A 60,948-nucleotide genomic window follows, 5' to 3' on the forward strand; every position below is an offset into this window, starting at 1 on the left:
TGATAATTTGGTTTAAATAAATTAACTCCTATTTATTTTCAGCTTTTGAAAAACGCACCAAAGCTAAAGCTATGGTGCGTTTTTCTTTATTCTCTTATTTGACTAATATATACCTGTAATTGTCCTACATTTAAGATGACGGTTCCAATTTATGTTTAATCACGGCTCAAAAATTTTTTGTACGTATTATTAAAAAAGTCTTTTCAGTGCTATTTATATATTGTTTACATACACACACACATATATGTATATATATATATATATATATATATATATATATATATATATATATATATATATATATATATATATATATATATATATATATATATATATATATATATATATATATATATATATGTAGTAGATTGTAAATTACTAAAGGAAAAAAAAAACAGCTATATAAAGATTAAATTAATGCTCCACTATCTAAAACTATTACCTGGAATAGGTTAGGTCAAGTCATAGTTGGGTTTTTATCTTTCTTATATTGCCAAAAACTAAGCCCTGGAGTTTACCACTAATCACTTTTATCCATTCAGAGTATGTACCAATAATATTGATACTCTGCCGCCGATCTCTTAAGTAACATTCTATCCAATTATAGAGTTTATCATCTATTCAACAAACTTTTTTAGTAGTTGGAGAAATATAAAGGTATATATTATCTATGTTAATTTTATTTTCCAAGGCTAATGTCCAAGCATCAATAACTGACATTAACTTTGTTAGACACGAACGACCTTCAATAAATCCATGTTGAAAACTGCTTAACAAGGAGCGATTGTTAAAATGCGAAAACAATATAAGATTATAAGTTATTGCCAGTTTTGTTATTAAAACTAATCTTTGGTCAATTATTAATTTTGTTTTTGTATTTTACATAACTATAAAAAGCTTTTAAATCTTATTTTATTTTTGATCTCGAATTTCTTTTAAATGATATCACAGCATTTTTGCATACATTTTTGGCTTCAATGCGTGAGTTAATGTAGTTAAGAAAAGAGCCTCTGGTTTTTGTTATAAGAAATTTTTGATATGCCTATTTTTTTTTGATATCTTTTTCTTGCATGGTTTGTTCGATATTGTTGTTAAACCATAAAAAAAATTTTTTACAACTTTTTAAATTCATGAAATATATTCCACGAGTCAGTAGTTGACTTATTGTATTACCTATTAAACCAATCAACTGATTTTATATTGAAATTTAATCGATCATTATCCCCGCAAGAGTATTGATAAATTATATATTTTTTTTATAGTTAGAGTTAATGTTGATAAAAAAAGATAATGGCTATTCCCAATTGGTGGCTTGTGATTTATATTGGTAATCGTGTTGCAATCTGAAGATATCAACTTTTTATTAAACTAACGATCTCAACTTTTTGATTTATCTGAAGATCTCAACTTTTTATTAAGCCGTTTTACACATGATAAATAAATAAATCAAGGAAACTAATGAAAAAACTGTAGTGTAATAATATAGTACAAAACTTAGAGTGTGGGGAAACGTAGATTCAGAACATAAGTAATAGGTTTATTAGGGGTTAATTCATTATCCAGTGTATTGAAAGGGTAGACACAGCTTGTTGTCTTGCTTAAAAAGTGATAAAATGACGTTCGAAATTTTAAAAAATGGCATAGAATATCAGGATATAAAAGAGTGCAATTTGTAACTTTAATTAAGAGGTCTTTATTGTTTATTTCAGATAAAATCGGAGGAGGAGAGATATCAACATTTGACCAGTGGATCATTTCTAAATATAAGAAAGCATAAAAATTGAGAGAAATCTTTTGTAGAGAGAAAACATGTACCCCATCAGTGTTCTCTTTTCTTCTACATGCAATGATTTTCTTTGCTGCATCGAGCGCTTTTTTTTTGTTTTTACCTTTGATGGCTGACAACAAAACACTTTTAGGATGAGCAAAATAACTGTTTCTGTAAAATATTTTCTAGGCGATTGGTATTGTATCAGGATGATTATGACTATAAATACATTTCATAATAATGACATAATTCCATGCTCCTTCAACGCATTTTTCTTGATTAAAAACGAACAGAAACAGTAAGTTTCATGATATAATCAACAATTTTTATTAGACTTTTCGTGGGTTTTACGGTCGACATGTATAAACGAAGTAGACGATTGGCAAATGTGAGCCACCTCGCATGATTGAGATTTCTGGGAGGAGTATTTGTGAAATACTTATTCGTTTCTACATCCAAATTTTGGAATTCTTGGATAACAGCATTGCATGTTTTAAGTAAGTATTTCAGATCTTTTCTGAAATCATAAATGACGTCATCAGACATTTCAATGAGTACTCCATTTACACTAGCAAAGTCAACTATCGGTAAAAAATGAACATCAAAAGATAGTTGTTCATCAAGAATGCCTTTGAATACAGTAGGACCAGATGTACTACCATCAAGTGCAGTGGAAATTGCTCTGAGAGGAAGCTCATTCAAATGAAGCAAACAAATACATCATTGAAGAGGTTTGCTAATACGAGTTTCAAGTAAACAAATGATACCATTTTTCCAGCTCATATCTACTTTGGTTCCACCACATCGTAAAGTCACAAGAGAATTTCTGTCATTTAAAACTGAAAATTATGTCTTTCTCAACACCAACTGTTTTACCACTTAGTGGACAAATCTGATCAAAGTAGACGCTGTTGGGATATGAGCGGATAACGTAATGATCTTCTTTGATGGAAGTGGCCCTGCAAACTTTATCATTGTCTTGTTCCTCCAACCTTAGGGTTTTGTCTATAAGGCCATCAGAACCGATTCCAATTATTTCTGTGGCTAATTCTGCATGTTCTTCAACATCTTTGCCACAGGTTTCTTTGTCTTCTTAATTTTGCTTGATCTAATATCTAATGTAGTGAATCAAATGATATATTTTTCAAACAAGCATTAACAATTTTGCATGCATCTCGGTTGCTTACTCCTGTTCGTTCCATTATTTGACAGAGTTCTTTGTACTGAAGTATATTGCAATATTTGGGATCATGTCCACTATATGAGCTGTCTTTTGAATCAGTAGCTTCGTCATATTCCTCATTATCATCACAACAACTGCTTTCTTTATTGCTCTCGCAGGAAAGAGTTATTATCATTGAAGAAGCTGGTATGTTTCGACATTCTTTTTTCCAAACTGAATTTCCCGTATTTTTCGAAATTTCTGCTTTTGGAGTCGTTCTGTTTCTTTTTTGGTCAATCTGGCCAATGTACATTTTACAACTACTATTTTGATCGAGCCAAAATTCCCATTCCTCAAAAGGAACTTTGATTGAACAATTACAGTTTGACCGGTCCCTAATACCATGATTAACACATTTGCAAGAACAAATTTCAAATACTTTATTGAACGAGCCAAGTTAGTTCTGAAACGTAGAATAATATATCTCTTTTCATCAACATGTTTCCTCAATCGTTTTGTACCTGTAACCAGTTTATATAGGCTTTTCAGAATGCTTTATATAAAATTTTTGGCAACCCCGCCCTCGACCATATGTTTACCAAAGCATCAGCTACTAATTTACTTAAGTCTCTGATTGATGGTTCTTCAGAGGCTTAGGATTATGAAAAAGTCTTTGCGTGCCTGATGTATAGATAATGCTTAAAGACTTCTGCTTTTGTCGGCAATCGACTTTTTGGAAAATTACAAGGTTGGGCAAATACTGAGTGTTTTGTGTCACTTCTCGTTTTGATGAATTTTTTTTTCAAGTTCGTTATGCAATTTGAAAAGAATAAGAATAAAAAATTATTTAAAAATCCACATTTACAAAAAATGAATTAAAAAAAGTCAAGTTCTCTTGTGAACGTAAATATCAAGTGCCAACAAATCAATATACCAAAATTCAAACAATTCTTTTTGTTAAGATTAATATTGCAATATGCATTCAGAACGCTCACAATATTGTGAGTGTTGCGTTATCACGATTAAATATTAAAAATTAACTATCTGATAGTTATTGATTCTAACACGTTTATTACATAAAATCTTATATATATATATATATATATATATATATATATATATATATATATATATATATATATATATATATATATATATATACATATATATATATATATATATATATATATATATATATATATATATATATATATATATATATATATATATATCTTTAAAGGTCATATCTTGTTATACGATATGTATATAAATAAATTGATTTTAATAAAAAAGGCAGCGTATAACTATTTTTTTAAATATATTTTAGATATAATAATTTATTTTTACAATATTTCGTTGACCTATTGTGGTCAGCGTCATCAGGTAATGAAAAAAATGTTACAAAACAACATAAAACCAACCGTTTAAAAAAGAAGACATTAAAAAGCATAAAATATAAAAACCAATCAAATAATATAATAGTGACGTCAGTTAAATTTTTGTCAAAATTGGTCCCCAAGTTTTTGTTTTCACAATATCCCCGTCATCTCTATTTAGAACAGTTTGCCCAATACCTATCTCGTGTCGAATTCTTGCTTTATTCATCTCCAGGGATTCTCTAACTTTTCTTATCCTGTATTCTGGAATGACTGCCAAGGTTTTAGGATTTAGCCAATCAAAAGTACCACGGCATGTTCTAGAATGTTCCGTGGCTCCTGAACTCGACCATTTCTGATTTTTACAGGCTCTTTGGTGTTCCGCACTTCTTGAAATGATTTTCTTTTTGGTCTCACCAATATATATACTTCCGCATGAGCATTTAAGCTCGTAAACACCCGGATTCGAGTTCGGTGGTAGTTTTGTTTTGTTGTTGCATTGTATGTTATTTAAATTGGGAGGTGAAGTAGATATAACTCTGATGTTTTGTTTTTTAAACTCTCTTCGGAGTTTAGGGCCAATAATAGGTATCCAAGGTAGTTTAACAAACTGCTTATTTAATTGTTTAGATGTAGTATTTTTTGAAACGCGGTCTAAATAGTTTTTGGTTATTTTAATAAGATTACATTTGTTATAGCCGTTTTCTAAAAAATGTATCTATGAGGAAATCAATTTCTTGTAAGAGGTATTTTTGGGAGCAGATTTGTTTTGCTCTACAAAGAAACCCTTTGAAGACGCCAGTAATTATGCTTGGGTTGATGTTAGAGTTTGGTTTTATTTGAACATTGGTTATCACATCCTTTCGGTGTATTTGAAATTCATAAAATCCGTTCATTGTATTTGTAATAGATATATCTAAAAAGTTAAGTTTTTTTCCGTTTTTAAGTTCAACAGTATATTTTATGGAGGGGTTTTGTTCATTTAAAGTTTTTAGGAACAGTTCTTGTTTTTCTTTCGAATCGAAGCAAGCATGTGTATCGTCTACATATCTTTTGTAAGTTATTGGTTGGAATGAACTAACAAAGGCTATATTAAGGGCTTTTTTTTCTCTATATTTTGCAAAAATGCATCAGCCATGACTACCATCAACGATAAACCAATTGGACCTGAATTAGGTAAAACTCGGATTTTATCTTCGTATAAAAAGTAACACTTGCTTAGCGAAAGTTCAATTAACTGGTGTATATCTAAAAGAGTTAAATTAGTCCTAGTTTTTAAATCCTCTAAATCATCGTTCAATATGCTAATAATAACCGGTATTGCTTCATCGATCGGTACAGATGGATATAAATTTACTACATTAAATGAAACTTGAATTTCATTAGGGTCTATCTTCCATTCTTTAGCATCGTTGACAAAACTACTTGAATTAATTAGTCGAGTTGTATTTTTGTTTAATGTTGGTTGAATGATTTTAACCAGATACTCTGATGTTCCATAAGGTGGTGTATTAATAGTGGAAACAACAGGACGCATTGGGTAGTTTTTTTCTGGTTTTTGAGCTTTAACCATTTTATAGATTCTAGGTGGAACGCAATCTGATGGATACATTTTAAAGTAAGTGGCATTGTCTAAACTTACCCTGTTTTCTTAATTTACATAACAGTTTTTGAAATTTAGTGGTGAATGTGGGTGTTGGGTCGTAATCAATAACTTTACTATTTTTTATTTGTTTTTCTAATTTATCTTTTGCTTCATTTTCGTTTAATAAAGCAAAACCTGCTCCTTTGTCAAATGGATATATCTTTAGGTGTGAATGCTTTTTTAGGTTTTGTAAACAAAAGCGTTGTTGTTTTGTTAAATTATCTTTTAATTTTAGTTTTAAAGAACAAGTTAAAATTTTCGAACAGTTTTGTCGAAGAATCTCTGCCTGTGTTTGCTTATTTTGTTGTTCGAGTTCTAAGGCGCAAGTTTCAATATTAGTGATGATGTCCATATAAGGGATATTATTTTGTGATGGGACAAACTTCGGACCAAGATTAAGTAGTTCAGTAGTTGCTTTATCCAAATTAATGTTTGTTACTTTTTTATTATTTGCTTTTGAGAAAAACTGTTTTGAACGTGTTTACAGTTGCTTAAAATCAGTTCTTCCCAGCTAGTTTGATTAATTTTTGAGAAATAGTTTTGTTGTTATTGTTAACTGAACTTTTGTTGTTTTTTGTATGTGTACCCCAAAAACGGCATTCAATTTATCGATTGTATCTCTGCAGCTAGTGAACCTATGAAGCTGAAATTTGGCGTGTCCTAATATTATTTGATATGCTTTAAATAAAACCAGTTACTGCTAACTTAACCTTGGAGAAAATACCCGATGCACCACAAAAACCAGAAGATAGGTTAAAAACAACATTGTTGTTTTATAAAACAACATTTTATAGCAGTGGCGGAACTTTAAAATTTGGGCCCCCCCGCAAAAGAATGTTTTTTTTTTAAAAAAAAAGTTTCACATATTAAATAGATATTTATTTCATATATCATATTTAAAAACAAAAAATTAAATAAAGATAAAGATAACTTCAAAACGAAACTAAAACTTAACCGAACTTAAATAGTGAAAACTTTCCTCCTTGATTTCATATTGGCAAAATCGGTAATGATGTTTTTCATTTCCATTTTTCCAGCCGCTTTTGGCTCAATAGAAACTATAGAAAAAGGTCGCTTAAACGTTCTTTACCAATGGTATTTCGTAAATAATTTTTTATTATTTTAAGTTTCGAAAAAGAACGTTCAGCTGATGCAACAGTAACAGGTAATGTAAGAAACAATAACAATGCTGTTATCACTTGTGGAACGCTTGCAGCTATAGTTGACAATTTTACTATTAAAAGGTCAGCCAATTCAGGTATAGATGATATTTTTGATATTTCATCGTGTAGCATTGACTTTACCATAACCATTTGCAGCGGAAATTCAGTTGTTATATCTTCACTATATTTTCTCTGAATGGCTTCTGCACAGCTTATGATCTCACGTTCTTTCATTACCATTAATTTATTTGGATAGATGCAGGAAAATAATTGTACCACTTCTTGCATTCCTTTAAATCTATTGTCGAGTTGGTTGATAACGACGTCCAAAATTTTTATAAAAATATTGATGCGAAAAATTTCCTCACTACTATTAAAACGGTGATCTGTAGATAATTCGTAAAAATGCCTTTTCACAATTTTTCTTCTTTTTTGAAAAAATATTGCAGGAATCTGCCACGTAGTCGCTATTTCCACCGCTTCAAGTTTTGCTGAATCAAACATCTTTCTATATTGTTTTAAATTTTTGCTGGCATTTTCTAGAGAACCTGAAGCTGTCGTAAGATCTAAATTTTTAGTTTGCAGCAATTTTGATGGTATATGTACCTCATTAAGGATTTTAGACAAAAGCACGCATAAAAAAACAAATTCGAAACTGCTCATATTTTTTTGTATTCGTACTGCTTCTTCGCGTTCTTCACGTTTTGTACTTGTTATTGATATCTCGGAAAGAGCTTTCATTATATCAAGAAAGCGAATTTTAACGGCGAAAAGAGAAGTATATCGTCCTGCCCATCGCGTTGGATTTAACCTTTTTAATGTTATTTGTGATTCTCCTGTATATTTGGATAGTAGATCCCACCTGTTTATGCTATTTCCGAAAAATGAATACACATCTTCTAGCATTACAAAAAATGGAGCAACTTCAACACAACATTTAACCGCATCGTTAATAACAAGATTTAAATTATGAGCTGCGCAATGCATATACATAGCATTGGGTTGATTTTTCTTAAAAAGGGCCTGAACCCCATTGTATATCCCACTCATGACGTTCGCACCATCATAACCTTGACCCCTGCAGTTACTTAATTTTATATGATGTTTTTCTAACAGGTTTAAAATTTCTTCATGTAGTCCAGCAGCAGTGTGGTTATATATTTCCATGAATCCCAAGAAAACTTCTTTAATTTCAATTGATGTGGCTTCATCTTTTTCATTTTTAATAATTTTTACGTATCTAAATACTTGACTGAGCTGATCTCTTTTAGTAATATCTTGTGTTGTATCCATTATAATTGAATAAAAAGGTGAACTATTAATATCAGCAGTAAGAGTGGCTTTTAAATGCGTTGCAAGGCAATGTATGACTTCATTTTGAATTTGATGGCTTAAATATTTTATAGATCCATTTGGCATACTCAAAACTTGCTTCATAACATTATCATATTTAGCTAAAAGTTGAACTTGGGTTAAAAAATTACCATTATATTCATTGTCAAATGATTCACGATGACCACGAAAAGCCAAAGAATTTTTACAAAGTGCTAATGTTATATTTACTATCCGCTCTAAGACTTGCACCCAAAAATTTGATTGGTATCGTACTTGTTCTTCTATATTTTTATCAATTGTTTCATTATGTCGCCATTTTTCATAAATGCAATAAGCAAATATATGTTGTTGACTATTTTCGTGAATTTTAATTTTTTTAGAAAGACCACGCCAATCTCTGACACCATGCTCACGCCAGTTATCCTTTGCTTTTCGTTCTTCTGAGAAAAGTCAACAAGGCTCGCAATAAACGGCATCAAGTTTTGGGGAATAGCAAAGCCACATTCTTTCTATAGATCCATATTTTGTGGTAGTTTTAAAATATTCCTTGGAAAACCTACGGTTTTCTTGCAAGGGGTCGCGTATAAAAGGACCTTTTGGCCGACACGATTTCGATAATACAATTATTTTCTTAATATCTTTTGTTAGTATTTTACCATGAAAATTTGCAATGTCAGTAGAAAATAATTCACTTGATTTTTCTAAATTAATTTGTTCAATGGCGTCATTCGTATCAGAGTTTGAATCTTCCTTGTCTTCATTTCGGTGGTTTCTCGGAGACCTATTCACATCTTCTTCGTTCACATTTTTATTACCAGTAGCAATGTTTTCTTCGATATCATCATGTTCTACTGACTGATTTATACATATCACTTCTGCAGAGTTTTGACTTTCCACTCCCGTTTCCGCTCGCTTTTCGATTGGTTTCAAAAACGTTGTTAACTTCGGCAATTTAGCTAAAGTAGCTTTTGTTTCTTTTAACTTTCTTCTTTTTGCTGCACCGCTTGTACTACTTAATTTCTTTTCCATTATTATGAGTCAAAATCTAAATTATTACAAATTTATAAATTCAGTACCTGTTGTAAAACTTTTAATTATTACAAATTTATTAATTACCTTTTATTAAATATATCAGTGAAGTAATAAACTCTCGTGCAACAATACTTTATTATTCGTAACACGATTAAATAAATTGGAGACTAGTAATTCAGATAAAATAAGAAATGAAAAGTTAACTTAATACAACGGAAGATTTAATATAAAATTGAAAATGAGAACATACATTTAAAAGTTAATTTGTATATGCAACAAGGATTATAGAATCATTATCCTTGATATGCAACGACGTAACAAATAATATTGTTTATATTTTAAAAATATTGAATATGCAACTAAGAACTTATAAATTGAAGAACTTCTTACAGTTTAAAAAAAAATTATACGCAACAAATTATTACTTTTACCGAATTCAGTCTAATTGTCTAATACATACACAAACATAACTATACAATAACATCTGGCAGTTCGCAGCTGATAATCGTACTTTATTTCTCAATTGCGTATGCAATTTTAAAAAGGTTACAAATTTTCGTTTAAATGTAAACTACTCACTCCAATACAAAAATAAATTTTTGAACAATATATTTTAATACGATGGATGACATTTTTTGTATCCAAGTTTTATATTTTAGGGCCCACTATACCTGCGTTTTATAGTATAAATATTATTGAGAGTATAATTTTTTTTATATGAGGGCCCCCTATAGCTGGTAGGCCTCCCCGCAACGCAGGGTCCTGCGTCCAGTAGTTTCGCCACTGTTTTATAGGCTATACGTGTGTTCTCGCTTTTTACAATGATTATATTTGATTCTATGTAACCTCTTGATTCTAAACTAAAGATGTCATTGCAGTGTTTTAAACAAAGTTTGCATCGTGTTTTTTACGTTTTAAAAATCAATAACATTTTAAGAACATAATAGTTGCAAGAATTTATTAAAACTTACTTTGTGTTTGAACCTAGAGCAAAATCTAAATTTTTATTTGAAAGTTGTTTTTTAGTATTTAGATATGTTCTGTAAGCGACTAATGTACTCTAAAATGTTTAACGATAATTTTTTTAATCAAATAGAGTCAGAAAAAAATAACATAGATATAGCATAAGAAGGAAGCCAAAAGAAAGAAAGAAGGAAGTAAAGAAAAATTTATTAAATGTAAAGTTGAAGTTTTTGCAAACAAAGGAAATGTCAAGCTTTTGGCCTAAAGCAATGTCCTAATTGTCTTGATGTTCTCCGTTCAATTTGCAGCAAAGTGAGTTGCAGAGTTGATGGTGTTAAACTGGTTATGCTTTTACCAGCAAACCAGCACTTCTCCACATCTAAAAGACTGATATACAACCATTATAACGAATGCAACGACAATCAATAATCTTTTTTTGAATTAAAGTAATCAGTTAAAGTACTATTTTATTTATCTATGTTATCTTAACATTGTTGTAGTAACCTATTGTTATAATAATTTAATAAAGTCTGCAGCCATTTTAGATGTCTGTGTTATTACTGCTGTGTTCAAATATTGTTTTTAAGAAAATTATATATTATTTTCTTTTAAAAAAATCAAATACAATGGTAATTTATTGTTGTTGTTTTTTATTTCAAAACATAGTCTATAAAGTGAATTTTATAAAATGTACCCCAAAAACAACAATAATACTTCCTTTCTTTATGAGAGTGTTATAAATATTTATAACTACTTGAGAAAAAAAAAACTTTTTTCGGTATCTAGTTATAATCCATAGGTAATAGAAAAACCATATTTTGCTAACTTTTTCTCGGATACGGCTTCTAGGCTCCTACAAAACAAAAAAAACTACACACTTTTATAATTGAAATTTTTACTCTAGTGCAAATACCAAAGTATTTTACAAATAAAAAAACCACTAAAGTTGCTTTAATTTATTGGCTGACATATTAGCTATCATAATATATCAAGTTTTTTGAATCCTGGATCTTTTTCTACATGCTAGGTCACTTGAGACATTGTGGTTTTTGCGTTACGGTTACTTAACTTAACGCAACTTAACGCAAAAACCACATTGTGGTTTTTGCGTTACGGTTGTTTTTGCGGTACGTATACCTGTAACATGGAGTGCTTCTTTAATTTTCAATTTGTTTTTGTTAGAAGCAGTATCCAAAATTTTAAAACAATTATAATTACTTAGATTTTTACAATTAACAGATGAAATTAAATGTTTATAAACATTAAATTGTTTGTCACTTGTAAAAATGAATCCTTGTTGTTAAGTGTCTGGAGGTTTCTCCAATATAACTGGCATTACATCCAGCACAAGACAATTTGTAAACAACATTGGATTTGAGCAGCTTGGGAAGTGGATCTTTTATACATAAACTGTTTTGTAATTTGTTGGTAGTGAAAATTAAATTAAATATAACAAATCTATCTGTAGTGAAAATTAAATTAATTATAACATCTTTATAATATTTTTTAATGATTTTATTGACTTTAGATTTAGTAAAACTTGAGTAAAAACCTATAAATGGAAGCTTATAATATCTTATATTATGGTTATCAATACTATTCCTCACAGATGGATTTAACTTTTTATCAACAAATAATTTAATTTCAGTGTCAATTATTTTAGGTGGATATTGGTTATTTTTTTAAACATTAGATAGATTTTTTATGTCCTTATCAAATCCTTGCCATGTATTGTTGATTTTATACATTCTATCAATTAAACAACGTATAAGACTAATTTTATAATAATAGAGAACAAAACTGGAAAATTTTTGTAAAAGACCAGTATATGTTTTTTTGTGATAAACTGATGTGGAAAGCGAAATAGACTTATTGTTAAGAACATCTAAAAATGCAATTTGATTATCTTGTTCATTTTCCATGGTAAATTTTAAGTTTTTATGTTGTTTATTAAGATGTGTAAAAAATTCCTTCAAACTCTGAATTAAAAATAGCGATAATATCATCCACATAATGTTTATAGAAAATCGGTACGGAGGAAGAACAATTACTAACCCATGGCAAAACCCATCTTTAAATAAACAAACTGTTCCTCTATTTTTTTTTTGTTTGTTTTTATTTTTTTTATTTTTTTATTTACATATAATTTTATTTTTATTTTTTTGCTATTTACGGTATCATAATTTGTATTATAATTGTTATTGGTTTGTAACAATTCTATTTGTCTGTTATTGTCTTATTTCTCTGTAATGTCTTCAAATTTTGATTTTATATTTATATCCAGACTTTTAAATTGTAGTTTTATCTTTTGAAAATGTAGTTTGTTAACTAAAAAACATGTCTAAAAAATATCGAGTTTTTCTTTAAAATATCTTCATATATATATATATATATATATATATATATATATATATATATATATATATATATATATATATATATATATATATCCTTGTAGGATACGTTTTTTTAGGCAAAGGCTAGGAGAAGCTAACTCCGACTTAATACACCCCTGCCTTGCGGCTCTTGGTTAAGGCTAGAGATGGTGTCTCGATAAAAATACTTATCTAAGGCAGATGTTAAATGCATGGACTACTTTCATTAGAAGTCCTCCTAGACAAAGACTTAAGGGGTAAACAGATTCTTTCTGCTGACCAGCCTCGCACCCCTTTTTCATCTATTAGGCTAGCGCAGATGTATTTTTAATACATTATTTCCAGTTTAGAATGTTGAATGCTGAATCTTCTTGACTCCATGCATAAGTTTTGCTTGTGTCTCTGTTTTATTGACTAGGAAACTCATTGCATTCTCCTCATTATATCTCCTAATGAGGGTACAGCTCTAAAACTCAGTCTTATGATTCTGAGGCCGGCTGGTAGTCAGGTTTCCCGAACTGTGTGGTAGCTCTCAGAAAGACAGATTACATCAACAGCTATAAAATATCAAAGCATTAATAGTGCCATGTTGCGCATGGATGGTGTCCCTGTTTTTACTTTTGGTGTGCATTGTCGAGGTCACATTTGGATCCCTTTGTTACGGCTTAGGGTTCATTAATAGTAATGAGGCAATTGCTTGGGCTATTAAACAGTATACTGAGTACTGTCTATGTTTTGAGTCAAGTTCTTTAACAAATTTAAAAATGAATAAAAAACCAAAAACTATAAACACAAAAAACCATCGTCATCACCAAATTTTTTAAACCTATCATTCACTAATATTCGTGGTCTTCGAAGTAACTTTTCTTCTGTTGAGTCTTATCTATTGCAAAATTCACCAGACCTACTTGCTCTTAGTGAGAATAATTTGAGTTTAGCTGTCTCATCTTGTGATCTTAATGTTGATGGTTATCCTTCTTTAATTCGTAAATACTCCAATAGTCAAATGCCTATTGGCCTGGGCATTTACATTCTTAAGAATTCACCCATTTTTCGGGAAACTAGATTTAAATCCACATACTATTTTTTTATGTGCTTTCGTTTAGCATATTTTCACTCTATTGCCTTTTTCTTTATTCTATATCGTTCTCCTTCATCTTAAGACTGCACTCTTTTTGATGTTATTTCTGATCATATTGACCAAGCCCTATCTCTTTATCCATCAGTCAATATTGTTGCTGTTGGTGACTTTAATGGTCATCACGCCAAATAGTTTGTTTCTAGTGTCAGTGACTCTGCAGGCTCATAACTTTTGCCTTTCTCAATGCCTAACTCAAGTAGTCATCTTTCCAACTCGTATTCCAGACAACCCGAATCATTTACCTTCTCTACTCGACTTATGTCTTGTTTCTGATCCTAGTCAATGCTCAATTTCTCCACATTCCCCCTTTGGTGCTTCTGATCACGGTTTGATCTCTCTAAAACCATTATCTCATTCTTTTTCATCATCCATATCCCCCTATCAGTGTACCTCTTACAACTACCTTAATGCTGACTGGGACTCTTTCCGAAATTTTTTTCGTGATGGCCCTTGGGTAGAAATCTTTCATCTTCCAGCTGACAAATATGCTTCTTATATGACTTCTTGGATTGAGGCTGGCATGGAATCTTTTATCCCCTGGACAATTTCAAGTCAAACCTAACTCTTCTCCATGGTTTATCTCACATTGTGCTGCTGCAATTTCTAATCAAAACTATTTCTTCCATATCTATTAGCAAAACAATTTACCAAAAAGCAGAGATCTGTTTATTTCTAGACACCATTGTAAAGAGGTTTTCTAATGCCAAAGCCCGCGGTTCTCAGGTCATAAAACCACCTATTTTATCTCAAAAATTAGGCTCCTGTGACTTGGAGAATCTTCAAAAGTATCTAAACTAATCTGTTATTCCACCCCTCGTGTATGTTCAGATTTTGTCAACTCACCTAAAGACAAAGCTGAATTATTTGCTGAGAACTTTTAATCAATATCATCTCTTAATTTCACTAGTTGGGTTCTACCTTATATAGCCAACAAACAGGTTGACCCATTGCTTAACACATCACTCATATTACTCCAACTTCTGCATCTAAAGTGATTTCCTGCTTAGACTCTTCTACAGCTTGTGGTCCGGTCAACATACTTGTTATAGTTTTGCAGAAGTGTTCTCCGGAGCTTTTGTCTATACTTTCAAAACTATTCAACAGGTGCTTATCAAAGTCTTGTTTTCCAGCCTGCTGGAAAACAGCATCCCTTATCCCTATTTTCAAAAATTCTGGAGAGCAATCTGATTTGTCTATTTCCGATCGCTCTCCAGAATTTTTCTCCAGAACTTACGATCTTTCTTGGAAACCATATATCAAATCAGTTGCAAAATTAGTATCTGCTATGGTTGTATCTCTTTATTGCGCTCGACACTTTCTTACTCCGGATTCTTTTCTCTATCTTTATAAATCTCAAATCCGGCCTCGTATGGAATACTGTTGCCATATCTGGGGCGGATCTTTTAATAATATCCTTTTTCTTTTAGACAAGGTGCAAAAACGAATTGCAAACATAGTTGTACCTGCTCTTGCAGCCAACCTCCAACCATTAACACATCGTCGTAATGTTGCTTCTCTTTCTCTTTTCTTCAAGCACTCTAATGGGCACTGCTCTAAGGAGCAAGCGTCTCATGTGCCATCTACTAAAATTCAATCTAGTGTTGTTCGTCATTTAATTAAGTCTTATCTTTTTTCTTTGACTGTTCCTAAATGCTCAAAAAACTCTTATTCCTCTAGTTTTTTTCCTCAAACATCATTCTTTGGAATTCGCTTCTGTATCTTACTTTCCTGACTCATATAATTTGCAATCTTTTAAGTCGTCTGTTAATCGTTATGTTGCTTTACAATCTTCATCATTTCTCTTCCAGTAACTTCCAACTCTAATAGTGGTTGCTTACAGCCTTATTGGAAGCAGAGTTTTTAGTTATTGGCCTTGGCCTTGGCCTTGGTTTTGCCTTAAGGCCAAAAATTGAGACCTTGGCCTTAATTGTTTTGGCTTTGGCCTTAAAGAAAATAACGTATTTTCTCATTGATTTTGTTGAATTCTGCGCATAACCTTGCTTTATTTTTACAAAATGTATTTTTATTGTCACAGTACTTGCTACAGACAGTTTTGTTAATAATTGGCCATAACGTAAGGCAAAAATTGAACGGTTTGGTCTTAAAAATGTTTGCGTAGGCTTTGATCTTGAAACTCCTAATCTTGGCTTGACCTTAAAACTCTTGGCCTTGGCCTTGACCTTGCTACTTTTGGCCTTGTTAACAACTCTGGTTGAGAGCAAAGATGTTGAAAAAAAAAAAAAAAGGATATAATGAGATCAATTAATGTTGGTACTTGCGGTGATGAGTTGAAGTGCTTACATGTTGATGTAGATAAGAACTTTTGAGAGTGTCCCAGTAAACACAGGTTAGAAGACTTATATGACAGCTTAACCCACCCGGTTTAATTAGGCACAATTAAGACAGAATTGAAAAAGACAAAAATATAGATAATAGAAAGTAGACAGTAGTTATAAAAATTATTGATGACCGTTTTAGAAATTTGAGAAATTATAGAAATTATTGATGGTTCTAGAAGTTATTGAGGCCACAATGATACAGTTGAACAATACAAATTGTAAACTCTGGTATGATTGCGTAATAGTAGGTATTCATCTTTGCTATAATCTATATGTAAAGTTGCTGCTGGTAACTCCAATTTTGATTTTTAAATGTACATTTAAAATGCTAACTAATTTACTCTAGTTTTTTTTTGTTGTTACAAAAATAACCTGGTGGGCACAGGACCTAAATAAGACGTCTTTCGAACGTTCAAAAGACGTTCAAAAGTCGTTTAAAAACGTCTTTTTTACGTCCTGTGCCGACTGGGAAACAAGATACAAAAATAAATGAATCAAATAAATGAATAAATGAATGTTGATTTATTATTATGTTGATTTATTATTAACTTCATTATTTATTAACTTTCCAAATACAGCAATAGCCAAAGCACATAGTGCTATACCTCATATTTAAAACAAGCTTCGTGGCGGATAAAAAGAAAGAATATAACATCTTCAAGAACAAAGAAAATGATGTCATTAATGAAGATTAAAAATCTAAAGGAGAAGATCAGGAGACGAATGTAGATGATGATGATGCACAAAAAAAAAACCGGCGCATGATGAACGGCATACTATAGTATACCGTTCATCACGTGCCGGTTTTTGATAAAAAGATTTTTGATAATGCATAAACCAGAAAAGTAATAAAATACATTTTTATTACTTTTCTGTTTTCTAGTTTATTTATTTTATCAGTAATCTTTATCGTAATTTCTGGTTTATTTATTTTATCAATAATCTTTATCGTAATCTACAGTCGTGTGACAATTTATTATGGCCACCAATGAGTTTTGATTATTTTAAAGTTTAATCTCATTTTTTTCGTTTGAAGAGTAAAATATCATTATTGAATGTGAACCTTTTGTTTAAAATAAAGTTTTGACTCATAAAATCAGTGCTTTTTTTTTGATACTGGCAACACTGTCACCATTTTTTATGATGTCATCTTAATTATAATCTTTTTGCTGTACGCTTGTTAAGTTTTATTACCAGAGTTTTGAATTCGTTTATTAGCATATTGTCAAAATATTTATTTAAATCAGTAAAAATATTGTTTCTTGAATATTTCTTTTTATTTTAAAGTAAAAAATAGTTGTATTTCATATGATATTTTTAAAGTTACGAGTACTAAAGCAAATTCTTAACTGTAGAACTGAAATGTGATATCTTATTTTAGTTATTGGGAAAAAAAAAGACTTGTTACTACAAAAAATTGCTAAAATTAGGGCACTTTTTATAAATTCTAATCTTTGTCAACGAGAAATTGCCCGAAAATGTGGTATTTTGCGGGTTTCTATAAAAATATACACAAAAAATGGCTAATATGGAGAACTTAATGCCAAAGAGGGTTGGTAAATGTGAAAAGAAGAGAATCCTAACACCACGCGGGAAAAGAATACTTGCCAAGATTGTTCTAGAAAATAGCAGGCCACCAACAATGAAATAACTAATAAGCTGGACCAATCTGGAGTCAAAGTGTCAAAGAGAACGGTTTAACGTCGCCTACCGATCTTGGTTACATGTCAAGATATCCAGCTAAGAAGTCTAAACTGACAACAAAATTGATGCAAAACAGGCTGGAGTGGACAAAAAAGTATAGGAATTTAACAGAAGATGATTGGAAATTGGTAAAATTAATTTAGGTGTATTTAAAATATCCACTTACACCAAACTCTAAATATTCACTTAACAATCCTTGTATAATATTTTAAGGTATGCTTTAGCGACGAGAGTACTTTCCAAGTTTTAACAAAGAAGGCTCAATATGTAAAAAGAAAAAAAAGGGGAAAAATACTTATTGGACTGCATCATTCAAACTGTTAAATACCCGACCTCTGTGAAAATCTGGTCAGTGATATGTGGAAGGGGAATGGGAAGGCTCCATATTGTAGAGGGAATAACGAATAAGTTACAATATAAAAAAGATTCTGCTAATTGTTGCCACAATTAGCAGAATGGTTTAGTCCAGGTGAAAAAAAAAAAGCTCCTAAAGAAGCAAATATTTAAAGATAATATTACAAATAAAGTGTGTTTAATAGAAAGAATTATTCACCATTAGAACCATAATAAAGAATTGAAGGAAATAGTTGAAAAATTCATCAAAGGTATGTCAAAATGGGTTCTTACAATTATAGAGGTAAAAGGAGGAATCACCAAATATTAATCTTGAATATACTTCTAGTAATATTTGAATAATAAAATTTATTAATAATTTGTTAAATGTTTTTTATTTGTCAAAAAAATACCAATTTATTAAAAATTACTTTTAAGTACATAAATCATAAAAAAATACTAAAATAATCGCCTTTGAAACTTGAGAATGTAAAAAATTGTGGGTGGCCATAATAAATTTTCACACGACTGTAAATACTTTTATTTTCTGCTAAATAAAATTAAACTTAAAAAATATTAGTTAACGACAATAAAAATTGTTACTACAAAATTTCCACTGCGAAGGTTTGACGATTACATTTTTTGAATTATCGAATTATAAACAAGTATAGTGTACAAACATTTTTTGTCCTGCTATTCATGGGGTAATCAATAAATAGTATAAAATTTTATAAATATATATAGTTATAAAAGTTATAAAAAATAAGACCTATTATACTGGTCTTATATACTTTTATAACTAAATCTCATTTATATATTTCAAGACCTATATAGATCTTATTATTGTTTCAACATTTAATAGACGTTTGTTAGACGTTTAGTTTACTAAACATCTAACAAATAGACGTTTGTATGTTTACTGGGGTCAATAAATAATGAATTCGAAAAGGTTATTAACGGATTGATAGGATCATACCAGATCAGACCAATATTAGGATAACTAAAGTCTCCCAAAATTAATAAGTTAGGGTATAATTTTGATATTAAGTTTATTTAAACGTTTAAATTCTTGTTGTTGTTTTTTTTACAAACATAAATATAAGAAAAAGTACATCAAAGCTTATTATTTTTTGCTGGACTTATACTAAAGGTAGTTAGAATACTCAAATAAAGTCTCATCCAAAAAAACTTTATAACGTTACAAACTAAAGATTAAGTAATAGTTTATGTTTTTTAACGTTACTAAGTAAAGATTAAGTAATAGTTATCTAATTTGAAAGCTATGAGTGTCCGCACTCATAGCTTTCCAATTAAATAACTATTACTTTTTTTTTTTTTTTTTAATTTAATTTATTTAAATTTTAATTTTTTTTAAACTAATTTATTTTAATTTATTTAAAACTAATAATGCTGTTTAGGAAATTATATTCAAAACAAATTTGGAAAGAAATAAAAATTCATAAATAATAGAGCAAAACCGCGTCAAACCATTCACCATATCATTCCGCACACTGATCGATATTATCACTTAAAAACTAAACAAATAAGACCATGAAAAAAATAAAAATAGATTCAAAAAGAGAACTATCTCCTCTATTCGAATTGATAAAATCATATGCCGACTCAACTCCATTTTTTTCTTTTTTTATACAGCTTTAACGGGGAGTCAAAATTATATATATACTTTTTATCGTTGCGAACAAAATAGCGCTTAAACCGAAACTGAAATAACAATAATTTTAGCACTATCTTGTTGGAAATTTAATTTTAATTCTGATTGTATAATTTTTATGCAGCTAGAACAAAAAGTTAAATCAAAAATCAAAAAAGTAAAAAAACTCTTTTTTCTGATAAAACTGCACACTCGATTAACTAGCCGCATTAACTGATATGAAAGAAAATAAAGCATCGCTGAGAAAAGCTGCAAACATGGCGTTCCAGTCTCAACGCGCAAAGATCGCAAAAGTAACAACAATTCCATGGCTCAGGTACAACAACGGTACTCTCAAACGAAACAGAAAGATTGATGGTGCATGCGTTCCAATTACTTGGTGACTGGGGTTATGGTTTAACCCAAAATGAAATCCTAGAATTTGTATGTGGCAACCTTAAACGCGAAGATCAATTGCACTTATTCAAAAATGGCAAGCCTGGTAAAGACTGGTTTTATGCTTTTATAAAAAGATGTTAAAAAGAAATTTCATCAAGAAAAGCGGATGACTTAGCATCTAAAAGAGCCGCTTCTTGTACGCCAGAAATAATTGATCGTTATTTTTAATGCGTCGCCAAAAATATTAACAGACTGGTATAACTTCTTGGTCGCATATTTGGAATTGTGGAAATAGGAAAATCAAATGATTACTTTTATTCTCTTTTTTACTAAGCGTTTTTATGCGTTGACAACATCTAATTCTAATGGTAGTGTTATAAGTTATTTATTTCAAAGTCATCCATTAATGACTACAAATTTGAAGATTAAATCAAAAGTTAAATATGTTTAAGTTCTCTTTTTTTATTACGCATTATTTCGTTGTATTGGCATGTGGTGACAATAATAATGTATATATCATTTCTTTTCAAAATGATTATATATAACAAAGTTTGAAGATACCTTTTTGTTTACTTTCCATTTTATTTTTTAGTATTTAATGGTACCTGATAGCAATGGTAGCATTGGTTGAGTTTTATTAAAATAGACCAATCGTAATATTGCATCCCTTTTATTTTGTACTTATGAGTGGCAACAACATCTTATACCATAGTTTATGTTATATATTACATCTTTTCAAAAGTAATTAAATAACTTAATAGATTTCTTTTTTTATATTTATTTTATAATCTTTAGCAATAATAATTTGTAACAGTGGTAAATTTACACATATTTTTTCAACGATTATATATTCCATAAGTTTGAAGGGGTTATTTGCTTATTTTCCTTTTTACTTTGTATTCTTTATTGGCATCAAAACTTATAAGCAATGGTAAGGTTTTAGCTTTTCAGAATACTTATAAATGTTCAACTTAATGATTATATATTATAAAACACACTTTTCGTTGTGTAATCTTTACTGGTGTCAACATCTTGTTCTTTGTATAAGTAAAATTTAGTTGTTGTTTTAATTTTTTCAATAATTCTATTTCATTATTATATGTGCTTAAGCTATAAATAATTTAGATGGATTTATTCAAATAAAAAAATTTTTACTTAAACTTGAATTTTAATATTAACTATAATTTTGTAACTATTACCTTAGAACATTTTTAGTGTGTTTTATGTGTTGTATAAATATAACGCCAAATATAATATTTATGCCGTTAGTTTATTTTTCTTCAATATAACGATAAAATTAAGCAAATATAACGGATAACAATAACGCCAAATAGCGGGAATATAACGCTAATATACGGATAATTTGCGTTATATTTACTCAACTTTGGCGTTATATTGTTTTTGTTTATTTGGCGTTAGTTTTTTTTAGTGTGTAGTAATCATAAGGAAGTAAAAGTAATCATAAGTAAGCAACATAGTGATATCAATTTATTATTAAACTTAAATTATAAAACAAAAATTTTTCACTAGTGTAAAAACAACAAGTTGTTTGATTTTAATTAAAAACGTTCTCTGCTCGTGTGTGACCATTCGGCAAATTTATATGCCAAAGTTTTTAATTAATAGCTTTTTCCTCTGCAATGTAAATATATAGTTAGATAGGAAGATAAAGAACGCAAAAAAGAAAAAAAAAATACTCACAACGTTGTTTTATTTAAAAAGCTTTTAACGTTGCGTGTTTGAAATAAAACCAATTTTAAATTTGGTAACTGTAAAATTTTAAACGCATTTAAAATTCGACGGTTAAAATGTGTTATATTTTTAGTATAAACAGTGTATTAGAAAAAAAAAAAAAAAATACTGCTACCCTATTAATCACAAGCACAATTATTTGTCACCAGCACTACATTAGTGGTAGTAACGTTAAACTGAAATGAATGGGCTTCTGCATTCTTGTGACAACATTTTTGTTACCGTAAGTAGCAAAGACTAAGAAAAAGTACAGCCGGAAAGCTGATTTCGATACAAAATACTTCAATATGCAAAAAATTAATATGCAATATGCAAAAAATTAATATAAACAAATCAAGTTGATAATACCGAATATTTCTATTTCAGAATATTTTTACTTGATTTGCCAAAGTAATGAACTAAAAATAATTATTTTTTGAAGATTAAGCAATCAGTGTTACAAAAAATCCTACGTGTTTATTTTACTTCTTTATTCTTGCGCAACTTCAAAAGCATTTCACTCGGATCTATTAAAAACAACGAAAAATGAATATTTTCGACAAAACATAAAATAAATGAGACACACCCGCACTCATAACAAGTGACAATGCGAAATCGTTCGTAAGTACTGAAAGGTGGATCCGTCGATTGCAGAATGAATCGATCATAAACGAATTCTTATGTGAAACGAACATTAAATGGAAATTCATTGTAGCAAGAAGTCCATGGTAGGAAAGTGATCCATGGTGAAAAGGTTTCTTTGAAAGAATGGTAGGTCTGGTAATATCATTATGTAAAGCAATCGGAAGACTTCGAACAAAATAAAAGTTTTGATATTATAAATACACTAAACCGATCAATTTTTGAGCATCGAAAATAATTTACCTAGCAGTATTAAAACAAAACATGATAAAGTATTACTGTTCCCTTAGAAAATGGATAATAAAATAATGAATAAGAATTAAAAAATATAAAAACACGAGCACTATGGTATACTACAAAATTTAAGAATTTATCTTGAAAAAGGTGGACGAACGAGTACTTGAAAAAATCACCAACACAAAGGATATAATCAAAAAGACCAGTGGGAGAAACTATCAACATATTGACATAAAAAAAAAAACGCGAACATATAAACATTAAAAAACAACAACATCTAAACATAAAAAATTCTTGACATTAATTAAACAAGATCATATAAAGCTTAATTAATATTTTTATTATGAAAAAAGAAAATTCATGCAAATTGTTACTTTCAAGAAAACTCACGTAAATAACTGTTACTTTCAAGGATACTTTCGTAATTTATCTATTTACTTTTCTTTTTTTCATGCAATTCTGTGCATAAGAAACTACGACGTACCTTTTAAGGTAAACGCGCGCGATCTGCCTCAGTCTTTGCAATAATTTTACAATTTCTTTCTGTTTTTTCATACTTTCAAGTATAAACGCATTGAAGCGTTGATTTGCCTTAGTCAGTTGACCTTAAAAAGAAAAAATATTTAAACTCACATGTCCAAGTTCTTGTATATCGTCTAAAAAATCATACATGCGTTCAACCAAAAAATAAAAAAAAAATAGTTTAATTATTTTTGATTTTTTAATTTTTTTTGTATTTTTCTAAATATCTTAAATATTCAAAATTTAAAAGCATTATAACTATAACTGCCAAGTAAAAAACTAAAAAAAAAAAAAAAAAAAAAAAATTATAAATAAAAATTTAAAAAATTTTTGAAAATTTTAAATAGTCAATTACTTGACACAAATATAAAAATATGGAGCGTGTTATTATATATAATAATAACAAAATTAAGAGACATTTTGTTACAAGAATTGATAAATAAGAGGTAATGACTCTAACATCTAGTTAATTATGTCACAAAATTAAAAGTCTAATAACAATTAGGGAGATATAAAGTAAATTAGGGAGATATAAAGTAAAATTTGCAATAATTTAGGTTAAACGTCTAACTTCATCATTTGTTTTAACATATATACATTCACATCGATGAGCAGGACAGCAGTAGACTTATACAACAAATCGATGCTATTTTCAAACATTTTTTTATTTAGAAACATCATTCAACTTTTTTACCAGCCCATTTCATGTCATCACGTCGTGGTGGTATACCCGTCAACGCTTCAATCAATTTTTCGAAAGTTGGGAAAAAGCTGATTTTTTCCAGCGGATAGTTAAGCCAACCTGTTGTTATGCAGAAATATGTCTCGTGAGGAGCAACATGGTGTATTCTATGATGCTTGCGTGGCAAAATGAAATGCCATTTTTGCAAAAATTCAATATATTTTGGTAGGCCATAATACGTGTGCGCCCACTTGTGAATCTGATTGGTCATAATAACAAAACACATAAGTGAATATGCAAACAAATCAAATCGATAATGCTCCCGTAATAAATGTTCACTGAGTGTAAAACCTTTATAAATAAATCCAACAGCAAATGGAACAATTAGCATAAAATTATTCCCATTTGTTTCGAAGAAATCATGTCTTGTCATTGCTGTTGGATCCACATGATGTTCACGGAATGGCCGAATAAAAGACTAAACAGCGATATATAAAATATTTTACACTTGTTGACTTTGCAATAAAATTTATATATTTATTAAAAGTTATATATTTAGGCCTAAATTTTTAAAAGAAAAAATGAGATTTTATTAAAATTTTAATTTTTATTTTATTACCTTTCCAATAATGGGTAAGTCGACTGCTCCGTATGTGTCAGCTCCCCAATGAACTAGACCGGAAGCAAAATCAGTAACTAGTACGCCCAGCACTATAGCGGAAAAAAAAAAGATTTAATGTGTAAAATGACCAAAACTAAAAAATATTATAAATAATGTTCAACAGTCTTTTTTTCTGAATAGTAAACACTTGTAAATAAAAATGGCTAATAAAACTCTATAAATTTGAATGTTAATACTTTTATCACTAATTTTTTTTTGTTTTGTTTCAGAAGTTTAGAAAATTGAAACTTTCATTAGCGCGAAAAAAATACATTTATAATTTAAAAAAAGAAAAGTAATTTCAATTAATTTTACAAGTCGATGTTATAATTTATACAATGACGATCAAAAATTAAAACCAGAATCACATTATTAACATCCAATTAATGTTTTATCAATGAAAATAGTTTGAGTAAAATGATAGTTTGAAAAGTTTTAGCTGTGGAAAATGTACAATAACGGATAATGCGGATGCTATCGGACAAATCTGAATTTAATTATTCGAGCATATTAATTTGTTTTTGTGGTTTTATGGATAGAAATAATTGTTCTATGAAATATAAAGATTTACTTAAAACACAATTATTTCAAATCAGATTAAATGCAGCTGAACAAGAATCTTAAATGTAAATAAACCTCATGTAAAAAAAAATGGATTAATTATTCTAAAGATTCTCCAAATTGGACGAATATGTCAATTACGTTGGTAAAGAGTCTAAGTTCCCGAATATGCCTCAAGCACGACCGATTGAAAACTTTTGGGGACATTTGGCACATAAAATTTACGAAGGAGATTGGCAAGTTTCAACAGAGCAAGTTTTTATTGATCACATTAAATTAAAATAACAAGAAATTGATTTTAATTTTTTACGGTCGCTTATGAAAGGTGTCAAAGCAAAATTGAGACCTATTGCAGATGATGGAGATAACGATTGCAGACAATGGAGATAATGATTGCCTATGATGGAGTTTTTTCATATAAGAAATAACTGATTTTTATAAAAAGTTAAACATTTTATTTAAAAAAAAAAGAAGTTTTTTATTTTGTCCAATAACTTACGCATCACCTGTTATTTACATTCTACTTTCGAGGAGTCATATGTTGTGCATCGCCCTGTTTTACAAATAATGTTGTCATTACCCTGTTTTACAGATAACATATGTTGCGCATTACCCTGTTTTACAGATCAAGAAATTCAGTTTTTTATATATTATGCCACAGTAATAAAAACGATCATAACTCACAAAAATGATGACCATAATTTACAATAAGTTAAGAATCTCCTACCTGTATGAGAATTTCCGCTTAACTTATTTTTAAAAACGTAATTTGTTTTAACTCACATTTTAAAATAATGGAAAAATGAACTTTAAAATAAATTCTTTTAATATTAATTTTAGTTAAAATTTTTATATAAACATTTTTGAAATACAATTTAATTAGCTCTAATGACTTGAATATATACACAGCATTTTAATAAAAAAATTTGTTTGAATACAGTATGAGTTTTGAGCTGATTGATCATAATGAAGTATCGCTTCTTTGTGCAGCGGCCATGTTTGTCATGTTTTGTTTTTCAAAGCTAGAGAGTTGAGAGAAGCAAAAATTTGTAACAAGTATTTTTTTTTTATATGTATATTTGTTATGTATGAATGTTAACTTAATATAACATGTTAAACATGTTATGTTAAATACATGCATTTATGCTTTATGTTTTAATACATGAATTTATGCTATATGTTTAAACACATACAACTATGTACAAATATATGCATTTATGCTACATGCTTTAATATGTGCATTTATGTTATATGTATAAATAGGTTTAATACTGCAATTAAGTTATGCATAAATACATACATTTATGCAGGGTCTATTATAGACCGTTTTCGATAGCGTCAACCCTATTTGGGCGCCGCCCAAATTAAAATATGAGGACCTTTTTTCTTTACATTTTTTATGGGAAATATAGTTTTTGAGAAAAAATGCTAATTTTCCGCTAAATTTCTCCGGGACAGGAGGGAGGGTACCACTGCCAAAAAAATTTTTCTACAATAGCTGCTGTTATGCTATATGTTTTAAAATAAAAGTATTTATATATAAATGTATGCATTTATGCTATACCTTTTAATATGTTCATTTATGTTATATGTTTTAAATACCGTTAATAAAATGATATAATAATAAAACTATATATAATATAACATTTATGTTATTTATAACAGTTATTTTTATATTAATAATTATTATAATATTAATAGTTTTAATAAAAGCATTGATGTTATGTATAAATATATATTTTTTGCTATATATATATATATATATATATATATATATATATATATATATATATATATATATATATATATATATATATATATATATATATATATATATATATATATATATATATATATATATATATATATATATATATATTAGGGTGGTCCTTAAAACAACTTTTTTAAAAAAAATCTGCTCCCACCCCTTAAATGTGTTCTATATAATACGAAAACACTAGGTTTAAATTTTTTTTGAAAAAAACATATTTATAGAGGTCCCCCAAGACCCTTTAATATTTAACGGGTCCCTAATATTTTCAAAAAAAAAGTTTCTCAAAAATAGGTCAACCTGGTACTCAAATGAAGCGCAATTATATAAAAATTTCAAAAATATTATTCATTTTGAAAAATAAATTTGAAATTTAAACTTATTTATCACAATTATTATGAAAAATTCACTTATTTCATTTTTTGCTAAAAAACAAGATTTTTACGTAGTAAAACCTAAAATAACTTTATTATTTCAAAATAAATGTTATTTTTGAAATTTTTATATAATTTCACTTCATTTGAGTACCAGGTTGACCTATTTTTGAGAAACTTTTTTTTTTTAAATATTAGGGACCCGTTAAATATTAAAGGGTTTTGGGGGACCTCTAAAAATATTTTTTATTCAACAAAATTTTAAACCTAGTGTTTTTGTATTATATAGAACACATTTAAAGGGTGGGAGCAGATTTTTTTCAAAAAAATTGTTTTTAGGGCCACCCTAATATATATATATATATATATATATATATATATATATATATATATATTTATATATACATATATATCAGTGGTGTACACTGGATTTTTAGATGTTTGAGTTTTGACACTTACAGGCATTGTACAAACTCCAAAATTTTGTATGCTTATGCTTATATCAAAAAAGAATGTTTTGCAAAGAGTTGGGGTGATTGGAGCTTGGGAACAAAAAACCCTAATTTTTGGACCAACCCAGCCCTTAATGTGAGAGTAACAAGTTGATAAAATATTTTCTTTACTATTTTTATCTAAATTTATATTCATCAACAAATTTCAAGTTTCATGCAATAATCTCTTATTTTTCAAAAACCATGACCATATTAAGTTTTAACCCCATCTCAATTTGAGGGGGCTGTAAACATTGCAGGGTCATAAAAACTGAACACTATATATATTTATATACATATGAAACTACTACAAAAAAATGTATATATTAAATTTACCTAATGCTATAACTATGCCAACAACATCTGTAGGATCAAATCTGAAAACCAATTGTACTGTTAATATAAACATTGATATTATTCCACAAAATGTCCACAATCTGTCAAGCATATGCCTTTCTTAAATGAAAAGTTAAAATCAATACTTTTTTTTATAAAACTTTTGTTATAATATGATTTCATAATTATTTAAAAAAAGCAGTTGTTTTAAAGACTCCAATCCAAAATATATATTTAAAAAATATTATATTTTTTTAATGTAATTTTAAAATTTAATTTATTAATATATTTAGAAGAAGTTAATTTTTAAATTTTTAAATTTTTAAAGCAGCTATAACCATGGTTAAAAGGTTTAACTAAATTGTTTAAACCTATCAACTCTGATAATCAGGATGGTAAACTTTGGGATATACTTCCAAATATCATCCGTAACGAAAAAAACACAACTATTTAGAAGAAAAAACTAAAATCTTATATAATGGTGAATGGTGAACTATTCCATTAGAAAACTCTTGAATGTTAAATTATATTCTCTTGAACATTAATATTAAAATTTTTACTAATATAATAATATGTTACACTCCTGAGCAAGTGTTTTGTTAACTTTATCCACTATTCTGACAAAACACAGTAGCTGTGGGTATATATATATATATATATATATATATATATATATATATATATATATATATATATATATATATATATATATATATATATATATATATATATATATATATATATATATATACATACATATACATATATATATATATATATATACAGGCTTCGGCAGGAGTCAAAACCGCACGGGCTATGAAAAGCCCGTCACAAATAGACTTTGCAGGCTAGGAGGGCCCCCGTCTCGATGATCTCGCACGGGCTTTTACAACTTTACATTTTTTTTTTATTTTTTTTTTTAAAGTTTATAAATTTATCTTCTATTTTTGAATGAAAATATCATTGAATATGAAACATTTTGTGAATTGAACTAAAATAATAACTTAGAAAATTGTTTGAGAGCTAATTAGAAAAAAAAAGCTTTTATTAATAAAAGTAAATGAGTTGGATACTTTTCAAGTTTCAATAATTGTTTTTCAAAGTTTTTTATTTGCTCAGAGCTATTTTCGTTTCACGCAGATTAGTTGTTTTATGGTTGCTTTTATTTAGATTTGTTATTTGAGTGAACTTTATTTAGTTTCATGTTCATTTTTTTTCTTTATTCCAGATATAGGCAAACCAATAAACTTGAAAACGACGGAAAAAATCATAGAAACAAACATGGCGTTTCATCACGTTTCCTTATTCAAGCATCCTGACGAGTTTTTTACCAAAGTCTATTTTAGTATATTATTAGTATATTTTTTTACCAAAGTTTATTTTAGTATATTTTAGTATATCGTGCTTCTTTAGTTCCTTCGTTTCTAGTGAATAAAAATCTTATAGAATGATAAAATTTTCAAAATCTAACTGCGACTTTTTTAAGCTATAGCCACAAATAGTTTGAAAGCTTTTTTTTTTAAACCTTAAATGAATGAGTTCGATAGTTTAAGAATTGTTTGGTAACTAATGTTAATGTTTCAATTCAATTGTTTATATACTTATGCATTCTATTGGGCGTGAAAACTAAAAACTCACTTAAACTGTTTATAATTTGTTTTATAATTTTTATAACTTTGCTTTACCTAAGCCTATCCTGATCGGAAATAGTTAATCTGATACGTAAATAAAAAAATTTGAAATCAAATTTCTCTAAATAAAATTAATAAAAAGTTTTTATTTAGAAGTACTATTAATTTTTTAAGATACCGGGCTTCCATTACTTCTTATACAATATAAGCAAGTATTAAAGAAGCGTTATATAAACTAAAAAAAGCTTGAATTCAACCGTTGTTGACTTTAAAATTCAGCATTATTTTATTGCTTTAAAATATATTTATAATGAATTCAAATGCATTAAATATAGTGTTATAATAACAGCGATAATATGAAGACAACTGTACATTATTTTTTTTATAAATAAGATAAAAAAGGTAACATGTATAGTTATATTTTATTTATATATAATTGTTTTACAAAAATTATGGCAAAACTTCTCCAATTTCAAAATCTAACTCAGTTTCTTCACTTCCACTCGATTATGATAATTCCAATTCACTTTCACTGCTTAAATCGGAATCAACGAAATCTATGTCTACTGGTTCATCTTTTTTTTGGGTAGCAGAATTTAGGCTGATCGGATCAAAAATAGCTGTTCGTCGTTTTTGTAAAAAAACACCAGTAACACATTCTATAACACTTTCCCTCTCACTATTAGTGAAATTCGGATCATTTGTTTTTTCTTATATTAATTACATTAGAAAAAAATTTAAAACGTTATTTAATAATTAGTTGTAAATACATACGTTGCTAGCTTTAACATTTGTAGTGCCCTCTATAAATGCTAATGCTGATGACTTTGCCAGACCTTTTAACTCCCGAAGCAATTCTTTTTTATACTGAATGCAAAATTTACACCATATCTTCACAACAAAAATTGTTCCATTCTCCACCTCCGTTTCTTTTCCACAGACTCCATCTTTACCCCAACTTAAAAATGTTGTTAGTGTAACTCTTCTACCAGAACATGCCATTACTATATTTACTGAAAAACTAGAAAAACTTGAAAACTTGAATGACTGGATAACTTGAATAACTTGATAACTACAAAGCAGACACACTATTTATATTATTCTATAAAAATTGATTAGCCGTCTGTTGATTTTTAATGAGATATTTCATTTTTAATAACGAGTTATACAATTGCATATTAAATAAGCTGCCGTCTCGTTAAGAAAAACCATTAAGTTAACACGGAAGTTAACAGGGAAATAATTTAAATGTCTTTAAAGTAAGACAAACTAGTTTATCGAAAAAAAGATCACATGGATAATTTTTTTTATTATCGTTATTATTATAAATACCAAAAACCCAAAATAAAATCCTAATTCTTGTGCATCAAATGCATATATTTCCCTTTTTTAATCAAATAATTATTAAATTTATAACATAATACGGTAACTCGATATTATATCGATTCGATATTATACTCGATATAATACGGTAATTCGATATTATATATATATATATATATATATATATATATATATATATATATATATATATATATATATAAATATATATATATATATATAAATATATATATATATATATATATATATATATATATATATATATATATATATATATATATAAATATATATATATATAAATATATATATATATTTATATATATATATATATATATATATATATATATATATATTTATATATATAAACTACTTTAAAACATCAGATAATGTGAATTCTTTCAATACTAAATAATTTATTTGAAATTTTTGCAATATTATAGGCATCATCAGCATATAACCTAATATATATTTACCCAGGTCACTGATTCCCTGATAGTGCAATGCTGACATAACACTTACGCATTAATCATGCAGAAGTTATTTTATTTTAAAGCGCGTTAATTACTTTAAAAACATCATTTTATTAGGAACTCGAGAGTAATATAGTTTATAAAGAAATTCTTCAATGAAATTTTTTAACTTAGAACTTTTTATTTTTTTTCATTTGTTTTAAGTCACTTCAATTTTTAATTTTAATTCTTTATCACTTATAAACACTCATTAGGTATGCATAATATATAAAAGATTTATTTGCCTTCACCGCCATCACTTTAATTCTCAAAATAATTATCATTTACAAGTGCCAAAGGTTGCTAAAAACAGGCACCACAGGCGCCCATGAATTTTTTAGTATAATATAATTACAAAAGAAATTGTGATTGTTAAATAACAGCAACAAAACTTTTTTTTTCAAATTTGACACCATCTGTATAATGGTTTCTTTTACGTAAATATGAAAAAAAAGAAGTTTAAAAATTAACATATTGTCCCTTTTCTAAATTTATACCACCGTACATTGGCGAACATTGATGTTTTTGTATCTCAAAGGCTTCACAGACTTTTCCATCAAATTTTTTAGCCTTCACTTGAAGTGTTTTAGCTTTATCTCATTCAATATCCTAATTGCAATTTACTCTATGCAAAGCTAATGCAGATTGGTTTAACTTGCCTTCAATCAAAAAATTTTGGTGTTGCTGAACCCATGTTCATTTGTTTTGATTCACCAACATTTAGAGCATTTGCACTTAATTAAATAGGTTCCTGGTTGGCTAGTGTATGGTAATTTTGATTTGTTTATAGACATTAATGTTTTTAAGTTGACATTTGATTTAAAAACAGTTCTGTAACCAGCTTTTCTGAATGTTTTTCTAAGCCTAGGAGAAATTATTGGTATCCATGGTAAAGAGATTGTAGGAAGGTTATTAGAGTTTGCATGGATTTTATCTTTATTTGTTAAACGTATTTTTCAAACCTTATAAGAAATGTCTTTCAGCATTTTTTCATCGTACCCATTTTCAGTGAACACTTTAATTAAGAAATTTATCTCTTCTTGAACATGATTTTTACTGCATATTGAGTAGGCTCTGTGTTTGTATCCATTGAATATTGCTTTTGAAATTTTGGGATTGTGATTAGAATGAGGTTTGATTTGGATATTAGTTATAACATCTTTCCTGTAAACCTCAAACTCATATTTTCCTTGGGCATTATTAATTACAGTTATATCTAGAAAGTTAAGTATCTTACTTTTGTTTTAAACTTCAATATTATATTTTAAAGGGGATGTTGACTGTTCAGGATTGTTTAGAACTGTTCTGCTTGCTTTAAATTAGAAAACCTAGAGTGGCTATTATCTACATATCTATAAAAGGATTTAATATCAATTGAAGGAATCATTATCATACTTATTGCATTTTCCTTGTGGTATTGCAAAAAATATTCAGCCAAAACAACCATAATAAAAAGTCTAATTGGACCTGAATATTCTAACTCATGAATCTCACTGTTCCATAGAAAATAACAAACGAAACAAATAAAGTTCTATTAGTTGTTTTGTTTCAGTTAAAGTAAGTTTAGTTGAGTTTTTGTAAGAAATGTTTTTATTTAATTGATCCAAAAGTAATAAGGTTTCTTTTAAAGGTATTGATGGATATAAGTTCACAATATCAAAAGATACCTGTATTTCATCTTTTTCTAATAACCATGACTTCGTGGTGGGACAAATAAAAAGTTTCTTTGGACAACAGGGTGCAAATTAAAATTTAAGAGCAATGACCTAGCTTGCTCTAATATGCCTTTAAGTTAGGTATGTTCTTGCCTTGCTTTCAAGCTTCAAAAAGTTTTGAAAAATGCAGGATTTGGTATAAAATTATAGGCTTCATTGCTTTGGCAGCAAATAAACATTATGTCAGTAGATTGAAGAGGTCAGCAGATAGAAAGGAATGTTTAAAGAAACTTAAAGTTCTTTTAATCCTTTCACAGTGAAAAGATTGCGAAATTTCAGTTTTTTAGGAAAAGCAATAGCTTTTAGGTTGGACATCTTCTAAACACATTTACATGTTGCAAACAACGTTTTGTAGTAGAAATATTACAATTCATTCCATAAAAATGTTCCATTTATTCATTTAAATCAATAGCTGTCAAATGGAGTTTTTTGTTGCTTAGTATCACGAGGCGTTTTATCCTGATAACATGTTGATTTAAGTGGTTTTCCTGATTTTTTTGAAATCTTTATCGATCCTGTAAGTTCATATCTCTCCATAATTTGTCCATCAGAAGACTTACCAACTCCATAAAATTTTGCTGTCTTAAGAAACAAATTTCCATTTGAACTGATACTCCATTTGAACTCACTATAAATTTTTTAACTGGAGATATTATACTTTTCTTATACTCCATAGCCTCATCCACTTATAAATGAAACTTTTAAATTGTTTCCATAAAGTGTTTCAATACAATAAACAAGCAATTTTTTGGGGAAAATTTAAAATGCTTCAGTGTCTGTAAATTTTTGAGCTTATTAAAAATCAATAATTTTTAAATCAATTAAAGTACATAAATTAGTTAAACATATTCTTTCAAACTATAGCGGTAAACATGAAAATCTTTTATTTGGTATGTAATATATTGGATTTAGTTACATGCTGAAATATTAGTGAAATTCAATTTTATTTAAATTGTCCGCAAATTTATGGACACTACTGTATAATTCATTCTTTAGTTCTTTAATTCTGTTTAACTTTATATTTGATAAAAGCCAAAATATATGAAATGGACTTTTTATTAAGATTTACAACAATTTTATCAAATATAAAGTTAGAACGGATGCCAAAATATTCAAAAAAATACTATGCAAAGAACCAAACAAAGAAGAATATATACTGAGAAAAAATGCAATCAATTTATCTAGATAAAGCTAGAATTCCAGAAAATTGAAAACTTCAAGTTTTATTTGTTCTATGCAGAGTGAAAGCTTTCAAACGCATCAACAACAAATATCAAAAATGATAACAAATACAAGTACATCAATAACAAATATCAACAATGATTAACAGCTATCATGATGCACCAAAAACTTTGATCTTTTAAGTAACAAAAGAAAATGTGCAACAGAAACCCTAACAGCAGTTCAATATAGTAATTAGCTAATGTGACGATTTTATTACTGGAATTTATCACCTTCTATTTGACAACTACTCCTTGAAGCTACTACAGTCTAGAGATACTTTATAAACAGCACTTACAATAGAATTTACCAAGGATTCTCTGAATTTGACAACATCCAGGATAGCTAACATCCCGCTACCAACTTTTGCAGCTAGTCATATCCTTACTAAACCATTGTTTTTGTTGTGGCAATGATCAACATCCGAAATTCTAATGTCCAAAAGGTATCATTGTCAGATAACTCATCATTAAAAGTTAAAGAAAGTTTCCAAGATTTGTTATTAGCTAGTGAAAAATTGAACATACAACTCTTTGTTGTAGAACATACAATTCTTTGATGTAGACAACTTGGTGACATGGCTAATTGTTGGAATGAACGTATCAACACAACATGCCTCAATTACTATTAATTTCAAAAGAAACAAAGAGCCATTAAACCTCTGTCTGATGACAAAAAGCATGAAATGTACCACTTATACATTAATACCTGGAGTTGATATTTACAAAAATAAACCGGTCAATACAACATAACAACCAGTTCCCAAAAATAACTCCCTCATAACAGACAAGATAAGCTGTATGCTAAAACATGAAATAATTCAAGTGAGTCATAGCCTATTCCTTATGTTATGTTTTGTAGTATCAATAGGAAACAAAATCTGCCTTATGATCAATACAATTAACCAGCAAATACAATTAACCTGCACACTCCACTTGATTCATACTAAACACCCTGAATCGATGACTTGAATAAAGTTTTCAGCGCAACTGACCAAAAATTGGCGTATCATCACGTGAAAATACAATTCGAAGATTACCGCATCTGAAGCTAATGACAGATTATACGATTCAAACATTTACCTTTTGGTTGTTCAAACGTGTACCAATTTTTCAGCAGGTTATGGATGAATTTGTTAAGGCTAATAAATTGGAAAAAAAATACTTGATAATATAACTATCAGTGGAAATGTTGCCCAAGAGCACGATAAAATTTTTAGATGCTTTCTCAATGCAGCTAAAATCGCCAACATAGAAATGAACAAAGAAAAGAGCAAATTTAAAAAACTTACAAAGCCCTTATGAATATGCAAGACCCAAAATCCTTAAAAGAAAACTAAACTGAATGATAGGTTTGTTTACCTATTACACTAAATGGATACAAAAATTGCACCGAGTTGACTCTAGGATTTACTTAAGAAAGAGACAAGAAGCCTAACCCCATTAAAAAGCTTAAAATTGAATTTGTAGAAGGTTGCCTAGCCTCCTCCAACTTCAAAGTTGAACTAACTATTGAAACAGATGTCTTTGACACAGATATTGGGAGGAACATTACTACAACTTGGCAGACTAGTAGCCTTTTTCTTAAGAACACTAACAAATGCTAAGCGAAAGCACCCAATAGTTGAGAAAAGAAAGCAACTGCCATAGTAGAATGCTGTAGAAGATGGAAACACTTAATTCAGTACTATATATTTATATAATTACAGACCAAAGATCTATTTTTTATATTTTTAATAAACAGAGTTCAACAAAATTCAAAAATGAAAAACTTACTCGCTGGCATTTAGAATTAGCAGACATTAATTATACAATTTTATACAAAACAAGAAACCAAAATACCATAGTCGATGCCTTGTCTAAGTGTTGCTCACCTTAAAATACCACTAGAATATTTTACAATATTCATTCCTAACTATGCCATCTAGGAGTTAATGGTATATTATTCAACAAAAGATCTTGCCATACTACAAGATGTAAATCCACAAACAGAATCAATCCAAAAACAGTCAGATGTCTCGAACATTGATAAAATTGTTATTAGCAACACAATAGAAATGAAAACCAAGACAAATTAAACAAAACCAACAAAGTAGCTTCAAACCCACATCATTTGAATGGGAATTCAATAATGAACAGCATCTTGTATAACTAATTGCCTCCAACAACAATACCTAGCTAACCTTCTATACAAAAAGAAGAGACATTTTAAATTTAATGCCAGCGCATGAAAAAGTGCTAATCCGATGGTCAATTTAAGGCTGGCATGCGTGATTTTAAAAACTCATCTTTTCTTGCAATCTAACTTATAATAAAAACAACAAAAAGAATGCATAAAGAATAAAATAAAAACAGCGAAAAGAATTAAATACTAGATGAAATATTTTAAAAAAACCCAGCAATAATTAAAAAAAAACTTAGCAAAAAAATAACATTTTATATAAATATTAAACAAAACAATTAAAATTAAAAAGAAAAGACAAACATTTAATTTAAATTCTAAATAAAATAATTAAAACAAAAACATGAAAATGGACATCTTATTTGAGTTCTAAATTAAAATAATTAAAATAAAAATGACAAAAAAAAAGAAAATAAAATGAAAAAAATTCATACATAAGAGTGTTTTCACAATTTTTCAAAAAAGTATTTGATAACCAAAAAAGATTAGTTGCAATTTTAAAAAAACGCTTTTTTTTTTTTTTGACAAGCACTTTTTTAAATGCTTGCCAAAGTTTTTGCAGGCGTGTAAATGAGTGTGAAAGAGTTTGTGCGCAAAAGTGCTAGGCAAGCAGAGAAGACTGAGAAAGTTACTTCTCCTGATATACAGTCTAATAAACCCTCAAGAACAAGATGTTTAAAAATCTCAATGACTAGTTTTTTAAGATGTTTAAAAAGCCACAAGATGATTAAAAAGCTAAATTATCTCAATAGCTAGTTTTTCTCATATATTTTTCATAAAATATCCATATTATCAAAGTTTTGTCATTGCATTTTGTCTTAAAACTTTCTTAAAGCAGAGAAGACTTATAATTTAACTCATGTTATAAACTCAGTAATAGACACTGCTTCCCACTATTTTAAAATAATAACTTTTATTTGAACTGAAGATATTTAACTAAATATAATGTATACACTATATATAATCCATTTTATAGTTCTTTAATTATGCTTAACTTTATATTTGATAAAAGCCGAAATAAATAAGATTTTTTAATAAAGGTTTACAACAAAAATAATTATAAACAAGAATACAATAGAAATTTTAAACATCTCTATATTTATATCTATAAAAGTCTCTATATTTTGCTGTGTTTGCTAGTAAACTAAAAACTTTCTAATTAAAAAGTTTATAGTTTTCTGGAGCAATCATTGCCATTGTTGGATAATGCTAGTTTCAAACAACAGTATTTATTAAAACTTATAAAATCTAAATACATAAATATTATGGACACATAAATAAGATCTGTTTGGTTTTAATTTGCAAATTATGTTTGCATTATGAAGTCTATTATAAAGACTTTTAAAAACAAAAGCTTTTTAAAAACAGAAGATTCTTTTTTCTATATTTAAGATTAGTAAGAATAAATAATTTTTTTCAACCATTCTTCATAATAATAATAATAATAAAAAAATTTTTTTGTAAGGTAAATTAAAACATTTCACTTTTTACAAATACTTAATTCATTATTTTTCTAATCTATTATTCAATTTATTTAAAACTTCGTATAGCACTTTTTCTTACTGGATATATTAGTTGTTTTTGGTATTGTCATTTCAAAAAGTCTATTCAGTATTGATAAATGATGTCATAATGCGTTTATAACTCATGTCGAAATACATTATAACTCAGAATCAAAAGTCTATTTAATATTTATAACTCATGTCATAATACATTTTGGAAATACAAGAGGTCCAAATTTGTAAATGTCATGTGGTTTAATTAATCAAATACTATTACTTAAATTACTCTATACTTATAAAAAATGTAAATTATTGGTTACTAGAAGTTATTTTATTCATTTTTTCATGTATTAAATCACATTTGTTTTAAAATTTTATTTTGTTAAAACTAATACTCAAAAAACTATTCAAAAAAATACATTCAATCATTAGCATATATTATTTAAATCTAATTACCGAAAGAGTAACCATCAGCCAGCATCTTGGCACGTTCTTGCTTACTATATGTATGTAAACTTTTCTCTATTTTGACTTCTTGTTCAACATTTTCATTTTGACATTTGTTGTAATCTGTTTCCTGTATTGCAGTAAAACTGGACGCTTCACATTTTTCATGACAATTAATGCTGTTAAGTGAAGCTGAAAGACATTGCTGAACTTTACTTAATTGTTGCAATGTTCCCATAATTATATCTGGAGACATGTTTAAATCAGCAGTTTGTAAAGAAATGTCAGTCATTTTTTATATGTGAGATCTAAATACATAATTATATATATATATATATATATATATATATATATATATATATATATATATATATATATATATATATATATATGTATGTATATATATATATATATATATATATATATATATATATATATATATATACATACATACATACATATATATATATATACATATATATATATATATATATATATATATATATATATATATATATATATATATATATATATATATATATATATATATATATATATACTTAAGTTTCTTTAACCATTCTAAATAAACAAGAAAATGACACAAGGAAAACTGTCAAATGAAGGAATGAATGCATAAACAAAGACTTGAATGATTTTCAACATAGATTTTTAGCAATGGCAGAAAATTGGCAGCAAAAACAAATCAATCAAAGATAGCATACAAAGAACAATAGTGTCCTTTATAATACTTGTTTAATACTTCTTTATTAGAACGTATACATTATCAAGACACAAACTTGCAACTTCACTTGTCATGAAAACGGATTTTCAGGTTGTTTTTTTTTATTGTTAAAGATATTTATAAACTTATATAAAACTATTTATTCTAATTGCATTTTAAAAAATAACAGCTTTTAGCTTTTTTGAAAACTTTTGGCAAGTGTCTAACCACGCCCAGGAACAAAAGGTTAACTTTTAAACATCTTAACAGTATATCTTTCATTTAGAATATCTTTATTCAGTTTGCATGAACCAGACTGTCTTTAATTGTTGTCAAAATGGTTAAAATAGGTTAACTACAGTAATCTTAAAAACCTCTTGGTATATCTAAGTAGCATGTGGGTAAGCTGACAACTTTATAATACTCTTTCAATATTTTAAAATAGAACTACTTAAACTTTATTTTTAACAAATCAAACTGTCCATTCAAAACATAATATTTTTACGTGGAGGATATTTATTTCCCCTAATATTGTAATGTGCTTAGAATCATTTAAGACTATATAAGAAACAGCTAATTAACCCAAAACAAATATACTAAAGTATTGATACAATAAAATCGTCGTACAAATCATCCTATGCGCACTTTGAACTTTGTACATAAGATTTCTATGACACCAAATTCAATATTAAAATGAATAAAACGGTTGTTTTGCGACTTGTACCCGAATCCAATTCATGCTTCGGAAATCCTATATTTTCAGTATATGTTTGCTAAACATCCTTTGCAAACCTACAAAATATTCGGACATTTGTTGATGAATTTAAATAAATCCCGATTAATCACGACTTAGTAGAAGAAATAGCCGAAATAAAAGTAATTTATTATTTATTTAGGTTAGAATACTCCTCCACTCTATTTAATCAAGTATTCAGTTCTTTTTCTTAGAGATTTTTTTAAACACAAAAAAAATTATCGATTATATAATATCCTTCGTAAATTATATAAAAATACAAAAGTATATTATTCAATGTAGTTCTATTTTTAATATTACGAGCCTTTTATTCTATTAATAAACCTCCTTTTAATGAAATTAATTTATTTAATTTAAAGCTGATAAACAAGGATACAGTACTACGAGAACTGGCTTAAAAATGATTACAGGACCGGATGTTTTTTGAACTTTAAAACGAATAATTTTTGAACTTTAAAACGAAATAGCCATGTTTATTTATATATGTAGTAGCGTAGTATGGTGACTTTAACTCCAATAAAACATTTTACTCTGAAAAAAATAGTGATTTTAATCGAAAATGATCGAGTGATCTTAACTCCAGTAGGATATTTTAATCTGAAAAAATTCGTTAATGTTTTTATGAGTTTTTAAAAACTTATAAAAACATTATAAGTTGTTTATAAATTAAAGAGGGAAAATAACGACATAAATAAGAAGAGAGGGGGAAATAACGGCATAAATAAAAAGAAGAGAGATGCAGCCTTCTAACCCTCTGTTTTATTTCCTCTGTTAAAGATTTGAAACTATAGACATATTATTTGTCCCTTCAATATTTATTTATGTTTATATCTAATATAATAATATAATAAGTTATGTAAATAAATAAAAAAAGTCCTATATAAATATAAAAACGTAGGAAATTTTTATTGATAAAAATTTTAACTTACCCATATAAAATATAAATATATTAAATTAAAAATATACATAATAATGAAGTAGATTATTATATTAATTTATAATTATTTAATTACTTATAGCTTAATTAACTGCTACATTAAATATGCCAACACTACATGGGCAAGTACACAACACTCTCAAGTTAAAAAGATTAATGCCATTTTAAATTTAAATGTTTTTGTACTTGCAACATCACCTATGCTAATATTATACGGGCAAGTACATTACCCTCTAAAGTTAAGCAAACAAAAACAGAAAATTATTATCTTAATTAAAAAAGCTGTGTTAAAAGGAATAACAAAAGATATAAAAATGACTAATTTTTTGCAAATTCGAAATTCTCATAAAGTTTTCCACAGAATTGAATTTGCCCAACTTTAAATGCATGTTACGACCGTAAAAAATGGTCACATTTCCTTTAGGAAATGTGACCATTTTTTCTTTTAAACAATTGTCCTAAAAAATAAGATTAGTTTTCTTTTAAAAAAAGCCTTCAAAAATTTACTTCATTTAGTCATTTTTTGACATTTTTTTTAACCAAGTGAAAAGTCAACAAATGTCGTGTTTTATACAAATTTTACTTTACTAAAATTATCCCTAGCCCTATTTTTCGAGATTTATCGTATATGAAAAATTCGCGAATGTGAGACGAATACAGTTGCTAGTGACAAAAACTGACTTTAAATAACCATTGCATTGAAACATTTTAATTCATTTTTATGAACAGTATCATCACATCCCTTATTTATTAAACTTAGTCCTCATACTTTAAAAACAAACATTGTGTCGTTAAGTCAATAATATTCCTGTCATGAGATATTATTTGACTTAAAGAAATGCTTGTGTTAAGTTTTGAGACGCCTTATGAAATCATTCAAAATAACAACATAATAATTACTAAAAATATTTATTAAAATGATAAAAATTTAATTATACACTGTGAGCTCGAAGATTGGTTTACTATCAATAATCGGGACTTTTAAAATTTTTTTTAATACGTTTGTATTGATTATACGTTATTATTTACTATACGCTAGTAATAATTTTATGTTAGTATTTATTCTGGCTTTTAATTTTAATTAAAGTATCTTAAATGCAAAAAGTATTTTGATCACTTTTTTAAAAATTGTAAAATTTACTTTTTTAGTCTCACTAAAATTAGTCAAACTTCTAAGTTTGAAAAAATATACTTTAACTTCTGCCAAAAGTAATTTTCATAAAGCAAGTTAGGTGGTAGTTGCTTTCATAAATAAAGTTAAGTAATAGTTGTTTTTTACAATCTTTACCTAAAGCTTAGCGTTTTTAAGGTTTGTTTTAAGGAGTTAAAGTGTGGCAACATAGAGTTTAAAAGCAATTTAAAATTGAGTAAAAGTTACAAAACTATATTCAACTAAAATAGTTACTAAAAAACTTACCTTACTGATTTTTTCAATCTTTATTATTATCAAATTAATTTACCTCCAACAGATAGTTTTCTTAATTGGTTTACCTCCAACAGATAGTTTTCTTACAGAAAATGCATACCAAAATCAGCAGAAACCGGTTTAACTCCAAATAGAGCGTCATAATCAGAGACCACGGTCGACAGTGAGTGTTTTAAAAGAACAAAAATGTAAAGTGTGAAAAGTAACAAGTAAACGATTAAAAAGAAGCTCAAAAAGCAAGACTCAAAAGCAAGCCCCAAAAAGCAGACTAACAGTAAGTCAAAAGTAAATTTATTAGAGAATATTTAGATTTATAAATTGTAAAAAATTTTATGAAAAATAATTATTTATTTTTACGTGAAATAATTATTTAAAAATAACGTTTTTTAAAAAATGCGGTTGATCAGCATATTTTAAAAATACGTTCTGCTAATACACTCGATGCTGGAATTTCAAGAAGTTGTTTCTCAATTTTTTTTCCAAATTTTTTCTTTCATTTCTTTTTGCTCTTGCAATTCTACTTAAAAATGGAAACATGACTTCTTTTTTTGTCTACCAAATCAATGGGTTTTTATTTATTGATATCCTTTCAAGTTTTTTAAATTTTGAGATTTCACCTTCAATCAAATTTACGATTACAGGTTTTTTTTGCTTTTTTTAAACAAATTTTCTCTCTACAAGCCTGCAAGCCATTCCTAATTAAGTTTACTTAAAGCCGGCAAAAGAGTTTAAGACCAATATACTGGATCGAAGAAAATTTTGATGTTAAAAAAAAGAGAGAGAATTCCAAAGTCAAATGTGCAAGTCAAAAAACTGAATAAAATTTACCAGCCATTAAAAGCGCTACAAAAAAGATATTTGATTGAAGACTACTTCTTCTAAGAAATAAAAAGTGGTAAACATTTAACCAAACTGAATTATATAGTTATATTATCAACAATTAGAACCATTTTAGAAAATTATTATCAAAATTAATATAGATGAAAGAAAACTTAACTTTCTGATGATGCGTCTACCACGGGCACTTAAACGGCACATAATCTTTTTTCTTCCCAAATTTTTGTTCTTTAAACACAACCATTTTCCCCCAAGAATATTTGATGCGGCAGCTTTCGCAAGAATAATATCCAATATGACTAAAAGTGTCTTTTTATAACGATCTTGCTGGGGCATCACACAGAATGGTTTTAACTTTTTTTTTTTTTGCATTTGACTCATTCGATGTTGCTTTTTTTTAGGCCAGCAATATCCAATATTAAACGATAAGTTGCAAATTGTACAATTAGATAATTGATCTGTTCAACTTATTTTTGCATAGTTTACATGATAGTTGAAAATATTACAACACAGCATTTCTTTTAATAATTAGTTTAACGATATTAAATTTCCTATCGGTCCATTCTTAAATTCTTTGCTTAAATTGACACAAAATAGTATCACATGACTATCAAATAATATCACAATATAATATCACGTGGCTCAACAAAAATTTTTAAACCAATAACATCAACAGTTGTTTTTAATTGAATTTTATTTTGTATACTAAAATGTTGCAAACAAAAAAATGAGGTATCGAAGTATCAACCTAAGTTGATATGATAGCATATTAAAACTAATCCATAAAATATATCGAATTATTAAAAATCAGGGTATCCCTACCAATTGTTACAAATTATATTTGTTAAATTTCAAATTAAGGAATGTCATTTAATTGACACTTGATTTTTTGACGTGCTATTCTAAATAAATTCTCAAAAATTATTCTAAGAAAATTTTTAAACTACGTCCAATGAAAAAACAAGTTTTCTCAAATTAATTGTGTCACTCCAATATATAATAATAAAAGAGTGTTTAAAGATACATAAAACACAAAAAAGAAATTAAAAATAATACACAATTGATTGAAGTAAGAACAAATATTACTTAAGCTTTTTTTGTTCTTGTTGTCTTCCAAATAATTCTTTTTTGAGCGCCATCTTGTTGGATTTAAAATATAAAAGTTTTTAAATCTTTGAAAAGTGCCGAGAAAAAAAAAGATGGATCTAAAAGAGTAGGGAAATTGATCATTAATTTTATTTATTAGGGTGACAAGGAAATCAAAAAAAAAATTCAATTCTATTTTTGATCATGAAGAAGATAAATTATTAATGGGTATTAAAAAGTTGAACTATTAATAAACACAAGTAAAGCTTAACTTATTATATTTAAACCACCAGGTAAAGAATTAACAGAGAAAAACTGCAATAATCTTAGATGGAGCTACAATTAAGTCTAGGAAAACAGATACTTGGTGTGATTTTTGATCATCAAATGACATTTAAAAATCAAATAGATTCAGCTATTTCCAAATGTAATTCAAGCTTGAGTTTATTGTACAACTTTCAGATTTTTTTTTTAGTCATTAAGATACTCGAAAACGCGCTTCCTTCCTCTTTCCGTACAAATTTTGCATAAATGGCTAGAGCCGGAACTTTAACCACTATTCCACAACTGCATTTTACAACATATTACTAAAATAATAGCTAAAAGCGCCTTACAATGGTCTTTTAAGAAGTCAGGAGTTTTAATACTGTATTTTATTTCTAAAGTTATTTTATGTACACTTCCTACCAGTGAGCACTTTTTTTCTTACGCATCAAATAACTGGTATTACAAGCAAAACATTATAATAATGCTTCAAAATGATATTTTTCTACAAAATAATATGGAATTTTTTTAATTCCGTTGTAATAAATGCTATGAATGCATTACTAAAGTATCTAATTATAATAATAACTTTTTAAACATATTTTCTTGCTCTTAAATGTAAATTCTTAAACTTTAGTGTTTTAACTCTTTTATTACAAAAACAAACAAAAAAACACATACTTTACAGTATGTTTAAAAAATTATTTTATTAATCAAATCAAATACCAAATTTATAAAAATACTTATTTTTTTTTATCCATTTAGACCATAGCACAGTAATTAAGAAACACTTTGGCCAAAATACAGTTTTTTGAGTAAACTATTTTTTACAGTTTCTTATGAATATAGCGGTATAAAAAAAGAAGTATCGAAATAATATACTTAAACATTAATATATGATTAAAAGTGATCAAAACAGCTATTTTTATCATTAAAATTTTATCATTACTTAAATTTGTCTCTAAATACAAAACCTTTTCTTTTTAGTTTTCATTATATGCAAAGATAATAGATAATTTTATCTTAATTTATAAAAATATTTGAATATGTATTTATACAATGCAATAAGAAATGCATTTAAAAAAATGCAATTTTAACGAATTTAAACTTTTATGGAGCTAGGACTTTTTACCTTTGACTTCCTTCGAGAAGCCATTTTTTTTTTAAAGAGAGTTTGTATCAAACTAAAAGAAACCAAAAAAGTTAGCTGCCCCAACATGCCCGATTTTGAAATAATGTGGTTTTAAAAAGCTCATTTTATAAAAAAAATTAGCGACGTAAAAGGTAATACGACGTAAATTAACTTTTATGTTTTGAGAGGTTTTCCTGACATTTTGGAACAAAACTTTTTTATAAGAGTATAATTTACTTTTCGGTTTTATGATTTTTTTTTACAAAAAAAATTATTCTCCCCTTCCTGACCATATTTGACCCAATTTTAAAGATCTTTAATCTTCTTTCCTTGTCGACATCTTTTTTTACATCATATAGCGAATTTTCAGCAATTTTGATTTAAAACTAAAAAAAAGAAACTTTTGGCCTAATTAAGTTATTTTAATCACTGTGCATTGGACCAATATAATTAATTTGATTGATTTTATGCAATAAATCTAATAATAACCAAAGAATGCATATTCCTAAATTCGATTGTGTAAAACTATATATGTATGAATAGTCAATGAGAAAAAAAAACTTAAATATTTATAGAAAAAAAAAATTTATACTACCAGGGCAAGAAAAAAAAGTCAAACTTAGTAACCAAGCCACGAAAATTAATAAGAAATTTGGTCAAAGCTTTTATTCTATTTTATTACAAAAAAGAGTTGTTATTTTTAATACAATTTTTTGCTAAATAAATATATGCATTCCGTAAGATATTATTAAAATATATATTGATAGCATGTGCAAGAAGATAAATTATTATGTCTTATCGTTAAGCCCTAAGATAAATTCTATTAATATAAAGAAATGAAAATTTCCTACGCTGTATAAAATTAAACGTAAAAGTAAAAAAGTTTACACCTCTCTCTCTCTCTGGCTTTGCAAACTCTTTAGTTAATTATTGCGTAAAATTTTACGTAGTCATAAAACATATTTATAATATATCAGAAAAAAGTAGGCAATAAAAAATATTTGATTTTGAAGAGAGAGTCTGACTCCAAATCTGACTCAGAGTCTGACTCCAAATCTGACTCAGAGAGTCTGACTCAAAAACTGAAGTCAGACTTCAAATAGTGAAGTCTGACTTCACTATTTCTAAAACAGTGCTAACGGAAATTTTTACCATATACTTTGGAAAACCCATCAGTTGATTGGCGATATAGATAGAGATAAAATGCTGTATAGTTTTAATTTGAATTATCTAATACCTTCTTTAGATATGCAAGAGTTTTTAAGCTCCGCAATGTGTGTCAGTCAAAAAACAATTACCAGAAAAAGAATCATTGTTTGCCCATTTGTATCTAACGCTTTAATCAACTTAACCAAATCAACTTTGTTAACTTACAGTCAAGCTCAGATAGAAATTACAAATGGTTCTTAAAGGATCACGCGACGAAAAACTTGTTACTGAATAGGGCTTGGCTTTGCATCTTAACCAACAAGATCATGGCGTTGTTTTGACACCAGAAGGCTAACCAGTAGTTTGCTTTGAGGAAAATAGTGACGCATCAAGTTCAAAAATCTAGCAGCATCTAAACTAATTGATTACAATGCTTCAGCTTCAAATGATCTCTCAATAGTTAAATCAACCAACATTAACACATTAACGTAACATGCTTTGCCGGTTCGACCGATGTGAAGAGATTTTGAAACTTTTTGCAAAATTCAAGTGTCTAAATTTGACGACTTATTTTTGAATTAAATTTTTCTAGGGAGGTTAGACATCTCCCTACACCCCGTCATTAAGATGGCCCTGCCCAGCTAGCACACTTACGTTGGGCCAACGTATATAAATACATCGAAAACGTCGGTTTTTTTCTCAGATGCAAATACAACGTTGATCCAATGTTAGTTTTATCATATTTATTTTAATAAACACCTTAACAACGACATGATTAAAAATAGTAAGTAAAATTACAATGGTCCAACGTTTGTAAAACCATCGCAAAAGTTGGTTGTCTTTCCAATCAAAACTCAAAGTTGATCTATTCTATAGGGATCAAAGTTGATCCAATCTGTATGGATCACTGTTAACCAAATGTATATAACCCCACATTGATCCAATATTAATAGATTAACGTTGATCCAATGTTTTTAACCCAACGTTAATCCAATGTGCATGGATTAACGTTGGATTATATAACGTTGGATTATCCAACGTTGGACTATATAACGTTGGATCAACGTTGCTCCATATCAGTAGCGTAACGACAAAAAATAGGCCTCCCGCAAAATTTTAATCCGGGACCCTAAATTACTTTTCTGCTCCCTCCCCCTTCTTCCCTTTTCTTGACAAAAACAATTCATGAAAAACAAAAACCTTATTTTTAAATACAATTTTGATTCAATTATATAGAAACCAGTATGTTACACTATGGAAGTCTAAGAAGTAAAAAATCTAAAGAAAATATTTTCTTGTCTTTATAGCTGCATTTTGGTTTATAACATAAACCAAAATGCAGCTATAAAGACAAGAAAATATTTGGATTGAATCGTAATCGTTGTAACTAAACAACTGAGATTCATTTTTTGGAAACGGTTTTGAAACTAAAGTTTGTTAAGTGCTACTAAAGCGGCCCTTAGTATTATTATCTAATATAGTATTAGGAAACAACTTTTAAAACAGAGTTACTGCTGTAGATAAATAACAAATCCAATATATGGTTTGAGCAACCATAGGGTGTCTGGACGTAGGAAATATGATATTTTAAAATTACCGAAAATGAAGCAGCCACCATAGGGCTTCCTAATTAAGCTATGAGATAATTTAAAGGAGTTTGAGAAAAGTTTTATAGAACTAATTAACTTCGTGAGAGATAAATACATCAGTAATGAAGACACTGCCACATCAACATCAGTAATGAAGACACTGCCACATCAACGCGACGTGTGCCTTAGCAATCTTTTAATTTTTATTGAGTTATTGTTTTAAAACAATTGCTTCACTAGTGTACTTTGCTTTAAAACCATACGACATCATACTTACAACTTAACTAAACTGTATATTTATGAGTTAACGGAGTTTGTTTTAATTTTTTAGATAAGAATAATTAAAATGCTCACAATTTGAAGTATTAGTCAACATTATAATTAAAGTTAAAATAATAGTCTGAAAAACAGTTTGTAGCTATTAGCTATCTAGTAATAAAAAAAATTGCTAATGTTGCTATGTTTATCTCCATACTTTATGTATGTTTATATAAATATATGTTTATGTACGTTCATATAAGTTTTAAGAATGTCAACTTTTTTGTAAAAAAAAGTGAAATTTTTATCTAGGACCCCTAATAACTCTGGGCCCTATCGGCTGCGGGCGCTGCAGACCCTTCGCTACGCTACTTATATATATATATATATATATATATATATATATATATATATATATATATATATATATATATATATATATATATACATATATATATATATATATATATATATATATATATATATATATATATATATATATATATGTATATATATATATATATATATAATATATATATATATATATATATATATATATATATATATGCAATAAAATATAAAACGAATAAATTTAATTACAATAAAAGTTAAATATAACGTTGTGCAAACATAAAATATAACGTTGAAACAACTTAAAAAAAAACGTTTCGCCAACGTGAAATATAATGTTGAATCAACGTAAAATATTACGCATTGCCGACTTTGTTCTAACATTTTATCAACGCATGTGTGCTAACAACGTATGTGTGCTAGCTGTAGTGTTACATGCATCAGAAGAGAAGCAGCTGTCAGCGAAAGTAAAGCTTGTAGTAAATTTTGTGGAATGGAGTTTACTGAAGTCCATTAAGCTGACATTTTTAAAAATCCAGTGCACGCAATATATGAGAATACAAGAGGAGAAGAAGGATATGGAATGCAATTTATTTTCCCATGAATGGAATTTTCTTTCATTCAAGAAAAAACAAAAAGAAAAGTTTTATTTTTAGAAGACAAGTTTTTATATTTTTAAATTCTTCTGAAAATGAATATGAACCTTTTTACATAAGGTAATATATAATAGTATATCTGATCCACTTCTTATGTGTTTATGAAAAAAGTACTTTTCAAAATATTTTGTATTTATAAATAAAAGTATCAAGAAATTCTTTAAACCTGTTTTATTTATATATTCTTACGAAATTTATGTTCCGCTAATAATTAGGGGAGACCGGGGCTAGTTGGCCGCTGGGGTAAGTTGACGAACTGCGTTTATCTTCAGAGTTTTTTATCAGAAAGTGACAAAAATTACACAGAACCTTCCTAATTGATCATTTCATCATTCACAATAGTATTGTCAGGATTAGTGCATGCGCATGGAAGATTTATGCGTTTTTTGAACAAAAACGTAACTTTTAGAACATCGCTTCCGTTTTACTTTACAAAGAAAATAGTCGTATGAAAAAAAAAAAAAAAATGTTAAAGTTCCAGTCATAATTGGTTAACTATATCCAGTCAGACTTTTTTTCAAAGTTGTCGTTTTTCAGGATCTATAGACTGTTTATTGAAAAAAGGCTTTCGGGGTAAGTTGGCAAAATTTCAACGGGTTAAGTTGGCTCATAGCATTTACTATGGAAAAAAAATAATATTTTTATAAAATTAATTTTATTTTTAATTTTTAACAATATTGAAAATATTTATTTTTATAAAAAAATTTTTTTTAGGTTGTTTTTTTTCACAGATAAATAGTGGGCTACTGTTTTGGCTGTTATACGGACTAATATTTGGTACCAGCTAGAAGTAATGCTAAATTTTGGGATAAAATTGTTGCCCAAATTAATAGTAAAAAAATTTCTGTTAATTTTGCATTTAATAGTACATTCATAATGTTACAATAATATAATAGTACAATAGTAATCATTTATATGGCTTGCGGCAACTTACCCCGTGGTGGGGTAAGTTGGCGCAATTTTTTTTTTCTTTGAGGGCCCGGAAAGGCCCCAAGAATTTTTTTTTTGTAAATAAATGCAAATTTTATAAGTTACCCAAATTCATACTCTTAAGACTACACTTCAATATTTTCAAAAAAATGTACTGTTAGGGCTACAAAGCTCATTGAGTAAAAACCGAGCCAACTAACCGAGCCCCGGTCTAATACTAAATATCATTACGATATTGTTTTGTTTTTTTATTTTATATTTCATGTTAATTTAATGTAATTAATATTGACGAGCGGTTCTCGATTATAAGACCTGAAGGTCTTTTGCGAGTCACTGCGTTCTATTTTTTGTTTTTATTTTTATACCTGTTTATTTTGTTATATTTTTTTAATTGTATAACGATTTTAATCTTAACTATCTTATTGTATAAATTTATCAAATATTTAAGTAAAGAACAAAAAAATAAAAATAAATAAATAAAAATAGCAAATACAAAACGCTCTTTAAATAGCTACAACAACATTGAAACAAATGAAATGAATGAAATGAAATGAAATAGTTCCACAAACTTATTTTATTCTACTGTGTGGTTGCAGAAAAAATATCTTTATTTAGAAAGCATTGATTTAAAAGTGCTCCTTTTAACAATCTAAAATTGAACGTAAAACAAAAAGGTTTGTCTGTATAAAAAAAGTAACGTGTTTTGTTTCTCAGGAGGCTACAAATCACTAACGTGTTTTAATAAAAGTTAATGATATTTACTCATTAGATTCACTAAAAATGTTTAAAATTTCAACAAAAATTTTTTTGCTTATAAAAGTATAAGTATAAGTATTGAAAATATTTATTTTGTTAATTTGGTTCGAATAAATAATTTTTGTTTTAATGACCAAATGTTGTATTAGGTACCTACTCTACGTTTAACAACATATAATTTACAAAATGAATACTTTTAATATCTAAACAATATTATTTTTTTATTTGACTATAATAGTTTAAAAAAAGAAAGGATTTTGATTTTACTAAAAAAGGATTTGATCAAATCGCTTACTTTCTTTAGGGAAATAATCTCACAGTGGGCCAGAATTGTCTAAAAATGACAACTGTTTATGGGCTAAATATAGACATATGACACATTTTTATAGGGTTTTTGGGGCCAAGAAATTTATTTCAAGCTCTATTTTAAGTTTGAAGTGGTCATGACTACACAGATGGTCTTATTAGGGGTTGTCAAGAGTGGCCACGCGATGTCTCGATAGTTTTTAAATTTGAAAGGACGTGTTGCATGTCTAAATATAAGTAATTGCGATCAGTGAATTTAAATTTGGATATGACCGCTCAAATGGTTATTTAAGGGGCTACCGTTTTTCCTTTTTTTTTAAGAGAGGTGGGAAGGGGTTATATAAATGAATATATTTGACCCACTTAAAGCAAAATTTTCTAGTGAAAACGGCATTTCGGAAAAGTTACTTAGACGACCATAAAACTAAAAGTTTTAGATGATTTCTCGCTTTCAACGAACTAGAAATTAAATATCCCTTTTTTATGTAAACAAACTAATTTCTCTTTACTAAATTAAACTCTTCTTTTTTCATAAATAGAAACTCTTTCCTTATATAAATATAAAAAATACATATTCTCTTCCAATAATCATCTTTTTTCATATAAGTTTAACACAATTCAATAATCCTCAAAAATGTACATTAAAAACCGATTCAATATAACAAAAATAATTACTAATAAAAAAACTATTGAACGAAATTCATATAGTTTGTCATAAAGTAGTTTAAAATAGATTTTAGCGAGGTTTAAGTGATTAAAAATCTTAAACCGTTCTTTATGCGTCTTCTTCAGTTTTTTAAGGCAAAATGTATGATTAGATATTTTATATTAAAAAGCCTTGCACCAACTGCGCTCAGCTGAGCTCAGAAAATTTGGTCTTAAATTTTTATATTCATATGAGAGTGTAATTTAAAGTTGATCACAAATGCGGCCTAGTGCGGTTTAGAAGTTTTATTGAAAAACACTTTGAAAAAATGCGAGTATAAAAAATAAATTTTCAATTTTCTTGTTCATATCTCAATATATGATGGACTAGTATATGCCGCTAAGAAATTAAAATGTTATAAAATTATCTTACTGGTCTCATATTTCGTTTTATTATGATTTTTTTCATTTTGACCAATTTTTGGAAGGTAAAGCATTGCCATTTTTGTGGTCAAGTTTATATGATGAGCTCAAAAATCACATTAGTAAAATCACAGTATGGAAAAAATTATATAAGCTTTGCTAGGTGTTTCAAGATTAATTAAAAAAAAACAAATTACTCCAAAATAGAAGTTGGTTTTAAAGGGTTTTGCTCACCTCTGACCAATGTGCAGTGTTGTGATTTTAATATCGTTCAACAATTCGCTAAAACAGTTCAGGAACTTGATCAATACACTTACCTTCTTAGCAACACTACTTAAACTGCAACACATACACTACTTACTACTATATGCACTATGTACAAAAAAAGTTGTGGAAAAATTACGGAAAAAAATGCTATGGAAGTAGGTACTTTTTTTTTTTTTTTTATACATGTTTAATTTACAACTACAAAGTAATTACAAGTAACCAATCACTGATTGGCAGTAAAGATATACAAATTTAAATCATAAATATAAAGTTCGAAATATACAAGGTAAATAAAAATATAGTTGCTTACAACTTCGAGACATGAATAAAATAAATACTAATTACAACAATAACGTGTAAGTAAAAATAATCCGAGAAATATATCTCTATATTACTGCAATTAAAATAAAAAATACAATAAATAAAAATAAATCTGATGATTTTTTGGAGTAGAGTTTAGATGTTTCACTATAAGTTTATTTACCACATTTCAAAATAATGTTAGTGTATAAAAATGATAAAAATAAAATTTGTGTAAGATTGATAAAAAGAACTATTTATTTGTAGTCATAGGAAGCTCGCAGAAGACTTAAGTCAGTCTTGTCATCAAATACCTATTTCTTAGACGTGTTAGTAGTACACATAAAAAATCAGTTACATACGTGGTATATATGTACGTGTTACATATATACCTTATTATTAATATTATTTTTTTATCGATTTGTATTAAAAGTTAAGTTACATTTTTATTTATTTATTCACTCAAATTTAAAAAAATTCCTTACAGTTGTTTAATTTGATTATTGTAGTTTTTAGCTTTTTTTTCAGAGAGTGTTCGTTGTTTAAGTTTAATAGCGGTTCGTTTCTGGAAACTAATTTGTTAAATAAATAGGGACCATGATATGTAATTAAGATTTTTGAGAGTCTTGTTGTTTCAAACGGTATCTTAAAGTTGCCTGTTGCTCTTGTATTGTATTTGTTTATATTGTTTTAAAAAAAGTGTGCTGTAAAATGTTCTGGAACCAGACTTATTTTATATTTAAACATGAAAAGTATATTTTGAAAAATATTTATTTGGAATATTTTAAGTGCGTTCATTTGTTCCAGTAGGGGTTGAGCATGAGTAAATTTGTTTTTGTTGTATACTAGTCTTGAAGCGTGTTTTTGACGTAAGTAAATTGGTTGTAATTTAGATTTGTGGGTACTGCCCCGTGCTATATTGGCATACATGAGATAGCTATGTATGAATGAAAAGTAGATAAGTTTTAGACTTTTTTGTGACAAAAATGGTCTTGCCTTGTAAAGTAAATCTATGTTCTTTGATATTTTTGTGTTTATGTAGTTTATGTGGGGTTTCCAGGAGATGTGTTCAAATGGAACTCCTAAAAACTTTGTATTCAGAGATCTTTTGATGGTTATATTTTCTATATTAATTGTTGGTAGGTTCAGGGGTATTTTTTTAATTTGTTGATTAGAGTGAAATAGTATACATTTAGTTTTTTCTATATTGAGTGTCAGTTTAATTGATTTAAACCATATGTTAACTTTTTTTAGTTCAGCATTTGTTTTTTCATAGAGGTCTTCGATTGTCTTTGACGAGTAAAATAAGTTTGTATCGTCGGCAAACATTATAGTTTTAAAGATATTAGAGGCTTTTGGAAGATCGTTTATATAAGTAAGAAACAAAAGAGGATCAAGAATGGAACCTTGTGGTACACCACATTTTGTTTTTAGTAAATTTGAGTTGCTTTTTCGATCTATAATAACACACTGTTGTCTGTTATATAGGTAGTTTTTAAACCAAATTAAAGCTTAATTTTTTATACCATAGTTTTTCATTTTTGTTTGTAAAATCTCATGGTTGAGGGTGTCAAATGCCTTTGACAAATCAATAAAGATCCATAATGTGAATTTTTTTTTTAAATGATCTACTTATCCTATTTGAAAGGTCAAGGATTGCATGCTCAGTTAAGTGAAGCTTTTGAAAACCATATTGACCTTTAATGATAATTTTGTTAACTTTTAAATATTCATTTAATTTATTATAGATTATTTGTTCTAGAAGTTTTGAGAATGCCGAAAGGATAGAGATTGGTCTATAACTGTTTAAAGAATTGGTTTCTCCTGATTTATAGATTGGTATAATTTTAGAGATTTTTAGTTTATTAGGTACAATACCTGTTAAAATTGATGAATTAAATACTTGGTAAATTGGATTACGTATCTCCTCAAAAACCTCTGACACTACTTTGCAAGAAAAATCATCGATTCCTGGGGACTTAATTTTAAGTGATTTAATAGCTATTTCGAGTTCGTCTTGATTTATTTCATTGAAATTTAAAGAGCAGTGAGAGCCTGTACTATTCTTTAATTTTAAAGAGAAAGTTTGACTCCAATCCAGTTGTGAAAACAGTCCCAAGAAAAAAGTATAATAAAAAGATTTAATTCTGATAAATCTTATATGTAACGTTGAGCCTGCTTTAAATACAACGTTAAACCAGGTGAAATTTTTAAGTATTTAAAGTATTTTTGAAGTATTTTTTATTGTGGAGATTATTTTTTATATTCTGGAGATTATAAATTTTGAATTCATGAGATTATAAAATTCTTTAAAACAAATTAGTATGTTGCGTTCCAAGCTACTTACTAATTTTTTGGAGCCAATCGGTACTTTTTAAGGATTCACCATCAGCTTGTGTAAAATGTTAAACTTTATATTTGCGCTACTTTACATTTTTATGTCATGTACCACAATTTCATAGATGTGTCCACGAGATTATAAGTAGTTTAAAGGTCTTTAAAAAAAAGCTAGTTAAAATAAGTAAAAAAAAATAGCTATGTTAAATGTTTATCTAAGTCAACAAAGGGTCAAAAATGTATTGTATATTCTAGCGATTATTTATAACCAATAAAAAACTAAATATTAGGCATGAAATATTTGTCACGTGTTCTTTTTTGTTACGTCACTTGCTCTTGGCTTAGTTTAATACGTGTGTCCATCAGAGGTATGACAATGGATATTACTTATAGGATTATTACTTGGATATTACTAATAATACTTATAGTACACCAGGTATTTAATGAATATTTAACAAAATATATGCCAGGGTATTATAAATTTTTAACAAAAATTTACAATTTTTGTTGAAATTCATTTATTTTTTAAATTTTGTAAACTATTATTGAATTTTAATTTAACCAGTGTAAAAAAAAGTTTTCCAGAACTTGTGCGTGACACAAGTATTTAAAACTCAAGTTTTGATAAACCATTATGAAAATGTTCAAAAACATCTTCAAAAGCAATTTTCAGAGTCATTGTAGAACATTTTTTTGGTTAGTTAAAAGATTATCTCAGGTTATCTTATACGCACAGCTTATAATAGATTATCGTGGGCCCATAGATTATATTAGATTATCTTATACCCATAAATTATCTTTGATTATCACCCAAAGATTATCAAAGCATGCATCACTGTATGCTTTAATACTGCAAAATACTGTAAAATAATTAAAAATTTTAGGTTTTGAAGATGAAGATTTACTCACTTTAAAAAAACTTTTATATTCTTTTGCTTTACTCTATTTCTAACAAAAAAAATCTTGAACTGAGTTTAATAAAGAAATTATTTTTTTTTTTTTTTTTATGTAATATGAAAATAAATTAAAAAGTAGTTTTTACTTTACAATATTTTTAACAAAACAAACAGGGACTTAAAAAAACTCAAATGGTTAAACTCATTGCAATGATTTTATAGAACCGCTGTACGCTTTGACTAAATGAAAGACTTTATTTTCAACTAATTTTCATGATAGTTCATTAAAACTTGAGTTTTTAAAAAAAAGAAATCTTTTACTTACACTGGTTAAATGAAAGTTTAACAAAAGTTGACAAAATTTAAAAAATAAATTCAAAAAATAAATGAGTATTAAACAAAAACTTAAAAATTGTTGAAATTTTATTATACCCGCATAGCGATTTATTATACCGTATTTTTGTAACCAAAATTTTATGTTTTCAAAGTAAATTTTTTGAAGATAACCACAAATTAGAAGTATTAACTCAATGGTATTTAATGAAAAAATATTCATAATTAAAAACTTTTTAAAAGCTATTTATCTTTTAATTTATAAAACACATGTATTGTCATTCACTTCTGTATTTTTCACCTAAAAAAAGATGTCCTTTTACCGCTGCTCAAGCCTTTAGTTAAGTTGGTAATTTGCTTTAAACAAAATAGATATTCTTAGTTGTATAACTTCAATCCTATAATACAGATTTTTTTTTTCCTTAACAATTTTTGGAGGTTCTTATTCTAAAAAAACTGTTTTATGCAACTGCAAATATTTCTTTTCACGTTTGGTGACAATTTTTATCTAGAATAAATCGGATCACTTTGAAGATGTAGTTGTTTCTCCTATTTCCAGAGAATCTAAATTAAATGATTCAGTTAGTGGAGTCGCATAAACATTTCCATTAGCACGAAATGCAATTTTTGCTGACTTTTTTCGAGTTATGTCAAGTTTATTGAGATGTGCCTTGGCAACTGGTGCATTTAACTGGCAACATGGGCAACTAACTGGCAACATGGTGCATATATATGTGGCCTCTTACTCTAATACTTTTAACTTAAAAAAAACGATTGAAAAAACTTTACAATCTTATAGCATATAGTATGTATTAACATTGGAAAAATATATATTAATACATTTACATATACTTTTGAATATATTTAAAACTTACAATTAAATATTACGCAATCTTTATTAAAAACATTTAAAAATGAGTAAAATAAAGTTAAAAAAATGTTAAATAAAAATTTGAAAAACAGTAAATTTTAATACTTAAATTTATTTAAAAATCAAAGATTATTGATAAAAATTAATTTAAAAATTTTCAAAGTAAAATGCTATTCAAAAAAATATTTGACTTGCTGTTTAATCAAATTTAAACAACATGGTGGTAAGGAGAAAGATAAGGAAGGGGAGAGGAGTATTTTCTATGAACAAGCTTTATACATTTTTACTAAAAAACTGTGTCAAAGCCTTTGCTGTATCACGTTTGAAAATCTATAGTGCTTTTTTTAATCAGTCAAATTCCAATCCAAATTCCGATCTGCCAATGTTAATCTATAATAATCACAATATGAAAACATTGTGAAATCTTAATAAGGAGATATGGGACCAATTTTAAAAGTAACACTTTTTCTTATTTAAAATCCTTTTGAAATAAAATAGTTTTCAATTAGACTTAACGTTATTTTTTTCAGAAAAATCATTCTATTATTTACCGACAAAATGTTGCAAACCCACCTCTTCCTCGAAAGCCCTCCTCTTCCTCAGTGCGATTCTAAGTATTACAAACTATGCTGGATTTTAAAACACTAAAAAAAAGGTAAAATAATGCTTTCGCATATTATTAGTCAAGTAAATTGCGTCAAGTTGTCTGTACTAATGTTGAACAACCAATCTTAGCGATCCAATGGATAACTGCGCAATCAATAGATTGGTTTTAATCCATAGCAACAATCTGAAGATTTGCACAACAATCTGAAAATTTAAATATAGATCTAGTTGTAGATAAAATATAAAAATAATTAAGCAAAACAAAAGAATGTAAGTTCACATTTCGTAAATAATTTTGCGGTCAAAGAAAAATAGCTAAACTGTTCCCAGTGTAGTTAAGATGTTTTCTAAAAGTAATTACTGTCAATCAGCTATTAGTTTAAACAATTAAGATATCTGGCCTTCAAGATAAACGATTATATTGTTAAAAGGGAAAACACCAAAAATCTTTTAGAAAAATCATTAGGAATTTTACAAGTAATATTGATGAAACTAACGACAGGTTTTGATTCACAGTCAATCACATTAGTAAGACATATCTATTAGAAATTGATCAAAGCTACCTGTGTTAGATCATGGAATAAAAAAAATTAAGTTTGCAGTCCTAAGAAATTATCTAAATTTCTACAATTTCCTTAAAAATTTTTGATACATTATTTATGGTATAACTTTGATACACAATCATGGTGTATTCTAAGAAATAATATGTCACATAAAAAAGTTTATATGTGACATAAATATAGAGCTGATAAAAGTAAATAATTGGTTCAGAGCTAACAACTTGCACTTAACCAAGATAAAACAACATGTGGATTATTTTAATCAGCCTGCTTAAATAAATATCACTATTGAATGTAAACAAATCATCAGCATTCAACAACTAATTTAGATTTGCAGATATATTACATAAGTTGTTTATAAATATTAGAAATAGTATTAAACCTTGGTGAACTCTAAAGAAATTCTTTAGTTTTACGAACCAAGATTGATTCGATATTATTTTAGTCAGTAAAGTTTAAATGCAACAAAATGTTTTGTTTGTTACACAGTTGTGGTTTATTGCTTCTAAAAGTTCATTTATCATGTCATTTGCTTTGGATATCTCTCCCCCTCTCTCTCTTTCTCTCTCTTTTTCTCTCTCTTTCACTCTCTCTTTCTCTCTCTTTCTCTCTCTTTCTCTCTCTTTCTTTCTCTTTCTCTCTCTTTCTCTCTCTTTCTCTCTCTTTCTCTCTCTTTCTCTCTCTTTCTCTCTCTTTCTCTCTCTTTCTCTCTCTTTCTCTCTCTTTCTCTCTCTTTCTCTCTCTTTCTCTCTCTTTCTCTCTCTTTCTCTCTCTTTCTCTCTCTTTCTCTCTCTTTCTCTCTCTTTCTCTCTCTTTCTCTCTCTTTCTCTCTCTTTCTCTCTCTTTCTCTCTCTTTCTCTCTCTTTCTCTCTCTCTCTCTCTCTCTCTCTCTCTCTCTCTCTCTAGAAGGTTCAAGGATTAAAACGTGGAAAAATGAAATTTATTACAGAACCTAACGTTCTATGCTTATAGGCAACACGTTTTCCAAGAAGAGCATGTTAGTGTCTAGATTAAATGAGTTTACGCTCATAGTAGTCAAGTACATTTAGTTTGTAATATTTACTTTTGCTACCGTGTTTTAGTTATAGTATAATTGAGTGTCTGGTAGTTTAATTTACACTCCTACATAAAAGGAGTACAAAATAAAAAAATAATAAAGACTCTTTAAAAAATATAAACTACAGTACAATGAGTTCAGACATCTTTAATTAAAGTAGACGCAACGGAAGACAAATCACCGGTATCATATTAGGAGAGAAGGAATTCAAATTATAAATTAGGTTTTTTTTTTTAACTCGCATATTTATTTTGATAGTTCAATAACTTTAAATAGTTCACACACCCTAGTTTCTATCATTCAGTTAATGAAAATATTACCTCACGTACGCAAGTATCATTGTTAAGTAACATGTTATAATAGACAAGGAAAATAAGTCTAATATCAGAAAATCTTTTATTTATAGCGATGAGATGTTGTGTACTAAAATAAAGCAGGGTTGTTTGATCTCACCATGGAAGCTTGTGATGGCGCAAAGATTTGTAAACTATTTGAGATTTTTTTTACATCAACTTTTGCAATTTTACAAGAATGATTCTGGCCTATATCAAGGTGTCTGC

General features: G+C 27.7%; 2 protein-coding genes across 2 annotated transcripts; both read right to left on the minus strand.

Moving 5' to 3' along the window:
• Positions 1-6,877: 6,877 nt before the first annotated feature.
• Positions 6,878-9,678, minus strand: LOC136092231 (zinc finger MYM-type protein 1-like). Its single transcript, XM_065819994.1, has 2 exons — positions 9,566-9,678; positions 6,878-9,494 (listed from the first exon to the last, which is right to left on the minus strand). Exon 2 carries the CDS (start codon positions 8,549-8,551, stop codon positions 7,010-7,012), a length of 1,542 nt encoding a protein of 513 aa, XP_065676066.1. The 5' UTR covers positions 8,552-9,494; positions 9,566-9,678; the 3' UTR covers positions 6,878-7,009.
• A 13,947-nt stretch (positions 9,679-23,625) lies between these two features.
• On the minus strand, positions 23,626-39,258 carry LOC100206277 (plasmanylethanolamine desaturase 1). The gene is made up of 4 exons (XM_065820267.1): positions 38,951-39,258; positions 28,395-28,514; positions 24,820-24,911; positions 23,626-24,678 (listed from the first exon to the last, which is right to left on the minus strand). The coding sequence occupies exons 1-4, from the start codon at positions 39,231-39,233 to the stop codon at positions 24,196-24,198; spliced, it is 978 nt and encodes a 325-aa protein (XP_065676339.1). The 5' UTR covers positions 39,234-39,258; the 3' UTR covers positions 23,626-24,195.
• Between the last annotated feature and the right edge of the window lie 21,690 nt (positions 39,259-60,948).

Source organism: Hydra vulgaris, chromosome 15, assembly GCF_038396675.1.
Source record: "Hydra vulgaris chromosome 15, alternate assembly HydraT2T_AEP".
Lineage (NCBI taxonomy): Eukaryota > Metazoa > Cnidaria > Hydrozoa > Anthoathecata > Hydridae > Hydra > Hydra vulgaris.

What these genes read in the sequence shown, in the direction of transcription:
- LOC136092231 (XM_065819994.1), bottom strand. Translation starts at nt 8,551, where the DNA reads ATGAAGCAAGTTTTGAGTATGCCAAATGGATCTATAAAATATTTAAGC.
- LOC100206277 (XM_065820267.1), bottom strand. Translation starts at nt 39,233, where the DNA reads ATGACTGACATTTCTTTACAAACTGCTGATTTAAACATGTCTCCAGAT. An exon ending in GGCTGATGGTTACTCTTTCG is followed by an intron (nt 28,515 to 38,950) that starts GTAATTAGATTT and finishes TTTTCATTTAAG; the next exon opens with AAAGGCATATGCTTGACAGA. An exon ending in TGGCATAGTTATAGCATTAG is followed by an intron (nt 24,912 to 28,394) that starts GTAAATTTAATA and finishes TTTCCGCTATAG; the next exon opens with TGCTGGGCGTACTAGTTACT.